The sequence below is a fragment of the Sus scrofa genome, chromosome 13, assembly GCF_054392235.1.
Source record: "Sus scrofa isolate SSC_HxYL_T2T_F1_AM1 chromosome 13, Sscrofa_HxYL_maternal_Yorkshire_Landrace_v2.0, whole genome shotgun sequence".
In the NCBI taxonomy this organism is placed as follows: Eukaryota; Metazoa; Chordata; class Mammalia; order Artiodactyla; family Suidae; genus Sus; species Sus scrofa.
The window spans coordinates 142,533,048-142,595,425 of NC_139395.1; the positions used below are offsets into that span (position 1 = coordinate 142,533,048).

Genomic DNA, 62,378 nt, shown 5'->3' on the forward strand with positions numbered 1-62,378 from the left:
CATATCCTGCTTCCTTTTGAGTAGAGAGATTAATTTTTCATTTTGAAAGAAAAGTTTTCTTTCCTCTTTGTTTTATGATAGGATGATACATTCTTTCCTTATAACTGCAAACATTTGTATTTGTCACAGGATATAAAAGTGCTTAGTGAAACTATAGCATGTGATGGAAAGCAAGATAATATGTGCCATTATAACTTCCATGAAACAATCTTTCTATCCTATGACCTTTTGGAAAATTGATGACCCCATAGACTTGAAATTATAGGCATAAATTATCTTCCCTCAAGAATTTACTCACACACCTGATGAAACTTATCTAATAATGAAACTTGGCCTGCAAACTAGACACTCAAAACTACTATTCCATATGAATTTTTCCAGTGGAGACATTTAATACATGCTAATCAAGGAGTATGTAATATATTAGTCTTCGAGGAGGATTAAGATGAAAAATTTCTCCAATGTGCAGTTAATTTTTGCCAAAGAGATGTCCATAGAATATAGGGCCTGTGGGATATTTTGTTTTAGAAGAGTTTTATTATCCAAAAAGAAACACATTAGTTTTGCCTTGTTGCTTGAACTCTTCTGGGCACAAAGCCCACTTTATTGCGGAACTCCTTATAATTCATTAGAATTAGTGTTCCATGAAAACACAGTGAGATTTAATTTATGTCAGTTTTCCACGTGGTATTAGGGAAGCTGATGCTGCTCCTGGCTGTAGAGTGGTGTAAGCAACTGTGGCAGCAAGCCTTCAAAAGAGACCCCAGTGGTCTCCCACTCCTGGTATTCACATCCTAATCCTTCGTATTCTACTCCCACATTTTACAGGTCTAGGTAACTGCTAAAATTTAGCAGAATTGATGGTCTTTTTGAGATTAAGTCATAAAAGGATTGCAATTTCCTTCTGGGGAGCCCACTCTCTTTTCCTTTTTCTGACCACTTGTTCCATGGAAGGCAGCTGTCACGACATGAGGACACTGGGCAGCCAACTGATAAACCCCTATCATAAAGATCTGAAGTGATCAACCCATAACCAGTGAGGAACTAGGACCTGCCAACAATAACGGGATGGAAGTACATCCCTGAACGTATTGTGATAATCATTTCGTGGTGTATGTAAATCAAACTGTTAAGCTGTATACCTGAAACTTACAGAGTGTTTTATGTCAATTATATCTCAATAATAACTGGAAGAAATAGATTTATATATTTACATATAAAATATATATTTACACATAAAATATATCTGATGGATATATTTTAGATTATTTTAAGTGAGGGAGTGTTTTACTTATTCAGATTTTCTGATTTTTCTACAATGAATATTTACTGAATAATAAAAATGATAGAGTAATCAAATTACAGCAAGTTTTCACTTCATGTTGCTTTTCAAGCATATATTTCTCAAGTTAAAGAGATCTTTTATGTATGCAATATGCAATAAACTATTATAAGTCAGACCTATAGACAATTTCATTTGGACCTCATAATAGCTTTGTGAGTGAGTCAGTTAAAACATAAGCTGGACCTGGAACCTTAGTGGGATCATCAGAGAGAAAAAAAAGGTATGGTCAGGTTGAATGGACATGTAAAGTAGATTGGACTTTAGGACTGGCCCCAGTTGCTACCTGGGGATGGTGTCTGAATTAGAGACCTGTGTATGGAAGTAAGATTTGCTACTCAGTAGACAGATTTTTTTTTTTTTTTTGGTCTTTTTGCCATTTCTTGGGCCACTCCCATGGCATATGGAGGTTCCCAGGCTAGGGGTCGAATCAGAGCTGTAGCCACCAGCCTACGCCAGAGCCACAGCAACACGGGATCCGAGCTGCATCTGCAACTTACACCACAGCTCACAGCAACGCCGGATCATTAACCCACTGAGCAAGGGCAGGGACCGAACCTGCAACCTCATGGTTCCTAGTGGATTCATTAACCACTGCACCACAACGGGAACTCCCCTCAGTAGACAATTTATATGGAGTGAACAATAATGTTATGTCAAAGAGAATTCATCCATCAAGAAGAAAGACCCAAACAATAGGATCCAGAGAAAAGGAAAGAAATGCTAATCAGATTGTCAAGTTCTATCACTAGGGTTTGAGATCTAAAGAATCAGGATGTTTTATAAAACTACATTTTATGCTCTAACAACACACTATCACCTAACATGCTAATTAAAGTTTAAAGACAAGGACTTTGTTTGTGTTTACACTGAGATATTTTTTGGTAGCAAGTTGACAGAAAACCCAAATCGAATTAGTTTAAACAATAAAAGGATTTTGTTGGCTTGCATAAATGATAGGATAAAAAAAAAAGGTGGAAACACAGGCATTTTTATTTTTATTTTTAATTTTTTGTTTTTTGTTTTTTGTCTTTTTGTCTTTTCTAGGGCTGCTCCCGCAGCACATGGAGGTTCCCAGGCTAGGGGTCCAATCGGAGCTGTAGCCATGGGCCTACACCACAGCCACAGCAACGTGGGATCCAAGCCGCGTCTGCAACCTACACCACAGCTCACGGCAATGCCAGATCCTTAAGCCACTGAGCAAGGGCAGGGATTGAACCCGCAACCTCATGGTTGCTAGTCAGATTTGTTAACCACTGCGCCACAATGGGAACTCCTATTTTTAATTTTTTAATTTTTTAATTTTTGTTTTACTGACATTTTTGTCTGATTTTTTAAAATTTATTTTTTATTGTTATTTCCCCAAACACACTTTTTCTTTTCCACAGTACAACATGGGGATCCAGTTACACATACATGTATACATAATTTTTTCTCCCATTGTCATGCTGTGTAGCACTGAGAACTATGTCTAAATACCTACAACGGAGCACGACAATGGGAGAACAAGTATTTTTAAAATCAATTTCTAGGGATAGCGCCACCATTCTTTATATTCTTTCCTCTTCATAACGAAAACTTTGCCCTTCCGGTAGCTTTCTTCATCCTGACAGAATGGCTTCAACATTTACATACACATATTTTACAACATAGGAGATAGGAGACTTTCCATGTACTAGAATCCCCACTCAGATTCTTGAATGTCACCCCAGATGCACAAATTTAGATTAAATGCCTGCTTCTATTTCTGTCACTGTGGCAAGAGGAATGAAATGCACTGATTGGATTAGTTTAAATTATTGTGTTAGGTATCTAATATTGTCTAACAAATTATTCCCACATATAGCAGCTTAAACAACAAACATTTGTTTCTGTGGGTCAGGAACACAGGGTCAGTTTAGTTAGGTAGTTCTGATTCTGGATTGGTCAGGGATGCAGTCCCATCTGGAGGCACAACTGTACAGATAGTTGTAGTTATTTTTTTAAAAAATCTTACCATTTGCATCAACATGGATGAACCTAGAGGGCATTATGCTAAAAGAGAACTCTTTCTTAAAAAATTTTATTGAAGTATAGTTGATTTACAATGCCGTGTTAATGTCTGCTGTACAACAGTCATTCAGCACACACTTATCCATTCGCGTATCGGTTATGACAGAATATTGAGTAGATTCCTTGGGCTATACAGTGGATCTCCATTGATCAGCCATTCCCTATACAATAGCCTGCATTTGCCAATCTCAAACACCTAATCCATTCTCCCCCTCCCACCCACTTTCCCCTTTGATAACCATAAGTTTGTTTTCAAAGTCTGTGAGCCTATTTCTGTCTTATAAGAAATTTCAGGTGTATCATTTTTAAAAATTCCACATATGAGTGATACCATATGATATTTTCCTTTCTCTGCCTGTCTTCACTTAGTTTGAAAATTGCTAGGACCATCTGTGTTCCTGCAAATGGCATTATTTCATTCTTTTTTTATGGCTGAATAATACTTCATTGTATATATGCACTGCATCTTCTTTTTGTATTCCTCTCTCAGTGGACATTCAGTTGCTTCCGAGTCTTGGCTATTGTAAATAATGCTGCAGTGAATATTGTGGTGCATGTATCTTTGTGAATTACATTTTCTCTAGATATATGCCCAGGAGTAGGATTGCTAGATGATATGGTAGTCCTGACTATTTAAATTTTTAAGTAAGTTATCCTAGCCTATTTTGAACAGAAACTATATATGGGAGTACTCACTGTGGTACAGTGGGTTAATAACCTGGTATTGCTGCAGCTGTGGCATAGGATACAGTGGTGGCTTGTATTTGATCCCTGGCCTGGGAACTTCCATATGCACATATGTGTGCACTTTACAAAAATGAGCCCTTTCTATGTATAAATTAGCTTTTTTTTTCTTCATCCTTTAAGGGCTGCACATGTGGCATGTGAAAGTTTCCAGGCTAGGGGTTGAATTGGAGCTGTAGCCTCTAGCTGATGTCACAGCCACAGCAACACAGGATCTGAGCCTCATCTGCAACCTACACCACAGCTCACTGTCACGCCAGATCCTTAATCCACTGAGTGATGCCGGGGATCAAACCTGTGTCCTCCTGGATGCTGGCCACATTTGTTACCTCTGAGCCAAAATGGGAACTCCCTTAATTAGCTTTTTATCATTTAAAAATGTATCTATCTCTCCTTGTTGACAAATGTAAATATGTTAATTTGTTTATTGAGTTATTTATCATAACAATCATTCTATTATTTACCTCTTCCTGTCTGTCTTTAGAAAAAACAATGACTCAAGCTCCTTATGATAAACAAAATCTCATGAAAGACTAGCTGGAAAATGACTAAACCAGCTTTGGCTTTGTTGAGACTTGTTTTGCTACCAGGAAGAACTAAATGCTATTTTCCCTTGCTCAAATAAAAGTAGATGTGGGTAGGTGAAACCTATGAAGCTTATGTGAACTGAGTCAGAATTAGCATAAAGTTTCAAGATAAATTTTACACCCTGAGAAAACCTGAAGCATAGAGAATATTCTTTTCAGCCTAAACAGGGTGACATTCTCATTATGAAGGGTATGATAGCCTGGTGGACAGAGGTGGACAGAGGTGGACAGAACACCAAACAGACCTTTAGGAATCTGGGTTCTGAATCTAGGACTGTCCTTGGCACTTGTATAACATTGGAAAGGTCTCTTTGTGTTTCCAATATCTCTGAAATGCATTCTAGCTTTGCTATTTTATGTCTTTAAAATTAGATTGAAAGATTCTTTTAAAAATGCCTGGAGAGGCAGATTTTGCTTCCTCAGTTATTTTTGTTTAATTTGAAAAATTCTTCCTTTTGCTTGCAAAAATACAGGAGAAATATGAACTTTCTTCAATTTAGGCTAACTTTACTTTTTATTTTTTTCTTTTTAATGGTCATTTATTATGAGATATTAAATATAGTTCCCTATTCTGTACAGTAGGACCTTGTTGTTTATTTATTTCCTACGTGGAATATAAAAAAATGATACAAATGGACTTATTTAGCCATCTACTTTTCAATACCCTAGTTAATTGAAATGAGCTGATTTGGCTTAGTAATTTGCAAACTAATTTTTTTTTTGGTCTTTTTTTTAGGGCTGCACCTGCAGCATATGGAGATTCCCAGGCTAGAGGTGGAATTGGGGCTGTCGCTTATGTCCTAAGACTACCCCTTGGACTTGAAGTCTGATTGGATTCTCTAGTTTCTACCTTTGGTGCAAACTATCTAGGGCACAGCTCGTGCTCATCCTCCTGGCCAATCTGAATGACTTCCATTGCATTTGGTCTGGGTACTCTACCTTGCATCTGTTAATTCGCAAAAGCTGCCTCCTTGTGCCACTGAAGGGAAGCAACTCCAAACCTTGATTGTTCCTTCAATTCCTTGGTAGGTGAAATGAATTCTACTAATGTAGAAACACGTCCATGAGTCTGCTGTTTAAAATCTTCCCAATTTTTCTACGCCTTATACACTCGACAGTATTTTCAGGTTCATCCTTCAGTTAGAAAAGAGGAGGAAGGGAGAAAAGAACAGAAATTCAAAGGTCTTGATTGTTGAGGGAAGAGGAGGTAAGTCAGGTCATTTTCCCATCCCTCTCCATATCCTGTGTGGTGATACATGTGGCTCCATCGTAGGTGATTCCTGACAGAACCACAAATACTCTGTCTTTTCCTGAATTATGTCTTTGTTCATGCTGCTTTATCATCAGGAATGGACCCCCCCACACACACACACTAAGATCCTAAATCCACTTATCCCAACCCTACATATCCTTCAGGATGTCTTTTTCATGAAGCCTCTTATTAATAATGCTGGATGCAATTTATCTTTCCAAATATTTTCTCTATGCAATTTGTGGTAGTTAACATTTCGTGTCAAATTCATTGGACCCAAATAGTATCCATGAGGATGCAGGTTTGATCCCTGGCCTTGCTCAGTGTGTTAAGGATCTGATGTTGCTGCAAACTGTGGCATAGGTTGCAGATGCAACTCAGATCTGGCATTGCTGTGGCTGTGGTATAGGCAGACAGCTATGGCTCTGTTTCAACCCTAGCCTGCAGACCTCCATGTGCCCCAGACGCAGCCCTAAAAAGAAAAAAAAATGATGATCCATTGATCGATCGATCTATCGATAGATAGGTAATAGGTAGATAATCCCAGGATCCTTAACCCTCTCAGCCAGGCCAGAGATCGAACCTGAGTCCTCATGGATACTAGTTGTGTTCCTTAACTGCTGAGCCACGACAGGAACACCCGTAAACTAATTTTGGTGAATGATTTTATGGTTATACATCTTGGTTTACACCACTACCAAATTAATATCAGTCATTACATCTCTTGGTAAAAGTGGACTCTTGGATATGGCCATTCTAGTTGTGCACTGCATATCTGCAGGGATGTAATTCACTTAGACTGTGATCTGAATGAAGGACCAGATTTGTGTCATATGCAACCAGCATAAATGTCTATTGTGGCCATGGGTGTGCTCATGATCATTATACTTCTAATATAGGCAAACACATGGACATGAATAAATCGTATACATGTGAGGTTTACTTTTATTCACGATAGTTTATTTTTTAAAAAATATATGCCCTGACACCAGCAGTGACTCTCCTGCTGTTCAGTCCCTCATACTTTACACTTTGAAGTTTCATGTCACTCTAGGCTTTGAGACCAACCAAGTATGTTCTTCTTAGGAAGAAACTTTCTAAGTCGGAATATTAGCTCAGGCAGAAAGAATTGAGTAGGGCTCTCTGACGTTCTCAAATTGCCCACTAGTATCTGCTCTTAAAATTACACCCTTGTCTTGTTCCTTGGTACCTGAATTGCCTACTGTTTTCTTTCTTCCAACAGAAAGTAGTTCTATGAAGACAGTCATTTTTGCCTGCTTTGTTCACTCATATTATCCCAGGCTAAAGCAAAGCTTTGAACTCAGCATGTGCAAAATAAATGATTAATTTGTTAATTAATGGATAGGATACTGGATTGTTCAGTCAAATTCAACTTGCAGCAGGGATTTTACCCACTCCTGAATCCTAGTGCTAGGTCAGTCTCCCAGACATCTGCCCTCACACCTTCTGCCATCCTTCTTGGTTCTCTATGTGGCCTGCATCCAGACTCTGACACCAGAGCCTACATGTCTGCTGCCTCAGGAGGGTGAACATCTGCATGGCTGGGCTGCTCCATGTCCATGGCTACCATAATCTTTGGTTTCTGTGTTCTACCTCCTGAGCTGTTTGACTTTATATCTCAGAGGGCTTAGTCTAGCTCTGAGCAGCTGCTGCAGCGTGAATTGTGTCTCATCTCTGGGTCCCAGTCCTTAAACCTCCCAGCCTTCCTCAATTCCTATATAGCTCACACCCTGGCAGGACTTACTGTTTTTGACATCTGATTAATGACAGATCTTTAATTTTGATAGCTTTTGAAGGATTTATTTTTCCAAGCCCGAGAACTGAAAAGCTTTTCACAAAGAAACATGGCTCACTGTCAGCAGAAAGGCTCATCAGCAGATCCTTTCAGAATGGACACTCAGCTCTTTTATGTCCCCTGGACCTTGGGCAAGTTAGTAGCATGCTCTGAACCCCAGTTTCCTCAAAAACAAGTGGACTTAAAGAGCTAGCATTGGTGGAAGTATATAATATGGTCCTTGCCACCTAACAATTACATGCAAATTAACTTTCCATCCCTTTTCTTTTCTTTTCTCTTTTTTTTTTTTTGTGTGTGTCTTTTTAGGGCCATGCCCATGGCATATGGAGGTTCCCAGGCTAGGGGTCTAATCAGAGCTACAGCTGCTGGGCTACACCACAGCCACAGCAACAGCAATGTGGGATCCAAGCTGTGTCTGTGACCTACCTCACAGGTGATGCAACGCTGGATCTGTAATCCACTGAGCGAGGTCAGGGATTGAACCTGCGTCCTCATGGATGCTAGTCAGATTCGTTTCCACTAAGCCACAATAGGAACTCCTCTCCATTCCTTATCTTTCTTTTTTTTTTCTTTTTGGCTTTTTGCCATTTCTTGGGTTGCTCCCACAGCATATGGAGGTTCCCAGGCTAAGGGCCAAATCAGAGCTGTAGCCGCTGGCCTATGCTAGAGCCACAGCAACACGGGATCTGAGCTGTGTCTGCGACCTACACCACAGCTCACAACAATGCCAGATCCTTAACCCACTGAGCAAGGCCAGGGATCAAACTGGCAACCTCATGATTCCTAGTAGGATTTGTTAACCACTGAGCCACTGCGGAACTCCTCTCCATTCTTTTTCTTAAGAGAAACACAAAGACATGGGGTTTGGCAAAGGCCTGCCTTAGGTATCAAGGTCTTCCTAATGCAAGTGGCTTGTTTCTGATCTGTGTAACTTATCTGCTCTCTTGGGCCTGCTTCCCAGGCTCCCAGTTCCTGACTACTGGCATTGGCCTTTGACTGCTCACCTCTGACATTTCTGCCTGCCTCTCATTCTTATTGTATATCCTGATATCTGTCCAGTTCTCAAAACACAGCCCTTTTGCTTGTTCTGTGTCCAATCCCTGACTCTGTCTCTGTTTCAACATATGTAGGATTTAACAGAAATCTAATTTAGAATCAAACTTTTAAGGAGCCGAGAAGGCCCTTCCCTCCCTTTCCCTGCTTTGAAAATGAGGCTGAAGGCAGTGAAATATATTTCCTAAAATAATGAATATATGTCTGAGCTGGGGCTGAAAATTGGGTCTTGCAGAGCCTTTGTGCATTGATTCCTTCACCTTTCTCCTTGTTGCACATCAATTGCCTCCGTCTGAAGGGTGTCACTGAGACTATCAGCCAGCAAATTCTTACTTCATACCTATGATGCTAGTAGCATTGTACTAATGATTCCATAAACCATACAGGCTAAGAACATGTTGTATTTTTAGGAGTGACTCAGTCATGCAAAAGAAATATGCTCCCTGATTTCTAGTCTGCTTGGCAAGCTTAAGTAGCAAAATTTTGACTTAATTCTGTTTTGTAGCAAAAGTTTTAAAAGACTCCTTTTTTGAAACTTCTTAAGTATGAGGTATGTATCTGCTTCAAATATAGCTCTAACACAGTATTTAACTAATTTACATCACCCCAAGTAATGCTGTGGAGCTCTAGGTAGATTATAAGCTCCCAGAAAACACTCACTTAGTCATCTTTGACCATCCAATATACAACACAGGGCTCAGGCACCATTTTTCCTTTATGAGTAACTTTCTTAGAACCAGTCAATGACGTAGGAAATCTATGACTGGTTCTTCAGAATCAACCAATGACACAGAAAATATAAGACAATTCAAAACGCACCCGTACTTTTAAAAATATAAGGCTATTTTGTTTTGCTAGTCTGGTTAGGAATCTGAGAGATCCTTATACATAGTTTTCCTGCCATAAAAAAACTCATCTTTTTTGTTAGGAAACTCCTGACTCTTTTCTTTCAATTTTGTAAGGAGAAACTTCCCATCTCGGATGCTTGTCTTCCTTTAGGAGTGGTGACAGAAACTAGGCAGCAGAATTTGAGCTTGCTAGTTTATATCTTACGCAATCAGGGAACTCAGACACAGAAAGCTTCTAGAGAGATCAATGCAGGTAAAATTCTTCAGAGACGGAGAATGTGTACCAAACGGTATGAGTGAGAGGTGGGACCATCAATCACTGAAGCAATAATAGGAGTTTATTTTCTCTCCAACACTAAAATTAGCTTTTTTTTTTTTTTTTTTTTTTTTTTTTTAGTGGTTATGGTGGTTTCACCTGAGGCAGAGTCAGAGGTATTTAATGTGCATGAGGTCAAACACGTAAGTTATCAATAAGTTCCATGCATTGCTTTAGACTTGAAAAAGTCCACAGCTTCTGGGAGTTCCCTTCCTGGCCCAGGGGTTAACAAACCTGACTAGGATCCGCGAGGATGTGGGTTCAACTCCCTGGCCTCCCCAGTGGGTTAAGGATCTGGCGTTGCCGTGAGCTGTGGTGTAGGTTGCAGATGCAGCTCAGATCCCAGGTTGCTTTGGCTATAGTGTAGGCCAGCAGCTGTAGTTTCAATTCGACCCCTAGCCTGGGAACTTGTATATGCCCTGGCTGCAACTGCGGCCACCCTAAAAAGCAAAAAAGTCTGCAACTTCTGAAGGATGCCTTTGAAGGGAGTGGCAAACTGTTTACTTCCCTTGCCTGCTGCCCTTTCTAAGACCCTGAAACACTCATTCCTTACCACTCTGCAGGACTGGACTCGCTGCTGGCCATCTATTTGGAAAATAACCTGCTTGTGGTTGAACCTAATACATGCAGCACATGGAATTCAGCCTGTAAGATTTGTGAGTTCTCTCCCACACCCAGACATCAACTTTCCTAGGTTAATCAAAGCACATCACTTGTTAGACTTAATTTTTCAATGGACGCTTATTTCAAAAAATGCAATAATACTGGTTAAACAGAAAACAACTTTTTGTTGTTGTTTTAAAAATAAGATTGAAGACTACAATGCTTAAAAGAAGATTTCCAAATTTTTATACATACTATATGCTGAGTCTTAATACTACATTTGCTGGGGTTCCCGTAGTGGCTCAGTGGTTAACGAATCCGACTAGGAACCATGAGATTGCGGGTTTGATCCCTGGCCTTGCTCAGTGGGTTAGGGATCCGGCGTTGCCGTGAGCTATGGTGTAGGTTGCAGACGCGGCTCGGATCTGGCATTGCTGTGGCTCTGGCGTAGGCCGGTGGCTACAGCTCCAATTGGACCCCTAGCCAGGGAACCTCCATATGCCACCAAGAGCAGCCCAAGAAAATGGCAAAAAGACAAAAAAAAAAAATACTACATTTGCTCCAATTTTAAGCATCATTAATAAGAATATAACTAAAGAGTAATTAGGTCTATCATTGTATGTGGCATCTTCAAATTAAAGGTAGCAGGATAGGGAAGAGTTAAATAAGTTTAAATGACATTAGATTTATAGGTCTTTGAATCTATACCTAAACCATGTTTCTTTATAAAAAGGGGTATATGTTTACAAAACTTTTGAATATGTTTTTGTGTGTGTTATTATGAAGAACTGTATTTCTGTTTCTCTTCTTCCTACACCTATCCCTGTTGTTTTTATATGTTCAGAAGAAATATTCAAACTCCAGCTAGTGAAATGCTCTTTGGGATAAATGGTAAGCAGTCGCACCTTTTCCTTTCCATAATTCCTGAAGATCAAATAGTGTTTGCTTAAAAACTTACTGACAGCATTTTTGCAAATGTTAACTGACCAAGGGGATTTAGGCTGTTTTATTTTGTTTTACAAACTTAGCATTTAATTTTGCTTCAACCCCTGGGCTCTTTGGAATGTCAGAATTGTAAGTATAGCCTCACTATAGATCTGAGTTGGGTTACACTGAAGAAAACCCTTGGCCATGCAGGACCTCTGCTGAAGGGAGACCCATATGATGGGAGTAAGCGAAAATGCTTCAGATGTGAATGTGGCTCATAAAGGAAGAAACCAGTTTGTTTTGTGTTGGAACCCAGTTACAGTTGAGAGATTTAGACATTTTTCCTTAAAGAAGATGGTGGAAGTTTTAAAGAGCAGGGTATAATGGTTCTACTTGAAATTATGGACATAACGTGAACCAGATATTCTTTCATGCATTTATTCATTCATCATTTATCTATTTACTCAGCATTTACAATTGATTTGCTTCAAGAGTCTTCCCTCTACCCAATAAGGTATTTGTGAGTTAATCCAAAATAAGTGTCGTACATGGAAAAAACCTAAATGTCCATCAACAGAGGAGTGGATAAAGAAGATGTGGTACATACACACAATGGAATATTACTCAGCCATTAAAAGGAAAGAAATAATGGCATTTTTAGCAACATGGATGGACCTAGAAATTATCATGCTAGATGTAGTCAGTCAGTCATTGAGACACCAACATCAAATGCTATCACTTACATGTGGAAACTGAAAAACGGACACAATGAACTTCTTTGCAGAATAGATACTGACTCACAGACTTTGAAAAATTATGGTTTCCAAAGGAGACAGTTTGGTGGGTGGGGAGATGAGCTGGGGGTTTGGAATGGAAATGCTATAAAATTGGGTTGTGATGATCATTGTACAACTATAAATGTAATAAATTCATTAAGTAATAAAAACAAACAAAAAATCTGAAAGAAGTGTCATATAGGTTTTCAGTTAGAAGATTTCGTTTCTCCAGCTCAAATTTTACCTTCCTCTGGTCACATTCCTTCTCTAAACTTTGTTTCATTTCCTCACTCTTACCTTACCTTAGTTCTTCTATTAAAAAAAAAAAATCCCCGATTAGTTACCTAGCTCCAAATATATAATGCTGTTGTCCCAGTGTCTACATTTCAAATTTGCACAGCTGCAACAGTAAGTCCAATAACCACCTCCTTCACTTTGCCAAACCTCACAACCATACTCACTTTATTGCTTTTACCGAGTCCTTCCTTGCATAGCTTGGAACTGAAGGAACATTAGGATTGAGTGGTTGAGGTGCAGTTTGCAAACTAATCCACATCACTGGCTTCAGAATAAATTTTGCTGAAACCGTCTATTAGAGATTTATTTATTATTAAAAATCTTGTCTCCTTGTACTGATGATGTCCTACTCCAAAGATGTGAAACCTCATCTCTCTTCCCTTAGAGATGTGTATATCTGTATCTGTCTACACCACATTTATATGAATTTGGTCCTAAATTTTTGCTTGAGAAGCAAAAGCTTTACATATATGATCAATTTAATATTACTGGGTGTATTTCTGAATGTTATACGATCATAAGGATTTCATTTATTCTGATAATATGAAAGATTAGAAAATTAAAGAAATACAAATTTTGGTTTAATTCAACAAGTATGGACCAGGTATGTTGACAACTGCTGAAAGAATCACAAAATTGAAAAAGATTAGTCTTTGACATTGGGAGCTCAGAACTCAGTGGAAGAGGTGCACAGATACTTAAATATGTCAGCCTATAAAGTGTTACAAGAGAAAAAGAAATAAGCCACAGAAATATACAGGAAGGAGATATTAACTTCAACTAAACGGGTCTGAAAAGATTATCAAAAAATACAGGCATAGATATGCTCATGTTGTAGGCGGAGGAAACAATTTGAGCAAAGAAGCTAATGACCTGCCAACTTCATTTATTCATTTATTCATCCAGCGTTTCTTACTGATGTAATGCTGGATGGAGTTAGAGAAATGGAAGGCATGTCTCTGCTGATAAGGAGCTCTCAACCTGGTAGGGAGGAAAGGCACAGACAATAACAGTCTGATGTAAAAGCGAAGGGTAGGCTCAGAGGAGTTGCCTATGGCAGTGATTACCCAGAATCTCTTGAGATATTTTAAGAAATTACGATGCCTGGAAATCATAATCTCTGTGGGCATCTGATTTTTGGTAACAACTCCCCAGATGATTTTGATGAGCAAACGTGTTTTAGAGTCAACCAAGCTATGAGGTAATGAAACCCGAGTCTAGAAGGAAGCAGAGGAGTTAGGGAAGTGGTTGAGGAGAAGCAAAGGGCAAAGGATCTTCCAGGCAGAGGCAAGAGCTTTTTCCAGATACTGGAGAGATAGCATGCATGTCAGAAGTCAAAACAGGGGAATCTAGAGAAGCAGAGAAGTGTCCGATTGAGAAAGATCTTGCATGTCATGCTATAAACACCTTTTTTTGTGGGAAGAGCGATGAGAATCTTTGAAAGGGTAGTGGAGAGAAATGTGGTAAAGGAGTCGCTAAGGGATTATTGCTAATTCATTTGATCCTCAAAGAAATTTTTTTTCTTTCATTAATGTTTGAATTCTGTGACTGGAACAGTTCACTAAAATGGAGAGGTCACACATTAGTCTTCGTCTATCATACGAGTTTTCCATTTTAGGCTCCATTTAGGGCTTATCACTTTTAGTTAGTTTCATCTCTGGAAATCAATTTAGCTTATCAGAATTTAGTTGGTTCCTGATTAAAAAAACCAAAACCAAAACCAATGTTTTGATCCTCTGTTTCAAGTCTCCTCAGATATGCAAGTAAATTATAGTTACTAGTTTGTATTCAGTGTGTTTTAATTAGAGATCTCTCTGATCACAACAATTCCCAATAAAATTGAATTCTTAAGCTCTTGTTATAAGCCAGATGTATGTGCAATGCTGTGGATGATAAGAGGATAAGCAGGTGCCCTTCATGCCCTTATGAATCTTATAGGCAGTGTGGAGTGAAGGAATTTTAGCTCATATCTGTCTCATCAGCAATGATTTTGCCTTGGGTAAGGCATTTTCCCATAGCCCCTGTTTCTTCATCTGTTACTCCAGGGTAGCCTTCCAGTTTTAACCACGGGTTTCCAGTGAAAAATGTATGGTGATAATGCAAGGAGAAAAGCTCTCCTAAACAGTGGTATCTGGACCACCTTCTCTGGAGTCAAGTCAGACCTGGGGGTGGATCCTGGCTCCATTATTTGCTGGTATACCTGAAGATATCACCCTCATCAATTTTTTTTTTTTTTTTTTTTTGTCTTTTGTTGTTGTTGCTATTTCTTGGGCCGCTCCCTCGGCATATGGAGGTTCCCAGGCTAGGGGTTGAATCGGAGCTGTAGCCACCGGCCTACAGCCAGAGCCACAGCAACGCGGGATCCGAGCCGCGTCTGCAACCTACACCACAGCTCACGGCAATGCCAGATCGTTAACCCACTGAGCAAGGGCAGGGACCGAACCCGAAACCTCATGGTTCCCAGTCGGATTCGTTAACCACTGCGCCACGACGGGAGCTCCAATTTTTTATTTTATTTTATTTTATTTTTTGTCTTTTTGCCATTTCTTGGGCTGCTCCCAGGGCATATGGAGGTTCCTAGGCTGGGGGTCAAATCAGAGCCATAGCCGCCGGCCTACGCCAGAGCCAGAGCAATGTGGGATACGAGCCACATCTGCAACCTACACCACAGCTCATGGCAACGCTGGATCCTTAACCCACTGAGCAAGGGCAGGGATCAAACCTGTGACCTCATGGTTCCTAGTCAGATTCGTTAACCACTGAGCCATGATGGGAACTCCTTTTTTTGTTTTGTTTTTTGTTTTTAGGGCCTCATGTATGGCATATGGAAGTTCCCAGACTAGGGGTCAAATTGGAGCTGCAGCTGCCGGCCTATGCCACAGCCACAGCAATGCAGGAACTGAGCCACATGTGTGACCTATACCACAGTTCACAGCAACGCCAGATACTTAGCCCACTGAGCGAGGCCGGGAATCAAATCCCATCCTCATGGATACTAGTTGGGTTCATTACTGCTGAGCCGCAACAGAAACTCCTGTAATCATCTATTTCTTCATCCATAAAATTTATGTTTGTAATAGAACTGCCTCTTATGATTGTTGGGAGAGTGCAAAAAGATAATACTCAAAAATCACCAAGCGTTAGTCCATAACATGCAATAAGCCTCCAATAAATATTGAGGCCTTAATTATCAATAATTATTATTAATCATTATTATTATAACAAGCAAGGAGTTAGTATTGATTCAAAGGAGAGATTATATACAAATGGGAGACTCACAATGCACCCCAAAGATGATAATATCTGAGAAGATGCTTTAAGATGGAAGAGAATCTCATCAGGGGTCTGGAGAGACAAGAGAGAGTAGAGGCAAGAGTAGTAGAAGGTTTTGTCTGAAGGAAGGTAGAATTGCACAGTGTTTCTACATGTGCATGAAACAGGATGTGAAGTATAACAGCGCCTTCCACATTTCATGAATGATGTCACATAAATTCACTGCCTCCCTGAGGACAGATTGGTTGAAACTATTTCTCAGAGAAGTTCAAGTGAGTAAAGAGACTTGCTTCATAGTTTCAGCAGAGACCTTTCCTTGAACCAGGATGAGAATCCAAATGAATGCCAGGTCTTGATTCCTTCCTATTCAGTGGTGGTTAGGATCAGTCTTACATCTGAATCCTGCTTGAGGATTAAGGAGTCTGGATGTTGGACAGGTAACAGGTGGAGTGGGACTGTCCCTGGACACTTGCCAGGTTTGAGTAGGCCTGCTCTCTTCTCCTCGGGAAGACTTCCATTGCCCTGACTCATCTTCATTGGCCTTTATAGTTTCCATCAGATGCTTGCCTGTGTTGCACTTTCATTGTCTTGGAGCCAAACCCTGATTCTGCCACTCATCTGAGATTGTCCTCATCTGTAAAATGGTTATGTGATGCCTCTTTATTTGTGTTTTTAATATAAAATCACATAATATAAAAGAAAATGTCTATCAACACCAATTAAATACAACTAACATTAGGCATGTTGGTAGAGTTTTATCATTAACTCTTTAAAAAAGATATATAGACCTTCTCTCGCATTTGAGGTATAGCTAAAGAAATATACCTGAGGAGTTCCTGTCGTGGCTCAGTGGTTAACGAATCCGACTAAGAACCATGAGGTTGCGGGTTTGATCCCTGGCCTTGTTCAGTGGGTTAAGGATCCAGCGTTGCCGTGAGCTGTGGTGTAGGTTGCAGACACGGCTGGGATCCCGCGTTGCTGTGGCTGTGGTGTAGGTGGGCAGCTACAGCTCCGATTTGACCCCTAGCCTGGGAACCTCCATATGCCATGGTAGCGGCCCAAAAAATGGCAAAAAGACAAAAAAAAAAAAAAAAGAAATATACTTGAATTTTCCATTTTAAGCCTCCATGATATAGATTGGCTATCTACAATGATCAAATTATAGGACCATTGTGAAAGGTCTTTTAGGACCATTGTGAAAGGTCTTTTATTACCATATAATACAAACTAAGAAAATCTAAAGTGTACCTTGGAATGAAACCAGGATATGGTATATGGAATCCAGGCCAATATTTTATATTAAAATACACTGCCTCTTGAATGTAAAATACATTTCAAATAAGATGTACAATAACTGGGCCACCTTTGAAAGAATTATTAAGAATTCTCATAGTAAATTTATATCTTTATCTCACAGAAAGACAGAAAATACCTATTAAGAGCTTAAATATTATTGAATATCCTTTCCAAACTAGAATGTTTTGTCTTTGATGAGTTTCTAGTGCCTAGCTTGATGCCTGGTACATGGAACTCATTCATTCATTTATTTATTCATTCAATGTGTATTTATTGAAACCCAGCATTCAATAAAGCTAGTTACATAGTTCCTATTTCCATGGGGCTACAATTCATAAACAAACAAACATCCCCAAAGTATGAGCTTCTACAGTGGGTCCATCACTGTTCTCGGTATTCTTAGAAATTAAAGCACAGACATAGAACTAAAAACCTCTGATTGCTTATTGGTGCTTGTCACAAACTCATTTCTCATGCACATTCACACTTCTTTCTCTTTGCTCAAGATGTTTCCCTTGTCTGTTCTCTTCTTTTTAAGTTTAGTGAATTATGATCATTTAAGAACCAAATGAGCCATCTCCTCTTCCATGAAGACTTTCATAATGATTGCCTGCAAATAACAATCATTATTGTATCACTTATGGTCCTAAAATATTTTTCAAAAACATAATTTCAATGCAAGATTGATATCTATCCACCTATCTATTATCTATCTATCTATCTATCTATCTATCTATCTATCTATCTATCATCTCTTCTCCTAATCAACTACAAACTTCTTGAATGGTATTTTATTAATATTTGGATATGAAATACCTAACACTGTAACTGATTCATGTATTTTCTACTTGGTGAAATTATTTGTTAAACATCATCTGGATACATCAACTAATTTATAGATAACTTGAAATGATGTATTGCTAACCTATGTGGTGATTGATTACATGTCAAACAGACTGAGAGCAGAATGAGCTAAAGATACCACATCAGGCTTTGTGAGGTTAACAATCATCTCTTGGTTGATGATTAGGATTATAATAAATTGTCAGAAAAATAAAAAGCATTCCATCCATAAAATAGCATAAACATATGCTCAGAAACCAGACATAATCAGAGAAGAAAAAAATTGAATAATGTTTAGAATAGAAACTCTTTTGAGAAGGACTCAGTGAGCAAAGAGGGACTACTTGTGAGAGGTATATTAGTTAGGGTTCTCCAGAGAAACAGAACTAATAGGATTTGGGATTATCTATCGATTGATCGATCGATCGATCGATCAATCGATCATCATTTTTTTCTTTTTAGGGCTGCGTCTGGGGCACATGGAGGTCTGCAGGCTAGGGTTGAAACAGAGCCATAGCTGTCTGCCTATACCACAGCCACAGCAATGCCAGATCTGAGTTGCATCTGCAACCTATGCCACAGTTTGCAGCAACATCAGATCCTTAACACACTGAGCAAGGCCAGGGATCAAACCTGCATCCTCATGGATACTATTTGGGTCCAATGAATTTGACACGAAATGTTAACTACCACAAATTGCATAGAGAAAATATTTGGAAAGATAAATTGCATCCAGCATTATTAATAAGAGGCTTCATGAAAAAGACATCCTGAAGGATATGTAGGGTTGGGATAAGTGGATTTAGGATCTTAGTGTGTGTGTGTGGGGGGGTCCATTCCTGATGATAAAGCAGCATGAACAAAGACATAATTCAGGAAAAGACAGAGTATTTGTGGTTCTGTCAGGAATCACCTACGATGGAGCCACATGTATCACCACACAGGATATGGAGAGGGATGGGAAAATGACCTGACTTACCTCCTCTTCCCTCAACAATCAAGACCTTTGAATTTCTGTTCTTTTCTCCCTTCCTCCTCTTTTCTAACTGAAGGATGAACCTGAAAATACTGTCGAGTGTATAAGGCGTAGAAAAATTGGGAAGATTTTAAACAGCAGACTCATGGATGTGTTTCTACATTAGTAGAATTCATTTCACCTACCAAGGAATTGAAGGAACAATCAAGGTTTGGAGTTGCTTCCCTTCAGTGGCACAAGGAGGCAGCTTTTGCGAATTAACAGATGCAAGGTAGAGTACCCAGACCAAATGCAATGGAAGTCATTCAGATTGGCCAGGAGGTTGAGCACGAGCTGTGCCCTAGATAGTTTGCACCAAAGGTAGAAACTAGAGAATCCAATCAGACTTCAAGTCCAAGGGGTAGTCTTAGGACATAAGTGACAGATGAACTCCAAAGGTTCTGAATCCAGGAAGACAAGGCGGTGTTCCAGGCTGATGGGGGACCAAGTATAAGGGACAGAGTGAGGAGGGAGGACCTAAAATAGTTTTCTAAGATATAATTAATTTACTGGAACTTGTTTTTATTAACATACCCATATCTGGTTGGTAGGTGATCACTCTGGTTTAAAGACTGGGTTTAGGGCAGATAGGAAGTAGCTTTATAGGTAGCAGTAACAAGTGATGCTACTTGACCTGTCTGCTACTTGATCACTCTTGCTCTCTTGTCTAAAACCTTCAGTGGCTCGAATCAAATAGCAGGTCAATCCATGCTCTTTAATCTAGGGTTGAGGCTCTTCTACGATGTGACCTGTAAGCATAACCTGCCACTCCAGCTTTATTTTCCTCTACTGTTTTAAACATATACTTAACTCTGGGTCAGAGCAGAGCCCTCACTGCATCTTCATCTTGTGCTTTGTCCTTCTGCCTCTAGGCTCTTGATAACATTATTTTTTATCACCGATGCCATTTAGCACCAGCGTATTGAATGAAACCCTCACTTAGTCATCTACTGTCTTAGATGGGGACTTTGTGCAATTTTCATTCCAAATGAGCTAAGAATACATCCATTAAGCCAGCTGGGTTGTAAAGGTGAGAACAAGGGCAATGACAAGGACGCTGCCTGACAGTTCAAAAGAGCATCTCCTACAATTTCCTGATGATTTCAGTATTTTCCAGCTCAACATGGAGTAAGTACACATTGAACATTCACCATTCATAGAGCCTTCACAATTAAAAAAAAAAAAAGAGCTGAAACTGATTCTGTAAGGGAATGCTTAGATATGTGAAGAGAAAACTAGAAGAAGACAATGCTAAATGGGGAGAAAAAAAACCATAATGGTCAAGTGAATATGCTTGAGTCATAGAAAAATGTTCAGCTTGTGAGATAAAGCCTGATTCTGATAGATTTATTTAAAAGCAATTTTATAAGGAATGTAAAGATGTATGTAGAAAGGCACAGGCTCGTCAAGGAAAAGCTTCATGTTAAGATGGCTTCACGAGCTGTTAAACTCAAAGGGAGAAACTTGCTGACCTTTGACACCGGGTTCATTATACTGTGGTTCACCCAAAGCACCCTTGATAGCTTAATCACACTGTACCACGGTGAAAATCCTGTTTTTCAAGGTGAAAGAAGTTACGGGATGAGTAATAATATATGCACTACTGATGAGTTTGAGGTGTGATTGCTCATGAGTGATTCACTTAGTCCTCTCTGAGGTTTAGCTTAAGAAAACTCAAATTCTGTGTAAAGTTAGCGATAAGAGCACAAATAATCCAAGATCCCATGTTCTTCAACCATTCTCCAAATCAGCGTTGTTATCCAGTCATGAACTGATTCATGAACCCTTTGCCAATAGTAAGAACCCCTCTTTCTCTGAACATCTCCAATGTCAAGAAACCCACCAGACCTTTTCCCTTTTAGTCAGTTCTGATGGTTGGAAATTCTTCCTGAATTGAGCATGATGCCACTTTTCTGTGCTGTTACAATATTTTCTAGTTATGCTCTCCGAAGCCTCCTAGAAAGATTATTTTTCCTTTTTCATTGGACTGCCTTTCTATTACTTAAAACCCAATGTCATGTTTACATCTCCTTTATTTAGATTTAAAATGCCCTCTTCTTCCCAGCTTCCCCCATATCATGAGATCATTGCCCATCCCCTCACTAATGTCACTAACTGGAACCTTCTCCTCTAGGTGGGCTCCCATTTATCTTAAATAATGGTACTCGGGAATCCAGGTGTTGTCTGGCCAGGATGGATAAACAATAGACTTTCAGTCTAGCTCTACATGAGTCTGTGTAATAAGTTTTTCAGTTGGAACCATTTTAGTCCCAGTTTCAACTGAGGTCATTAGACAGTAAATTACCACATTCCAAAATGAGACGCGGGACCCCAGGCAGGAGTTGCAAAAGAGGTGTTTTAGAACCAGTTTTGCAACTCTTAGTGAATCAGCTATCTCCACCCTACCTGCCCCTCCCCATCACCACCGTCAAAAATAGACGAGGCTATTTCCAAGAAAAAAGATGAATCTTAGGAGATTTTTAAAGAACTCTCAATATGGATTAAGTCCCAGTTCCCAAGAGGCAGGGGAATGATTGGCCCAAAATGAGTGGATTTGAAAGGGTCATAGGAGAAAAAAATGAAATCTATCACCCTGGAGGAACGTGAGAGTTTTTGTACCTTACTTTAAGCCTAGAGAAAGAAGTCTCAACTTGTCTGCTCTGAAAGCCTATTATTTGTTCCCTGGACCTGGACAGTCTTGATGGACTTCTGTCCATCTTAAGCCCAAAAATCTAAAGGACAGAGACTGTGGCAGGTGCGTTGCTATGAGGCCTGAGTGATGGAGGATTGGCCACAAAGTACTCAGCCTCTATGCAGGAGCACAGATGTTTACATAACCAGAATGAGACTGTGTCCATGTGCCTTGAAATGACCAGAATAATTTATATTACCGAAGAATGACGGAAATGCCACAGGACCTACCCTAGATTTCATCCAAGAGGGAGGGGAAGGATTGGCCCAAAATGAGCGGATTTGAAAGTGTCATATGAGAGAAAAATGAAATTGCTTCATGATTACACCTTTTATTCTCCCTGCGTTCAACCGACCAAGTTGTTTTGCCTGTGTACCTATGTATCTGTCACATCTATGTGTGTGTATATGTATATACACCCACATATGTATACACTCACGTGTGTGTGTGTGTATGGCGTGTCTGTAGAAGAGTAAAATTGTAACATAAAAATAATAATAGCTATGATTTGTTGATTGCTTACTATGTTCCAGGCACTGTATTAAAACCTTTACAAATGCTATTTTTCTTTCTTTCTTTTTTGGTCTTTTTGCCTTTTCTAGGGCCGCTTCTGTGGCATATGGAGATTCCCAGGCTAGGGGTCAAATTGGAGCTGTAGCTGCTGGCCTACACCGCAGCCACAGCAACGCGGGATCTGAGCTGTATCTTCGACTTACACCACAGCTCACGGCAATGCTGGATCCTTAACCCACTGAGTAAGGCCAGGGATCGAACCTGCAACCTCATGGTTCCTAGTCAGATTTGTTAACCACTGCGCCATGACGGGAACTCCACAGATGTTATTTTTCATAGCCATCTTAGAATTTGTCATTCTCATTTTATTGAGTCAGCTATTGATTAAGTAGCAAGTAGTGTGCCCAAGAGATGATGTACATTAAGTGGCTTAACCTGAACTTGGGTCTGCCTGACTCTGAGGTCCGAGCTTTGAAACAGTGGTTTATTTTGCCCTCAGTTATAGACAGTATGGCCTTTGACCACAGAAGCTGATTATTGTGTACATTTTTCCAATGAGCACTGGGCAATTAAAAAGGAGTGAGGAGATTATTCATTAGATGATAGAAATCAGCTTATTCCTTGTAATGATTCGTATTAAAACGAATGTAGAAGGAACAGTTAGTGATACTAACGGAAACAAAAGCACAAAAACAACTTGCTCTTTTGCTCAACTGAAAATGCAGAACTGCTTCCACCTGCAGGCCAAAGGGACAATTGCAGTATTTTCAGGTGCGCAGAGACTGACAGGGTGCTTAGGGGGAGGGCCCCCTCAACTCATCACCAGGTGGCTCTAAAGCTTCAACCAGGAATAATGCAAATATCAGGTGAGGGAGGCACCGTGCTTAAGGATCCACCGTAATGTCCCAGGGATCCTTAAGAATGAAATTCTCTGGAGTTGTGAAGATGATGGAGCCACTTCTGCCAGCCCAGCATTTCCCCCGGGGGGATGCTGGATGATTCAGAAAGAGCTAGTCCACCATTACTACCTCTTCTGTCACATGTGGGGACTATGAGGATGAAAGGAAATTCATCACCTATTTTCTGAGAGCCCCTTATAGGCAAGGCAGAATTTTAAGTACTCGGGCTGTTATGCATTGATGAACAAAACATACCTGTCTGTCTGCGTGGATCTTAGATGAGATAACGGATTTGAAAATATTTTGTAAACCCTACTGAGTCACAGGCATGGTGATGATTGTCCTTTGTGTTTGCACTCCATTGGGAAACCCTGCATGTTCCTAACCCATGTGCCTGTGGACTATTGTTGGAAGTGGTGCTGTTAACAGAAGATTGTACCTGAACGGAGCTCCTCATTTCCCCTCACACACCAGGCTCTGATCCACTCGCTGCAGTTTCTCAAGGACAGGGACCAGGCCTTACATAATCTTTGTCTCCAAGATTTAGCATAGTACTAGTCAGAATAGGCTATATGTGAAATATGTGCTGAATAGAATGGAACTAACCTAGGATTGAATTGATAAAGCTAAATATTGGAATCTAGAGCATGGCCAGAAAGAGAAAGTGATTTGGTTATATAGACGCTTGAATTTTTTGTTCTGTTTTGTTTTTATTGAAGGATAGTTGGTTTACAATGCTGTGTTAGTTTCACATGTACAGCAAAGTAATTCAGTTACACACACACACGTATATATTCATTTTCAAATTCTTTTCCATTATAGGTTATAACAAGATATTGAGTAAGGAGTTCCTTTTGTAGCTCAGTGGGTTAAGGACCTGACATTATCTCTGTGAGGATGTGGGTTCGATCCCTGGCCTCACTCAGTAGGTAAAGGATCTGGTGTTTCTGTGGCTGTGGTAAAGGCTGCAGGTGAAGCTCCTATTCCACTCATGGCCTGGGAACTTCCATATGGGCAGTCGTAAAAAGAAAAAAAATAAAAAATAAAATAAAATATGCTCAACTTTCACTTCTAAAAAAATAAAAATAAGAAATAAAAGATACTGATCAGAGTTCCCTGTGCTCTACGGTATCGCTTACCTATTTTATATATATTAGTGCATATATGTTAATTCTAAACTCTTACTTTATCTCTGCCCCTCCCCCATGATCCCCTTTGATAACCATGTTTGTTTTCTAGACTTACGAATGGTTTATTCTGCATCTGCACCTCTGTCCTCATAGCTCCCAGCGCATTTCTCTCTTCTTTGAGGTGCACTCATGCCCCACCCATGACCTCCTTCTTCCTCATCAGTTATTCTACATGGCTCTCCTTTCTTGGATCTCCTATCATATTATGGCCCCACCCACAGAAATGGACACTTAAGCACACTTGTCTTATGTTTTTCTCTAAAAGTAGTAAATTTTGATTCAGGAATAGTTCTAAGGTCACATTAATAGTCGCCCCATCCTTATCCACATGCAATGTTTAGTACAATTGGAGGAATGAAATAGATTAAGGTACAGACTGTTATCTTTCTTGTGGAAGAATATGTGATTTCCAGAGATCTATGTGTACATGTAGGTATTTGCATGCACAGTGCATGAATGTGCTCACAGTCCTCCCGCCCCCTTCCTTCATCTTCCCCATTAAGTTCTAATATTTGGATGTGGGACCTACTATGGTCCTTGTCAGGGAAGAGTTGGTACCAAAGATGTAATTCTGGTCCTCCCTTCCCACAGCTTTGTCTGTGACTTATAGAATATGACTCTGAAGAATAGCAAGCCAGCTTTAATGCTGATTTTTCTTCTCTTCTTCTTAGTCTCTCAAAGGTTGTTCATCTGGCCCAGAATCAGAATTTTATATAAGACATTTACAAACAGTGAACTCTTGGCTTCCATTCCCAATTTCCTGGATCCAGATCTCTGAGGGTAGAGCTCCCAGGTATGCTTTTATAGCAAGTGGCTTTGGAGATTCCAGTGTGCACTCAGGTTTAAGAACCATTGCCCTAGGGGTGCACTGTTAGCAGGAAAAGTACCTTGTGGAAGGTCCCTGGGTAGAAAGCTGGCAGCCATGTGCTCCTGGAATTGCTTTCCTCTCCCAGATCAACAGAGCTTGAGAATTTTTGATTTTAGAGCACAGGTACAGATTCACTTGTGACTCACCAAAACAGCATGTGTGCCTTGTAGCTGCCTTACACCATAGGTAATTCCATTCTTTGAATGAGCACTTTAAAAAATATCATTTTCCCCAACTGTTTAGTGAAATAAGCCAAAAAAATAAATAAAATTAAAAGCATTTGTAATGCGCCTCACACACGAATGGTAACTACTGTTAACAGATATACCCTTATTTATGACAATAATTAGACTTACTTTCCACATATGGTTCTACAAAAGCCTTCATAGTTAAATTTTCACTTTATACTTTTGAATATCAATCAATTTAAATTAGAAAACAACAAATTTTAGTCACTAAAGTTTATTGTCTTAATATATATTGGAAGGCTGTTTTACCAGTATTGATTTTAGATTTTTACCCTAAATACTATGATGAAATCATTATCAAGTGAAAAAAAGTAATTCTTTCCTGACTTGTCACTAAAATAACTTTCTTAGAAGCTGATTCTTCCCAGAGTAATGACCTATTTCTAATCCTTTTTTCTGTTCTTCTCTCGCTCTCTGTCTTCCTCAATCTCTTGAGGTTATCTGATGATAAGATGGGGTATGTAAGCTCTTTAAAGTATTTTTTAAATACTACTCCTAGTTCTGGAATATTTTTACTCAAATAAGGCTATCCACTCAGGTGTAGGTAAAATTCAAGTTGCCCTTTCTAGATCACACACTTTTTTTAAAAAATTATTTTATCCTGGTATAAACAGTTTTTTTTTTCAGACACATTTTCAAGCATTGATCCACAGAGGAAAAAGAATCATATAGGAAATTCTTTGTCATGTTAATATTTACCATTTAGGAGTTCCCATCATGGCGCAGTGGTTAACGAATCTGACTAGGAACCATGAGGTTGTGGGTTCGGTCCCTGCCCTTGCTCAGTGGGTTAAGGATCTGGCGTTGCCGTGAGCTGTGGTGTAGTTTGCAGACGCGGCTCAGATCCTGCGTTGCTGTGGCTCTGGTGTAGGCCAGGGGCTACAGCTCCAATTCGACCCCTAGCCTGGGAACCTCCATATGCCGCAGGAGCAGCCCAAAGAATAGCAAAAAGACAAAAAAAAAAAAAAAAAAAAAGACATATTAAAAAAATATATTTACCATTTAGCTATTTTATCAGATGCTCTTCTAAATGATTTACAGACACAATATCATTTACTTCTCATGAACATTTTATGATATTTGTTTGTATTAATAGTCTCATTTTTAATGGAGTCACAGAGAGAACAGACTTGTGGTTGTCAAAGGGGAGGGGGAGGGAATGGGATGGACTGGGAGTTTGGGTTTAGTAAATGCAAACTATTACATATAGAATGGATAAACAATAAGGTCCTACTATACAGCACAGGAAACTATATCCAGTTTCTTGGGATAGACCATGATGGAAGATAATATAAGAAAGAGGGAGGTCCCATCGCGGCTCAGTGGTTAACAAATCTGACTAGGAACCATGAGGTTGCATGTTCGATCCCTGGCCTTGCTCAGTGGGTTGAGGATCTGGCATTGCCGTGAGCTGTGGTGTAGGTTGCAGACGCGGCTCGGATCCCGCGTTGCTGTGGCTCTGGTGTAGGCCAGTGGCTACAGCTCCGATTGGACCCCTATCCTGGGAACCTCCATATGCCGCGAGTGCGGCCCTAGAAAAGGCAAAAAAAAAAAAAAAAAAGGAAAGAAAGGGAATGTATATATTTATGTATGACTGGGCCACTTTGCTGTACAGCAGAAATTGGCATAACACTGTAAATCAACTATACTTTAATGAAAATAAATGTTTTAAAAAATTAGCCTCCTTTTTACAGAAACTGCAGCCCAAGTGCCTTCAGCCTATAAGCTTCAGAGCAAGCATTTATACCCAGAGCCATCTGGATTAAAATGCACACTCTTTCCCACTCAGTGACGTCAAAAGGTTAGGAGCCATGACTCTACCTGAGGCCCAGGTGCTGGAAACCCTTTACGGGCTGTTCTGCCCAACACTTTGGAATGCAAACTCCCTTGAGCAAGCACTTGTTAGCATAGTTTCACCAGTGGCCTGTCTGTCTAAGGTAGTCAGCGAATATTAAAATAGTCCTAATAATAAAACAGCACCCAGTCAACCGTGTAGCCCCCTGACGGAGGGGGGAGGAGAATAGCTCACTTTCCCTGGAGGGCCCGAGAAAGATCAGTTTACAGGCGTCAGCATGGGGTGTGACCCTTCTTCCTTCTCTCCATCTTGGCACTGGCACGTGCCTCTGGTGACCATCATCTCACATTCGCCCACAGTCGGGGCAGAAAACATTACCAGGGCTCCTTTTCTCCCCCACCCAAAACACACTCAGTCCTTTCCCTGACCTGGCTTCTGATTGGAGGTTGGTCGCTTCAGATAATGACCTCCAGGACCCCTCTGTGGGTTCCAGCCTGTTTGTATTACTCTTGCTGCAACTTAAGACGCCTGCGGTGGAGAGTAAGGAAAAGGAAAAGATCGTTATTTTCAACAATCCCCAGGTACCAGAAGCACAGAAGACTGATAGCATTCCAGCTACCTACGTGAGCCCAGGGCTGGCAGCTTCCCATGTGTCCCTTGCAGACAAGGTGCTCACTAAGATGAGGGATCTTCTTCAGTATGTCGCCTGCTTCTTTGCGCTTTTCTCTACTGGCTTCTTGGTTGTGGCCACCTGGACAGACTGTTGGATGGTGAATGCAGATGATTCCCTGGAGGTAAGAAGTTGGCAGCTTCTTTTACTGACTCAAGCCCACTCAGCTTTTCTCTAAGCCTCACTGTCCCATGATGTTCACTAGGACGAAGAATAGTAATCGCCAACATGGGTAGTCTTGATCCTTCCTTATCGCTTACTGAGTCTTTATTAGTTTATATAATCCTCACAGCTAATCTGAGGTAGGTATTGTTGTGACCCCATTTTATAGATGAGATAACTGAATAACCCCTCTTTTTTCATAATGGTAAATTCACAGAAGCCAAATTACATAATCCCTTCCCCTGAGCCCTCCAGAAATTCACCTTTTCCACAGCTGCGTGTACCAAATTGAATAATATTCAATTCATCCTTTCTCACAAACAGAAGTTGTGCTAATCTTGAATATAACATTAAGAGGAGCATAATAGACTTTCTTAAGAAGTGATGATCTGAAAGTTGAGTGATCAAATTCAAGTCATACAGAACCTACCCGATTATTGTGCAATAGAAAAATGTCATTGTAAGGACTTCCTAAGTAGGAGAAAACATTCCATGGGGAACCAAGTCTTTCCAGTGTGTCGCAAGGTACAGAGGAAAGATATAGATTTAAGAAACCCTCTTTTAAAAATGAGTGCCTCTTGGGAACCTACTGTTCGTGCAAGAGAAGAAATAGAGGTTCACAATTGAAAATTGTATTTTTCCCTCTGGAGAAGTTCGGAAAGAAGTAATGTTGAAATTTAGGATCATTTTCTGTGGCTCTAGGAATCTGAGAGAGATGAAACTAAGTAAAAATCAAATCTTCAGAATCAGTAACTATTCATTAGTAAGGATTCAGAAAGTGTAGGCGAGAGAGAGATAAGCAATATATTATCATAACCTCAAATAAAAACTATATAGCAACTGACTATACTCTCTCATGTACATCCTGAAGGGGACAATTTAATCTAACAAATGCTATACCTTTGTGAAGTTTAAGAAAGATTGTAAACCAACAAACTATAATGGAAAAATAAAAATCATTTAAAAGCTTAAAAACAAAGAAAGATAGCCGAGGGCAAGTTTTTGTATTTTTTTCCTCCTAATTTTATTTATTAAACTCTCAAGTTGGAGTTAAAACTGGAAAGTAATAATCTTTCTATTTTTTCTGTGGGTTTTTTTTTTTTGTATCTTATTCTTTTCTTGCTTTTAATTTTCCTCTGATTCCTACGTGGCATTTCAAAACCACTAGAGTTTTAAGTACTTCTTTAGTGCTAGAAAATTATATTTCTGAACATTGTGATAGAATTGAAACACTATAAAGGATGTCTGCCATATGTGAGTCCCAGTGGTGTGTTATCTGGCCATGCATATAAGTAGTAAATGAAAAAGAAAAAAAAAATGTCCTTTGAACAATACTGAGCAAAGTGTAGCCAGTAACATTGGGCAGTTATTAGCTTGCTGGATTATGGTCTGCCAGTAATAACTGATGAATACAGAAATATGTTGGAGCTGAGCACACTTAAAATCATGTTTTCAAAAATATGCAAACTCTCCTCTAAAAGCATTCTTAAAATATTTTCCAAAACAATTTGAAAATCTTTCTCCTTAGGCTGATGGAACTGCTAACTTTACCTGAAAAGAAATGAAGGTTTAGAAAAGGTCAGACCTTGCTGAGAGAGATTGGGAGTCTGGGCATTTAAAGTGCCTTCTTGCTTTCATCTCAGTACATCCAACCAATTTGCCATCTATTCTGCACAAGAATACCGCTAGTTAAAATGAATGGAATGAGCATTCCAGGTTAGGCACCTCCAGTAAATCCTTGCTAACCTTGGACTGTAGTTAGCAGTTCCTAGCTTCTTTCATGTTTCCCATGCTTGAAATGTATTGCTATGAATCTTCCCTAAGAAGCCTCAGTGTTAAAGGAAGAACCCTTTAACAAAGGAGGCTCCCTTCTCTCCAACAATCTCTCCATTTGTCAGTATTTTTAAAGGGACAGGGATCTTTCATAAAAATTGCTCCTTCAATTGGTTGACATAAAAAGTTATAATATTATCCATAGATGTCAAGTTTCTGATACTCTCTGACTCAATTATATTGTCCTCTTTCCTTGCTTCCTCCCTCATGTATATATCATGCATATATCTTTGGGCCATATTAACAGTTCACTTTAAGCAACTATTGGGCAGGAGTTGCGACAATAAAAGTACTTTCAAAAAAGTGTACCCATGCAAAAATTACACAAAAGGGGGGGTATAATGAATTTTTTAGCTTTGTTAATCTTTTACGGTTAGGTAGGCATCAGAGTTGGAAAATGAATTCTGTAGTTCAGTTCAACATAACAAACATGAAATGTATGTCATAGAAAAGGGTCTGTGCTGATCCTACTAGGGGAGGCAAAGAGAAAGCCAGAATGGGTCCTGCCTTTCATGAGTATATATTTAGTGAGGAACAAAGATGCACATGAAGCTGTAATAAAGGGCACAGGCCAATTCGAATTTGAGAAAGAAATGAACAAAGTACCATTGGAGCAAAGAAGAGGGAAGGATTCTTTCCTGTCGGGGACATTGCAACAGGCCTCAGGGAGGAAAAGACATGCGAACAAAAACTCACAAAGATGCAGAGGATTTTAAAAGGTAGAAATGGCAGCAGGGGCCTTACAGGAGAGGACAAGTAGCAAAAATACAGAATAAAGGTGAGTAACAGGGAACACAAGGCAGAAAGAGCTCATATATCCTATTGCCTTACTGGAGAATACTCAAAAGCACTACAAAATATTAGTGTGCCTCATTTATACTCGCCCTAAACAGGAAAGTTCTTTGCGTTAAGCAGAAGCATTAGGAAAAGGAAATAGCACATGGAATTGCACTGTGCACAGCCCCAAGTCAGGAGCCCAGGGTCCTGAGCTACCATCCTGTTCCTGTCATTGTTGATCCACCTGTGTCTTGGGAAGACTGATGTGTGAGGAGAACATGGGTTTTGAGATGATTCCAGCCTGGGTTCAGATCTTAACTGTCTTCAACTGAGCATGTCGCAGCTCAAATTTTTGACTCAATTTCCTCAATTATAAAATGAAGTCAAACTCAGTTGAACTCTGAGGTCATTACCTTCTTTAACATCAGAACTGCCTGACTAGTCTATGTCTGTAATTCCAGAGAGGTGACTAGTCACCGAAGGATAGTGGCATCTAGAGTCTCCCCAGAAATTTCCACTAGGAAATGTGAATAATCATTCTTCTCTAATGTGCTTTTTCCTCCTTTCTCCCTCTCTCCTTCCTGTCTTACTTTTTTTCTCTCTCTCTTTCTTTTTTCTCCCTCTCTCCTTCCTCTTTCTTGTTATTCTTTACCTTCTGTTTCCCCCCTCTCCTTCCCCTCTTTAAAATGCCCTCTACGCTCTCTTTTCTTCTTCTTTTTCTCCTCTTGCATTCCCCTTTATCTCTTTAACCATCCCTTTTGTACTTCTTTTTTCCCCCCTTTTCATTCTATCATCTTTCATTCCAAAAACGGTCTTTGACACCTGCTGTTTACCTGGTTCTGTGGCAGATACAGGTTATGAAGGAGGATGAGATTTGGATCTTCCTTAGGTTGCTCCCAGTGCACTGGGGGAGAGAGACAGGTGAGCTGATAGATACAGTATGTTATGACCAGTGCTATGATTGCAAAGACTCCAAGCAGCCTACTCATCTAATCATGAATAATTGGTGAAGACTACCCAGAAGATGTATCTAAACTAGACTTGAAGAACAAATGAGGAGGGAGAAAAAATAGAGAGGATTACAAGCACAGGATATGATCTGGGAAGAAATCTGGGTATGAAAGTACTATCTGTTTATTGCTTATGACATATTTAAGCATGGAAAGCGTTTCCACTGTAGGGAGGGGAATATAGGAGCTGGATAATCAAAAGCTTTGTATTCATGTAAAATACAGATCTTATACCATCCACAAGGGTGCTTCACTGTAAGCAAACATATGTATGTGTTTCAGCAAGATCAATCATTTTGACTCCTCATGGAGAGTGACTCGAAAGGGTAAAGTGAATTATAGGGAGACTGATTAGGAAGCTTTTGCCATAAACAGGAGGAAAACACTGATGGTCAGAACTAACATGGCAGCAAGCATAAAAAGAGGTAAAGATTTGGGAAACTGAAGAACTCAAACTGATGGGATCGATAATTGATTGCAAGGGGGAAAGAAGGCTGATAGAGAAGGGGAAGTCAAATTTGAAATTCACTGTATTGTTTTTGGGTATTTGCTGGAAGCTGATTCACCCAGAACATAAATGGAGGAAAATGAGTCTCTATATAGAGAAGTCATTAAGCAGCAATGTCCCTGGACCATGCCACTATTTTTTTCTTATTTAGATTGTTACACAGCCCCTTCGCAGGTCCATTTATAGTGTGGATGTTTACAGGCTGGACTTGATATTAGAGGGAACTGAGATTATACCCTACCGTGCCAGGCAGTAATTGTGTGGATTTAGAGAGACTTTTAAGTTGCTATGAAAACTACATTTCCTCTTCTGTAAAGGGAGGATAACATTCAGCACAGTGTAAGCGTCACATGAGGGTTAAATGAGCTTGTGTATCTAATGTATTTACCACAGTACCAGGCTATTACAAATCAGTCAATAAATGTTAGATATATTATGATCTATTTGCAGTTTACGGTTTTGTTTTTGTTCTGGAGGAAGAGATGACATTTTGTATAATGTTCACTGAAGGGAGAAATATGATATTTAAATTCTATTTCTATTTTCTCTATTGATTCTCTTGGACAAATTCTGTTAAATTCTCTGAGCTGAGCTGTTGATTTTCCTATTTTTATACTTACTGATCGTTCCCTTTTTGTTTAACCAGGAGAATGTGGCATAGAATAGAGACAAAATAGTATAAGTTATCTATTAAATATATTAAAATAAGTTATGAATTAATAACCTTATTAATATTTTAACTATATTGTAAAAATTGCAATTCTTCATTATCCACACTGAAATGAAAAAAATTTTTTCACAAAGCTACCACTCTCTCTGTTATCAGAAGGAAAAAAAATGTTATCACAACTTTATTTCATTTTCAGTTCAAATTTTGTTAATTAACTACTGAGAATCTGCCATACACCAAGCACTTTAATGATTAAAATTTTATTACCTCAAACGAAAGCTTCCCACATTCGGATTTATTTTATCTTCATAACCAGGTTGTCCTTTGGGATATTTATTTGCATTAATGATGCTACAGTTCTTTCAGACATAAAGTAAATATTGCAGTTATTATAGCTAGCATGTACTCTGATTATTTACATAGTAGTGTTACTTCCCAGCCGATTGCAAACTCCTTCAGCAGACATTGGAGGCTACAAACATTCTTTTAATTTACCTCATGGTCTCCTATAGCTCCTGACACCCCTTCCATATAATGGGGACTCAGGATGCATTTGTTAATATGAACTGATGGGGTACTTATTATGATACTTGGCATTCTTGTTAAAAGAATGAATACATGAATGAAATACAATGTCAAGAGATATTTGGAGCCTACATGAGAAGTATCTCTGTAGAAAGATTGCAATTTTTTCTTAGGCAAGATCTGTCATCTCTCTGCAACTTAGATTTTTTTCAAGATACGGATTTCATTCTTCATTTTAATAAGATAAAATAAAGATCCAGTCCCCTCAGATGTATAACAAAGTTGGTGAAGAGATATTTCAAAGTTGATATTTCCCACCTAGAAAATATAGCTTTTCTGCCTGGTGCTTGGAAGAGGGAAAGGAATGAAGAAAAGAAAAGAGAGAAAAGGGTTTTTTTTTTTTTATTTTGGTCTTTTTGTCTTTTAGGGCCACACCCATGGCATATGGAGGCTCCCAGGCTAGGGGTCCATTTGGAGCTATAGCCGCTGGCTTATGCCACAGCCACAGCAATGCGGGATCCGAGCTGCAGCTGCAACCTACACCACAGCTCATGGCAACACCAGATCCTTAACCCACTGAGTGAGGCCAGGAATCTAACGTGCATCCTCATGGATGCTAGTCGGGTTTGTTAACAGCTGAGCCATGACAGGAACTCCAGGAAATTAATATTTTATAATAATTCACTTAAAATAAATTGTGATCCTTTTCACTGAACAGTGATCATTGCAAAGCTGTGAACCCATATGTGCATAAGGAAAGCATTCTAAAATGATTAAATGTATACTAATGTTAATAAATACTAACATTGAAATATGTAATTCATATATGTAAATTAGGTAATATTACCATGAAGCCCACAAACATATACCTGCTAAGTTTTCATTATCCCATTTTTGCAGTTTATATACCATTATCCAGAGCTCCACAACTAAGCACGCAGAGTTAAACCAAGTATATTTTTGCAAACAAACTCATGATACATAAGTGAAGTAGAAAGGAAAGGTGGCATATGTTATGTTTATTTTAACCTTGCCTTCTCACCATTATAAATGCCTGTCTTGAGCTCCTTTAGGCCCTGGGATAGTAAGAAAAAGAAAAGAAAATGTAAAAGTTAAAAGTTTAGAACTGTAGTATAAAAAACTCAAATGCCTTTTTTTTAAATATTTCAAGTTTTAGAAGTAAAACATAATTTACTATGGTATTATTAAAATGTTTGCATCCTATGGAGTTCCCGTTGTGGTGCAGGAGAAATGAATTCGACTAGTATCCATGAGGTTGTGGGTTCAATCCCTGGCCTTGCTCAGTGGGTTAAGGATCTGGTGTTGCTGTGGCTGTGGTGTAGGCCAGTAGCTGTAACTCTGATTCAATCTCGAGCCTGGGAACTTCCATATGCTTATGGGTGCAGTCCTAAAAAGCAAAAAAAGAAAAAAAATGAGGCACTTTTGCATCCTAATAAATACATTCAAATTAGTACTGAAAACAAAGCAAGCCACATCTTCAGTGTTAAAAATACATGAGCACAAGGATGTTACAGTGGTGTGAAAACTATAAATTTCTATATTATGCATATGCAAATTTTTTTAAATGTATTTATTTAGTTTCGGCCGCATCCACAGCATGGGTCAGTTTCTGGGTCAGGGATCGAACCCACACCACAGCAGTGACCTGAGCCACAACAGTGATAATGATGGTTCCTTAAACCTGCTAGGCCACCAGGAAACTCCTGTGAGGTGGTTTTTAAAAAAATACATATTTCTGTGAATTCCCACTGGCTCAGCAGGTCAGAACCCGACTAGTATCCATGAGGATGCAGGTTTGATCCCTGGCCACACTCAGAGGATTAAGGATCTGGCGTTGCTGCAAGCTGTGCATAGGTGGTGGATATGGCTTGGATCTAGTGTTGCTGTGGCTATGGCATAGGCCAGCAACTGAAGCTCTGATTCAACCTCAAGCCTGAGAACTTCCATATGCTGCAGGTGTGGCCCTAAAAAGAAACCAAATAACAAATTAAAAATATATCTTTATAACTTGTTCCATTTTTCTTTCAGCTAATGCATTATTCTTTTATATTATATTCATATATAAATACTCATGCATATGCATTTATAACATAATGCATAGTGACAAAGAAAAGTCCTGTTTGATAGTGGTCAACCAAGAAAAAATATTTACTAAACTTACTACATTTATATATATATTTACTAAACTTGCTACATTTAAATAAATAAATATATATATATATATTTCTCCTATGCAACTGGAAGAGACAAAATGCCAATTAATTGAAGTATTTTTAAGTTTCTCTGTTTCTCAAAAGATATATAAAATATATAGAGTCCAGACAGACACACTCACAACTGCTGTAAATAAGACAATGCTGGCAAACTTGTATGTGGTTGCTTGTAAATATTTTCAAAATGATAAGAAAAGGGAAATTGGTAAAGGTAGGATAGATAAGACTTCATGGGAAACTGCTAAAGAGTTCCAAATAAGAAATCCTAGGATTGGAGTTCCCGTTGTGGCACAGTGGTTAATGAATCTGACTAGGAACCATGAGGTTTCGGGTTCATTCCCTGGCCTTGCTCAGTGGGTTAAGGACCCCTAGCCTGGGAACCTCCATGTGCTGCCGGAGCAGCCCTAGAAAAGGCAAAAAAAAAAAAAAAAGACAAAAAAAAAAAAAAAAGAATTCCCAGGATTAAAGAATTAATTTATGCCTTTATATTTTTTGAAAAAAATTATTAGAGTATAGTTGATTTACAGTGTCGTGTCAATTTCTGCTATACAGCATAGTGACCCAGACATACATATATATGCATTCAAATTCACCTGGGTAGCTAGATCATCAGCCTGGTATCCTAAAGCTTTTTTTGTGACATATCATGCTGAGTACTGTGCTAAACACTTTCCAGAGCTAGTTGAGTAGATAGGGTACAGGCTGATGTCCAATCAGCATATTTTGACTCTGATCTCAATGATAGTTCTTTGACTCCTGGATTTAACTCTTCTATTCAGTAAAGTTTAAAGGACCTATTATGCACCAATTGTGCATACAGTATATTAGTAACCATTTTCTATGCCAAAGTTGAAATGAGAGTTAATGTGTATGATAAGAAAAATTGACAGATATTTTCCCTCAGTAAACATCCTTTGAGCATCTGTTGTATGCTGAGAAGAAGCATTTGTAAGCTCCTTAAAGCTAGATGCCATGCCTGAATTGGTTAGTGCTATATCCCCAGCACTTAGTTAACTAGTTGACTGACACATGACAGATATTTAATAAACATAGACAGACTTGGGAGACAGATGAACAGAAAAGGATAGTGCAGTATTGTAAATGCTCTAGAAATATGGGCAAATTACTGTGGGATCCAAGAAAAATTAATTCCAACTGGTTCCATGGGGGGACCTTCATGGAAGAAAGGATATCCATGTGGTGATATTTAAATGATAGATAGAAATTTGACAAATGAAAGCTAGGGGAGTTATTGTCATTATTATATACCAGGAGGGGAAAATGCAAATGCCTATAAGAACCAGGGTGCAGACATCCTTGAAGGAGCAAACTGGGGAGGAATGGTAAGGAACCTATGAGCATAAACCCCACCTAAATGGGAACAGCCACCCGGCTTTTGCTAATTGTTGCTACATGGGACCTGGGAGTCTAGGTGGCCAGACTGACCAGTTTTCCAAGGGAAGCTGGAAATCTGGACTCTTCCATAAAATCTCTATGCTTTACTGTTGGCAAGTATTTAATATTAAGAAATTTATACTAGGAGTTCCCATCATGGCTCAGCGGAAACAAATCTGACTAGGATCCATGATGACACAGGTTTGATCCCTGGCCTTGCTCAGTGGGTTAAGTATCCGGTATTGCCATGAGCTGTGGTGCAGGTTGCAGACGCGGCTCAGATCCCGTGTTGCTGTGGCGGCAGCAGCTACAGCTCCGATTGGGTCCCTAGCCTGGAAACATCCATATCTGCGGGTGCGACCCTAAAAAGACAAAAAAAAAAAAAAAAAAAAAAAAAAGAAAGAAATTTATACTGGCATCACACTTGTGGCTTGTGGCTCGTTTATTGCCACACCTTGGGTGAATGGAATTCCCCCAACCTAGGGGGTTAATTTCACTTCAGGGTCAACAGATATTCATTGAAATAATATGAAAATTCTTCCAGTATTATTTTAATATGTTATTTGTTAACATATGAATCACATGTGAAAAGGAGAAAGCTTAAATTTGGAATCGTCTCTTTTGGACAACCCTGGGAGAGACAATTACTACTTAGCATTGTGTATGTTTGCCCTTTAAGAAAAGTGAACCGTAATATTTTAAGCAATGGTCTGCTTTTTAAGAATCTTGCCTTAAAACTTTAAAGAAAGTAGAATTGCTTGCCTTTTAGAGAGTTCTTCATAAGCCGTACACAACAGGGGATAAGTAAAGACTCTAGATTACGGGTTAGGAGGGCTTTCCTAAATGTGATAAATAATGCAGTCTTTTAACCTTGTCTTTTGTGCACAAAGGCACCTTTAAGGGTGTCTCCAGTAAGTGCTATATTAACACCGAAGTTTGGTTAATTACAGACACTCTTCTCACGTACCTTAACTGAGTGTGAATACCAAGCAATCTCATATTATGCCCCTGAGCATTAATACCTAATGAAATTGGATTCCTTGTTTCCTCTAATGAGCTCATTGCCTTTCTAAATATGGTCATTGTGGGTAAATGATCAATAGCCTTGAAAATGACACCACTACTGGATGTTTGAGCAAGAAAAAAAATACTCTTTTTTAGCTTACAATAAGTATCCTTACATCTATATCTTAGTTCACTTTCTAAATCACTTCACTTACAAGAAGGAGGACTATAGTCGGTTTCATCAATTTGTTTTGGTGGCTGAGTTTGACAGCAAGGAATTGTGGAAGTCACTTTCTGGTTCGAGAGTAGTGACCCCAGATCCACAGAACCTAGCTCAAGTTGGAATGAACTGGATCCAGTGTGTCCCTGTTAATTAAGAGACTGAGGGTCACAGACTATGAGAAGGCTTGTTTCCTGTTGTGGTATAACTAGTTTAGTAGAAACATCTCTACTGTATTTATTTCAGAGGGCTGCCATAAGACATTGCCACAATTTGGTGGCTCAGCACAAGAGAAAGATATTCTTTTACAGTTCTGAAGGCCAGAAGCTTGAGATCAGTGTGTCAGCAGGGCTACACTGCTTCAGAAGCTCTAGAGGAGAATGTATTCCTTGCCTCTTCCAGCGTCTGGTGGCTGCAGGTATCCCTTGACTTGGGGCCACATAACTTCAGTGTCTGTCTCTGTGGTCATGTTACCTCCTTCTCTTCTCTTCTGTCTCTCCTCCATGTGTCTCTTCTATTAAGGACACTTGTCGTTAGACTTAGGGCCCACCCTGGTAACCCAAGATGACCTCCTTCTCTCAAGAGCATTAATTTACAAAGTCTCTTTCCAGAGTTCCCGTCATGGCTCAGTGGTTAATGAATCCAACTAGGAACCATGAGGGTGCGGGTTCGATCCCTGGCCTTACTCAGTGGGTTAAGGATCTGGCGTTGCCGTGAGCTGTGGTGTAGGTTGCAGACGCGGCTCAGATCCTGAGTTGCTGTGGCTCTGGTGTAGGCCGGCAGCTATAGCTCCAATTCATCCCCTGGCCTGCGAACCTCCATATGCTGCAAGAGCGGCCCAAGAAATGGCAAAAAAAAAAAAAAAAAGACAAAGTCTCTTTCCAAAGAAGGTCACTTTCACAGGTTCTAGGAATTAGAACATGGACACATCTTTTGGGGAGGCTACCATTCAACATTGGTCTTTCTCCACTTTCATTTTGGTTGGTTAGTTACACTGAACATAGTCACTGCTCAGGTTATTATCAGGTTTAAGTACTTTACTAATAGTATCACCTATTGAGAAGATCACCTATATTGTGTGTTTTGTAATTTTTAATTCTTATTGTCACCTTAGCATTTTCTCCTTTATAAAGATTAGGAGATGGAGACGTTCCCGTCTTGGCACAGTGGCTAACTAATCCGACTAGGAACCATGAGGTTGAGGGTTCGATCCCTGCCCTTGCTCAGTGGGTTACCGATCCGGCGTTGTGTGAGCTGTGGTGTAGGTCGCAGACGCGGCTCGGATCCCGCGTTGCTGTGGCTCTGGCGTAGGCCGGCAGCTATAGCTCCGATTAGACCCCTAGCCTGGGAACCTCCACATGCCGCGGGAGCGGCCCAAGAATTGGCAAAAAAGACCAAAAAAAAAAAAAAAAAAAAAGAATTATCGATTATTACCAATTAAAAACATTTCACAAGCAATGTGAAAATAGAAGTACAACATCCAAAATTGTAGCGTTGCCAGCAGTAGAGTTTTATTTGGTGCACAAAACAGCTTCAAAATAGAACACTGGGCAGAGAGTTTTGTTTTTTGTTTTGTTTTGTCTTTTCGCCTTTTCTAGGGCCACTCCCGTGGCACATGGAAGTTCCCAGGCTAGGGGTCTAATCAGAGCTGTAGCCGCCGATCTACGCCACAGCCACAGCAACACCAGATCCAAGTCTCATCTGTGACCTACACCACAGCTCATGGCAACGCCGGATCCTTAACCCACTGAGCAAGGTCAGGGATCGAACCCGCAACCTCGTGTTTCCTAGTCAGATTCGCTAACTGCTGAGCCATGACGGGAAGTCCTGGGCAGAGAGTTATATAGCACAAATATTCTCTTGATATGATTTTCTTTTGCAATTCAAAATGTACTGTATTCCTTCCTTTCCGCACCAGTTATAATCTCCTTGCCTTTGCATTTATCTTCCCACCTTGTTCTGTTATTTATTCTTTCTTTAAGGAAAACTTTGTTTTCATTTTCCAAGATAAATTTTGGTGAAATCTTACTATACTATTCGCAGCTTGCCAAGGTAATGTGAATCTGTAATCGAATCAGAATAAACAATCACATTCACTCTGTTCCATATGCATGAACTCTGTCAAGAATACTTGAAAGCATTTTCTGTTGGCACGTTTACAATTCCAGGAAATCTGTTTTGACTTACGGCTTATAGATAAAGTATGAGAAGGATCAGGACACTGGTACCTTTTAGCTCTAAGTGGATACTTAGAATCATCTGTACAGCATTTCTAAGTAAAAGTGGTTTGCAACTGTCAGGTTGTAGGAAATTAATGGTCAGTTTGTGTATGTCTATACCAAAACTTAAGCTTTTGTGGTCTGTTGGAGCAAGGGAGAAGTCACGTGGTCTTTATATTTCATTTATCGTTGTCTTTATATATACCTTTCTTTGAAAATTATTTTAAAATTTTGAACCTCATACATAGCAACATGTTTCTTCATGGAATTCATTGTTCTTGAGGAAGAAAAATTGATGCACATTCCTAATAGACTCAAGACGTCAACAGTTAGCGTCCAGTACTATATTGACTTTTTTTGATAAGTAAATGTCAGTATAGAGAAGGGAAATGAAATTGCTACCATATTAAACTTTCTTGATGATGGAACCAGCCATAGGTATTTACATATGCTTAATTCTGATTTTATCCATCTCAGGTGTGGGTTACGCCCCTTCCCCCAAATCAGGAAGTGATTTGACCTCCTGATGGGGAAAGCCTTTAACTATTAGCACTTAAGGGAAAACACTCTAAAAGGCGTTGTGTTTATCATAAATGAAATTCTGATTCCACTTGTAACCACTGCACTGTTATCCAACTCACAGCAGCCAAGTCCTCCCTTTGATCAAGAGGAATCAAAGTGTGTCTGCATGAATTGTTTCACATGGTGTCTTCTCCAACATCTAGGTGAGCACAAAATGCCGAGGCCTCTGGTGGGAGTGTGTCACAAATGCTTTTGATGGGATTCGCACCTGTGATGAGTACGATTCTATACTTGCCGAACACCCCTGTACGTATGTATGCTTTAGACAACCCCCCTTGTCAAGCAGGGAAGGCCAAAGGAACTTGAACTCAGGTTTCCATTATGTGTTTTTCTTTTCTACTATATTCTGCTAAGGTTCTATCCAGTTTTAAATGTTTCAATTAGAAATTTCATTTATTTCTGAAAAGTGAATTGAAATATTTTTAGCACATTTTATCTTTTCCCATGTATTTATATATTCCTTTAAGGTAAAAATATGTTCTTCAGCTCTGCTCTCCCATGGTGTCTGATATAGTACCTTACGCACAGCAGGCTTATAGTAGACACTTTTTAAACTGAAACAAAATTCTTCAGGGTGCTGTGATTTTATGATTAGAATTGACAGGTCAGATGAAAAGCATTTCAGCGATGTCTTTTAGCTAGGACTTAGGTCAGATAGAAAGTTTATAATATTTCAAAGGATGATGTTCTAAGAGAGAAGGCGATAGAAGGGCAGAGAGAGAGACAGACAGAAAAGTAGACAGGGAGACAGGCAAAGAGAGAGACACAGACCATGGGTTCAGAGTGTGAAAATTTTTAACATGTATAGCACATTGTCAGCAGAAATATAAAGCCAGCTCCTTCATCTTCCCTATGTTTAGCTTTAAATTATAATTAGGTGTTAGCAAGGCCCATGTTTCTACCAATAAAGAAATCTCATAGATTAAAAAACCTTATTACTGATATTCTCAATTCTTCTCTATACCATTTATTCATTTATTGACTTCTTTAAAACACTGAATTATGCCAAGAAATATTGGTGCTATTATTAAAGCAAATTGGTTTTAGTCTCTTTTAACTCAAATGATGGGTGCGGGTACAACATGGCAACTTCTTTTCTCAAGATAAATGAAAAGTAAACCTTTAGAATGTGACTTTTCCCCTGGACAGTTATTTCAGTCCAAGGAAAAGCACTTAAAAGGATCCATGCTCTAAAATAGCTTTCTTTGTTATTTAGGATTTGAACACCTGGAACATTTTTTTAAACATAATTCATAAAGCTTTTATTTCATTTTTTTAGGGAAAAAAGCCTCCTTTTTTTCCTCTTTTTCCATTCTTGCACTAACCCAGTTCTACATGCAAAGAAACACAATTTGGTCAATAGGAATGGATGTTCATGTTCATGTGGACTCTAGGCGATTCCAGAAATGCAATGGAGTGGTTAGGGAAGAAAAAAAAATCAAGTGTTTTAGAATTTTAAGTTCTTGTTATGTACGTTTAAGCAAGAGAAAATAAAATGACTTATAAGCCTACTACACAGAGAAAACCACAGTTTATATTTAAAATGGTCCTTTATCTTTTGCCTATACAATATTACATTTTTCTTTTCTTTTTTTTTTAAAGCCTCACCCAAGACATATGGAAGTTCCCAGGCTAGGAGTCAAACCAGAGCTGTAGCTGCTGGCCTACATTACAGCCATAGGAACGTGGGATCCGAGCTGTGTCTGTGACCCACACCACAGCTCACAGCAGCACTGGATCCTTAACCCACTGAGCGAGGCCAGGGATTGAACCCACATCCTAATGGCTACTAGGGGATTCATTACAACTGAGCTACAGTGGGAACTCCCATTTTTCTTTTGACATATTTTTACCTATTACTTTCAAATAATATCCTAAAGCTTCATTATTTTTCTTTATAAAGTTCTATCATATACTTAAAGACAAGAAAGATGAAAATTTATTTATTTATTTATTTATTTTTGTCTTTTTGCCATTTCTTGGGCAAATGGAGGTTCCCAGGCTAGGGGTCAAATCAGAGCTACAGCCGCCGGCCTATGCCAGAGCTTCAGCAACACGGAATCTGAGCTGCGTCTGCAACCTACACCACAGCTCACGGCAACACCGGATCGGTAACCCACTGAGCAAGACCAGGGACCAAACCCGTGACCTCATGTTTCCTAGTTAGATTCGTTAACCACTGAGCCACGATGGGAACTCCAATAATTTATTCTAAGAAAATAATATAACTAGATGTTATCTTTAAGAGAGAAGGAGTTTGGGAGTTCCCTGGTGGCTCAGTGAGTTAAGGATTCAGCGTTGTCACTGCTGTGGCACATATTCTGTCTCTGGCCCCTAAACTTCTGCACGCTGTGGGTGCAGGCAAAAAAGAGAGAGAAAGAGAGAGAGTAGATTTTAGTTTTAGTCTTTTACTTAATCACAATTAGATAACCTTTCTAAATACCTTGTATAACTAGGATATATAAACTCAGATATATATTTTTCTGGGTCCTTTTGACACATTTAATTTGAGTCTCCCTAATCCCCCAAATCAAAGTATTTAACATTATTCTGGCAGCCAAATCTTAGACAGTCTCTGGAAAGAAATTCCCAACTGGCCAGCATTAGGGACCTTCTTGCAGAGCTGCCTTTTTGGAACTGGACTAGCCATGGGGCCTCTGGAAGACACCATGGGCATGAGTCCTGGAGTTCCACAGAGCATCTGAATCACACCTTATGTGGGAATAAGGGTCAGAGGAGGGAAGACCACGACCCACAATGATTTCAGGGGACCCCATCCAGATGGCAGACCTGGTCCTGTTGGTTCCCAGTCCCAGAAGGGGACTTAGAAAATTTCAGGGGAGGTTCTCTAAAGTATGGGACCACTTCGCTTGGAGTACTGAGTAGGAGGCCTACTTGTATACACTATTTGTGGATCAAGGAGATATGTTGAAATATAAAAACTGATTTCACCTAATGAGTTATATATTTTTCTCTTTCCTCAATTGTGAAAAAAAAAAAAAAATGATCCTTAGGGTTGGCCTAAATTTGAAATCTGAGCCTAAAGTTTTAAAAATAATGCCACATTTTGAGAACTTAAATATTTACCTATTAAAAAGGTAGAAACTGATTTTATGCACTGGTCTCTTTTCCTAGATGGATTATAAAAATATTTTGTATTTGAAATGAGGAAAATTGGCCACATTTTAATAAGCAATCTATAGCTCGTTTACAGCCATACCACCCTGAATGCACCCTATCTCGTTTGATCTCTGAAGCTAAGCAGGGTTGGACCTGGTTAGTACTTGGATGGGAGCAATCTATAACTAAATAGGCCCTAAAGTTATATCACCATTGGAAAAAAATTATTTAAATGTAAGGAAACTTCAAATGACTATGAAAATAAAGCATAATGACTCTACCATCAAAGAAATAAATTGTATTACTCTTCTTCAGTAACCAGCTAAAATTCTGACTTCAAGTAATTAACCCTCCACTTGTGACAGAATTTTCCTATTTTTAATTTAGTGTAACTGAGACCACAGTTCAGGAAGCTTGCAGAGTCGGTGATGTACCCACTGCAGACAATAACTGTTACTCTTCCACTTCTATTGACGTGATCTTCTCCCTGGACTTTACTGTATATTCTCATTGGCTATCGCTTTAAAGTATGCTCCACTGATCGTGCATGGTTGAAGGGTTAATGCAGAGTGTTGGCCAAAAAAGGTCACAACCTACAGGTATGAAAGAGAATATGATCTGACTTCCACTTAATAACAGAAGCTCCTTCTACTTCTAAGGATCTGCTAATGGCTCCCACCTGAACTGGCATGGGATATCTTGAAGTATTTTATTTTGCTCCTGTATACCAAATTTTAACCAAGTAATTACATTTTTTTCAATAAAACTTCAAACAAATGAAGTGATTATTTATTTATTGAATATTAATTGGGTATCTTCTGAAGAAGAGATATTCTCTTTCAGTTCAGCAGTTAGCTACAATATTTGCAAATGAGGCTTATTCCAAAATAGGAGGCAAGAAGGGAAATAGTTATTGAGCCCCCACCATATGCCAGACATCTTTCTAGGAGGCCAACAAGATTGTAATAAGAACTTAAATAAAAATGTTGATAGTCCCAATATTTTCTGCATCTTATGAAAAAATTATGGGTATTTATTTTCAAGTTCATGCACATTTAAAGTCTGATTTTATTCAGTGTGCATGTGTTAATGTATGCAGGAGTCTGTTTTTTGGTTACCTCTATGTATTAACATGTTTCCTTCCACTGTGCTGAACCCACATGCTCTGATCTTCTAGTGAAGCTGGTAGTAACGCGGGCACTGATGATTACTGCAGATGTTCTAGCTGGATTTGGATTTATTACCCTGCTCCTTGGTCTTGACTGTGTGAAATTCCTCCCTGATGAGCCATACATCAAAGTCCGCATCTGCTTTGTTGCTGGAACCACATTACTAATAGCAGGTAATAGCTTGGTCTGGGGATAAAGATAATCATGTAAGGTCTTCAAATAAAGAGGGTGCTGTTCTGAAGTAGTTCATTTTAGGATCACATGTGACCTGCTTTTCTGGAGTGAATCAATAACCAGCACATCCACCCACCCTGCTTTCCATAGTTTTGAAATAGATGATTAATCTTTTGTGAATATCTGTGACTAAGGTTTATTGAAGTCCTCAAACTATTTTTAGCACATAAAAAGTTACATAATGCTTTAATTTTTAAAAAAGATTGATTATTCCAAAAGACCTAAAATATGCCCTAAGATACCACCTCCTTTCCTGTACACACCCCCACCAACTCCTTTGGGCAATGAACTAAATTGTACCAAATCCTATATTAGACTTTCCTCATGCGCCAAACCATATGATCATAAGTATACCAATAAACAGATTATGCTACTTTCTCTATTCAAGAAACACGTGAGTAAATGGAGTTCTGAAGACTAATAAATCAAGCATGACTACTAAAAAATAAATCAAGATGCGCTTTATATGCTGCTTATTGGTGGAACAGCAAAATTGATATTTTACTGAGGTCTGTCATCAAATTCAATTTAATCTTCCCTTATCACAACACGATGTAATGCAAGTTAGGAGGAAAAGAACACTATGGAAGAAATCAAGGTGCAGGAAGGTTGAAAAACAATGAGCCCACCCTCTAGAGAGAAAATCAAAAAGTTACCAAATCAAATATAAGTAGGAATCTGACCAGGAAGTATAGGATGAGTGGATAGGAATTTTGAAACTAAGAATCCTTGGAAATGTATATGAGTGATATATAGATCTTAGGCCAGTCTCTTAATCTGTCTCCTTTTCTTGATCTGCAGTTTAGGTTGAAGCGCTGGTAATAATATCTATTCTTAATTGTTGTTGTAAAAATCAGATGTGGGCAGAGTAAACCCATAGCAGAGAAACTCACCCATCACATAGTCAAAAATGGGGCCTCTCTGATATTTTCTCACACAAACATTGCGTCAATACCCTAATGATCCTTAGATTATATTAAAAAGTCACTAGAATTCAGTAATTTGTCCTCTATAAGATACTCATCCTTATGAACAGCCCAATAATAACATACAGTTTTTGTATGTAATGATGTGTTTTACATAACAAATGTAAGTATCATTTAATGCTATGCAGTTTTGTTCTAGAATGCTTTTTGATACACCACCAGATACTCCATTTTTTAAAAATTTTTTTATATAATGATTTTTGTTTCCATTATAGCTGGTTTACAGTGTTCTGTCAATTTTATGCTGTACAGCATGGTGACCCAGTTACACAACCATTTTTTATAAAATAACAAAACAAGCTAAATTTAAAGAAAAACAAGTCAGTGAAGAAAATCCCTGTGGGAATGGCCAGAGATGACTAAATTATCCAAGATGGTCAAAGCCTTGAAATTATTTGAAATTACTATAATTATATATATTATATACACACACTCATATATATGGAATATATATATATTGAATTATATGTATATGTACATACACACAGAAATTTTTTTTTTGTCTTTTGTCTTTTTAGGGCCACACCCATAGCATATGGAGATTCCCAGGCTAGGGGTCTAACCGGAGCTATAACTTCTAGCTTATGTCTCAGCCACGCCAGATCTGAGCCATGTGTGTGACCTACACCACAGCTCACAGCAACGCCAGATCCTTAACCCACTGAGCAAGGCCAGGGATGGAAACCACAACTTCATGGTTCCTAGTCAGATTCGTTTCCACTGAGCCATGACTGGAACTCCAGAAATCTGTTTCTACGTGTCAAAAAAATGAATTTTAACCCTCAACCTATAGGTTATAGTATTATAGAAAAAGTGTGATAGGTAATTTATACCCTATATTCTAAAGGTTAGTGTATGGTCACGATCTGGTCCTTGTTAAACTTCTTGCATTAAATAATTGGGGAAAGAATTCAGTGAAATTTTGTCTTAAATAGATGTCACAGGCTCAGTAGGAAAAAAATGTGAAAGTTTCTTGGGGTCACCAATCTCAGAAACACCGTTTTCTCAGAGCCTTTTCCCACACAACTCTCCACCCATTTTTCTTATGTCTAAACCCTGACATGCCATTTATACCTTTAAAGAGAGAGTGCTCTTGGGGCATCATTTCAAGCCAATCAATTTTCCTAAAGACTAATAGGTAAGGATTACACTTTATTTAAAATGGGAAAAATTTCTTAGTCTATTCGTATATGGTATGGGAGTGGTAGATAAAGGTATATTTTAACATAAAGATAATTTTTACTCCAGTTATTTGTTTCTAACCCCAACACACTAAAATGAATGACTTTAAAAACATAGGTTGCATGTGGGAGCGGATTACATAGCTGACCTAACTTCATCCGTGGGTCTGGGTGGTGGGTCAGGGGAATGATGGAGTATTTTTAAATATGATACAACAGAATACTCCATTTCCTTGGATTTAAATTCGGAAAGGGCCTGCATTATTTATGGCAATTTTCATTTCTTGCAGGTGCCCCAGGAATCATTGGCTCTGTGTGGTATGCTGTTGATGTTTATGTGGAGCGTACTTCTCTGATTTTGCACAATATATTTCTTGGCATCCAATACAAATTTGGTTGGTCCTGTTGGCTTGGAATGGCTGGGTCTCTGGGTTGCTTTTTGGCTGGTGCTGTCCTCACATGCTGCTTATACCTCTTTAAAGGTAAGAACAAAATAAAAGAACACACTTCCTTGCCTCTAATATCATTCCTCCCAGACCAGTTAAACATATCTCATCAGCCCAAAGTAATGTTGCTGACCTGATCCCTACGTAGTACCATTAAAATTTTGTCTGTTCAAGGGCAATGCATTTGCAGTACTAGAAACTTACTATCCAGTTGGTGGTATGTTTGCTGAAAAGAAAAAAAAAAAAAAACCCACAGCTACAACTGTGTCCAGTATCCATATACATAATGATTATTTTGATGTCATAATCTTATATATTTCACTTCACCGGGTCTATTAAATGTATACATGTTTAAAACAGAGAAGTAAACTGAGCGCCAAGGCAAGTATGAATTTGTTGTTGGAGAATGTAACGCATTACTATTAGGTTTCTAAAAAAGTCACTGAAAGAAACTAAGGAAATCCCTCTCTCAAAAGGAAAAAAAAAAGCATATTATTTGGCTTAATTTTAAATCTAAAAATAACTTCCAGGCTGAGGATCTTAGAGTCTTTTCTAGGGTTCTTAGATGATTCCTTTTTAGAATATTAATAATCTTGCCTCTTTGGGGGAGGAATATGTAAAATGACATTTTTCCCAAAGTTTATTGAGCCATAATTATTTTTATATCACCACATTTATCTCTTTCAAACAGATGTTGGACTTGAGAGGAACTATCCTTACTCCATGAGGAAGGCCTATTCAACTACAGCTGTTTCGATGGCCAAGTCGTATGTGGCCCCTCGGACACAGACTGCCAAAATGTATGCTGTAGACACTAGGGTGTAAAGTGACACATGCTGGTCTGTGTGTATTTGTTTCTTAACGAATAACTCAATATGTTCAAGTTCAATAAGAGCGGACAAATTCGGGAACACTTCTTTAGACTCCACGTTGAGCTAAATTCATTGCTTAGCTTAATCAAAAAGTTTGATTCTCCTATCACTTCTTCTCAACTATTCTTAAATTCTTCCAGTCTTTCACCCTCCCTCTCTCACACAAACATACACACGTTTTCCCTGCATCTTAAGAGAAGGTTGCAGGAATATAAAAGTGTTTGTTGTGATTTCTATTTTGCTATTAGAGATAGTGACATGGAGATATTAAAATAAAGTGGCACTTGAAGAATAGAAAGCGACTTTCAAAAGAGGCCAGAGATTCTAATCTATGAAGGGATTGACAAGGTCTTAGCTCTTTCCCTGGCTTTCAGCTCACTTTTTGTATTCTTAACTGAGTGAGTTCTGTGAAAACTTTTAAGATGTCTTGCAGTTTCAAGTCAGTATATCAAAGCGTACCATTGCTCTGATTCTGTTAAAATAGAAAAAGAAAATAGCTTCATGGACCAGCCACTGGTGGGGGTTGAAAATAAAAAGGTCCCTCTCCATGCTCTAAAGGTCAAAAGCAAATGCTAAATTAATCCCGGAGTCAGTGCTAACTTTCTTTTTCATTAACAACAGAGGTCTGTGTGTTATTTTATCACTACTCTAAATTTGCCTGTATATTGTCGAATATTAACATATGGCAGTTGTAGCTAAACCAGGGAGTTCACTTAGTGTTGACTGACTACTGAGCATCCCCATTTCAAGAATGTACCATATTAGAATTCACCAGTTCAGGTGCTCTCTCGCCACTGGATCCTCTGCACCCAGCCAAGGGGCTGTCAGAGGATAAAATGTTACAAATATTTGTTACCTGAAAGAAATAATGCTCATAGCTCTCTACTAATAAAATCAATTTTCCTCACAAAGTATGTGCTTGTTGAAAAACAATAGACTTATATACATGCTTAAAGAAATCAGTGAATGATTGCTAATGGGATTTTATTCATATTCATACTATAACCCTTCAATGTTTTATTATTATTTTTTATTTTTATTTTTTTATTTGAGGAGTGTGCACATATTCCATAATTATTGTTAATTACAACAATAATAAAAACTCCATTAATGAAGCAAATCTTGTTAGAAACTATTTAAGAAAACTTGGTAGAATTCAAATTGGAAACAGTTTGAATTGACAATTCTGAGTGCATAGTGGTAAGAAACTATCATACAGTAATTAAAGAACATTTTAAATCTTCAGCTGTATCTTCATAGATCTTTTATAATTGTAGGTAACTAGCTAGTTAACTAATTCCAAAGCAAATATATTCATCACTGTATACAATTTTCTTTTCATGTTCAATAATATCTAGTGATTGGTTTGCATGGTTTAAGAAGAATGCCTGTTCTTTAATTTTTTTTTTTTTACAAAATAAAATACATATATTTAAACACAATTACATTCACACACATTATTATATCATGGATCTTAAGAAACATATTAAGCGACTCCCTTTGGAGAAGTGGAATGGAAAATATGCTGAGACAAATAGGAAATGGCTTTGTATGGCTTTCATCTTTACTATTTAGTATTATCTATTACATTTCAATTTTTCTTTAAAAATTAGCATTATATTAAAATTGTGTGTATTATGCAACTAAAATTTATAAAGAAGAAAGCCTTATATACCATTAAATATTTTATATAGCATAATAAAAAGAATATCTTAACTGGTAAGAATAACAAAGATAATACACCCTCTGAAAATAAGGAAAATATAAAATGCATAAATTGGTTAAAAAACAGTGTAACTATATAAATATGTCCTCACAATTTGTTACATCTCATTGATTCTTCAATAAAGGCATTACACCATTCTAGGTAATGTGATAAACAAGACATTATAGACTTTACATTGTACCATGGAGAGAAATGGTTATTAATAATACAATTATAGAACTGTATTATTTAATTGTACAGTTGTATTACTTAATTATAATGGTCATAAATTCTTTGATGGAGAGGAAATCAGAATCAGATGTAAGAAGACTTCAGCATTCCAAGAATGATGTCAAATGACCCCCTTCATGGTGGGTTATGCACTTATTTACTATGAGATATATTTCTTCTTCAGAGATTCCTTGTTTCTGCATCAATTGTAGATTTTTGGTTTGCAGATATTCTGAAGTTTTGATATAAGAGTCTATATGTATACGAGATTGTTTTAAGTTGTTGTTCTCTTAATTGCAAGTTCATCTCCAGTGTCCTGCATTTGTACCCACCTCTTCTCATGATTTCTGATTTTGGTGGTATAATTGTGCATGGATGATTTCATGTCTTTACTGTATATATATTTGTGGAATTTTTGTTTCCTGTTGCTGTCTTTTCTTTTCTGCCTGGAGAAGTTCCTTTAGTATTTGTTGTAAGGCTGGTTTAGTGTTGCTGAATTCTCTCAACTTTTGCTTATTGGTGAAGGTTTTGATTTCTCCTTCAAATCTGAGGGAGAGTCTTGCTGGGTAGAGTAATCTTGGTTGGAGGTTTTTTCCTTTTATCACATCAAGTGTGTCATGCCACTCCCTTCTGGCCTGCAGAGTTTCTGCTGAAAAAATCTGCCGATAACCTTATTGGGGTTCCCTTGTATGTTACTTGTTTCTTTTCCCTAGCTGCTTTCAAGATTTCCTCTTTGTCTTTAATTTTGGTCAGTTTGATTAATATGTGTCTTGGGGTGGTTCCTCCTTGGGTTTATTTTCTATGGTACTCATTGTGCTTCCTGGATTTGAGTGAGTGGTTCCTTTCCCATGTGAGGGAAGTTTTCGGCTATTATCTCTTGGAACATTTTTTCTGTCCCCTTCTCTCTCTCTTCTCCTTCTGGCACCCCTATAATACGGATGTTGGTGCATTTAACATTGTCCCAGAGATCTCTGAGACTCTCTCCATTCATTTTCAATCTTTTTTCTCTTTTCTGTTCCACATCCGTAATTTCCACTAATCTGTCCTCCACCTCGCTTATTTGTTCTTCTGCCTCCTGTATTCTGCTGTTGGTTGCTTCTAGTGAATTTTTTATTTCAGTTATCGTATTTTGCATCTCTTCTTATTTAAGTTTTATATCTTGTATCTCTTTGGTCAGTGTTTCCTGTAAGTTATCCATCTTTGCCGCCAGTTTATTTCCAATGTCTTGCATCATCTTCAGCATCAACAATCTAAAGTCTTTTTCCTGGAGGCTAAGAATCTCCTCATCGCTTAGCTGATTTTCTGGGGTTTTTCCTTTCTCCCTCATCTGAGTTATAGTTCTCTGTCTTTTCATTTTTATAGGTTTTTGGTGTGGTGACCTTTTTACTGATAATAGAGTTGTAGCCTCTCTTACTTCTGGTGTCTGCCCCCTCGTGGCTGAATTCAGTATGGGGGCTTGCTGTAGGCTTCCTGATGGAACAGGCTGATTCCTGCCCCCTGGTAGGTGGAGCTGATTCTAATCCCTCTGGTGGGTGGGGCTTAGTCTCTGGATGAGATTAGAGGTGGCTGTGTGCCTGAGGGGTCTTTAGGTAGCCTGTTTACTGAGGGGTGGGGCTGTGATCCCACCTGGATTGTTGTTTGCCCTGGGGCTTCTCAGCACTGACTGACAGGTGGGGCCAGATTTTCTCAAAATGGCCACCTCCAGAGAAAGGCAGCTGCTGAATATTCCCAAGAGTTTTGCCTTCAATGTCCCTCCCTCACAAGAAGCCATATTCACCCCTGTTTTCCCAGGATGTCCTCCAAGAGCTGCAGTCAGGTTTGACCCAGTTTCCCATGGAGACTTTGCTCTGCCCTGGGATCCAGTGCACATGAAAGTCCATGTGTGCCTTTTAAGAATGGGGTCTCCATTTCCCCCAGTCCTGTGGAGCTCCTGCACACAAGCCCCACTGACCTTCAAGACCAGATGCTCCAGGGGCTCTTTCTCCCAGTGCCGGATCCCCACACGTGAGGGTTTGATGTGGGGCTCAGAACTCTCACTCCTATAGGTGAGTCTCTCTCTGTGAACCAGTTAGTTTTCAGTCTGTGGAGCTTCCCACCTGGGAGGTATGGGGTTGTTTATATCACGAAATTGCCCCTCCTACCTCTTGATGTGGCCTCCTCTTATTCTTCTGGAGTAGGGTATCTTTTTTAAGGTTTCCAGTCCATTTGGGTGGGGATTGCTCAGCTTTTAGTTGTGAATTTTGTTGCTTTTAGGAGAGAAGTTGAGCTCCAGTCCTTCTATTCCGCCATCTTTATCCTCTCCAACCCTTCAATGTTTTAAATTGTAGAGTTTTCTCAAAATTATAAAATTTAACCTAAGGTTTTCTGATTCCCTGTAATTCACATGAATAGCATGAATGTCCATGCAGTACCTTAACAGATTGTCAACTGAACTAAAAGTCCATTCTTTGGAAAATGGAAATTTAGTTACAAATTTCTTAAGCTCCTAAAAGAAGTGTTTCCAATTTAAAAAGCTAAAAATAATGTGAAAATGAGATAATGGAATCCGACAGACAGACACATTGTCGAGGATGATGTGAATGATTTCACATGGTATCTCTTTACCAGTATCTCAGGAGAATTTCTTTTTCTTTTCCTTTTTTTTTTTTTTTGTCTTTTTGTCTTTTTTTAGGGCCACACCTGTGGCATATGGAGGTTCTCAGGCTAGGGGTCCAATGAGAGCCAATGTGCTGGCCTACATCACAGCCATAGCAATGCCAAATCCAAGCCGTGTCTGCAACTCATACCACAGCACATGGCAACACTGATCCTTAACCCATTGAGCGAGGCCAGGGATCAAACCCACAACCTCATGGTTTACTAGTCTGGTTTGTTAACCACTGAGCCAGGACGGGAACTCCTCAGGAGAATTTCTAATCTAATCTTAGAATTAAGAACAATTGATTCACGTTTACTTCATGAATATTATCAACTTTGTAACTGACATTTAACAAAGTTATTTGTAGATTACTTTTATTAGTTATATGGGTTTTAGTTTATCCATTTTAAAACATTTTGTATTGTTCTTTTTTTCTCAAACTTGACTTTGAAAATTTTTATTCCCACAATTGTTTTATGATATACTGTCTGTCATGTTTTATATATTCTAAGTCTCTTGAAATACTTCTGGGGAAAGTCAGAATAAAATTAATTAAATAATCAATTAGATTTTAGAGGTAAAATTTTTCCCATTTTAGAAATGAAAATTTTCCTTCATTTGTATGAGGAAATATTTCAGAGGATTCTGGAGAAATCTATTGAAATCTATGAATGTTTTGAATTTTTTCTCAATAAAAATGTTTTGTAGATCCTGGGAGGAATATTAGCACTTTTTTTTAAAGTTTCCTTGGGAACGTTTTTCCTAGCCCACCATAATAATGAAGAATCCCCCAAAAGGCATAACAAAGAATGTATTTTGTGTTGCTACTAGAGAGCAGCAAAAAAATATCAAGTGGTGAAAAAGCAATAATTGACATAGTGGTAGCTCAACATGCCAGAAAGAAAAAAATAATATAACCCCAAAGTATACACACATACAGTTATTAGGGTGAAACATTAAAATAGCCCACTAAATTCTGAGTACTATAATTTAGTCATGTCCTATTAACTGCAATAAGAAAAAAGACAAATTTATAAAATGGAACAATCTTACTTACCTAGTCCTTTTCAACCATCACTTTCTAATATCATATGTTCAATAGAAATTAGCCTTTGTAACTATAAAAGTTATATATGTGCATTGCAGAAAGTTGGAAAACACAACCAACCAAAAATAATTGTTAGAATTTGTATAATTTCCCATATTTTACAGTAAATCCTTATGCTTAAACCTTCCTGCACATAGTTTGGAGAGATATATATGCATTCCCTTTTCTGATACCTAGGAGTGGAATTGCTCTCTCACAGGTGTGCAAATGTTCAGATGTAGTGGATATTGCCAAACAGTTTTCCAAAGTGCTTATACCAGTTTACACACTCACAGCAGAACATGATATTCCACATCCTTGTCAACACATAATATTACCTTTTTTTTTTTTTCATTTTAACCATTCTGTTAAGTATGTAGTGGTATCAAAAAATTAAAATTCGTAATTTTTTAACTTTCCTCTTCTTAATGACTAATAAAGTGATGTGCATTTGAATATATTTAATATTCTATTTAGTGATCTTTATATACAAGTTCTTTCCCAATCTTTCTATTTCATTTTTTCTTTGAGGCATTCTTTAAATAATATTTGTATGATTCCTTTATTGTATATATGTGTTACAAATGTCTTTTCTTTGCTTGTGGGCTGCATTTCCATTCTATTGAAATTTTCTGATCATAAGAAGTAATTTTTTTTACCACATCCACAGCATGCAGAAGTTCCTGGGCCAGGGATCAAACCTGCTCCATCCCAAGAACCAGAGCCACAACAGTGACAATGCCAGATCCTTAACCCACTGAACTACAAGGGAATTCCAAGAAGTCATTTTTAACATAGTCCAGTTCATCACTTTTTTCCTTTATGATAATAATTTTTTGTGTGTGTCCTGGCTAAAAAATTTTTGCCTGCCCAAAATCATGATATTTACTTCTAAACTAGTTTAGTGATCCTTTGCACTTTCTTTTATATTTTTTTCTTTCTTGTATTTAAGTATAACATTACACACAGAAAATTGCACAACCCTAAGTGTATAACTCGATAAATTTTTACAAACTGAATATACTGCATAATCAGCATCCCGAGCAAAAACAATACTATCCCAGAACTTCAGAGTTATTTTTAACAAACTTCCTAGATGATTCCTCTGAGCTTGCATAGTCCCAGTCAGTTGTCTAAGTGTAAAAATTACTTTCAAAAAAATATCTGGGTAGAGGTGATTCCTATACAAGGGGATGGGATAAAATACAACAGTTAGATTTCCAATTATGTCCTTAACTACATAATTTCCTTGTTCATAGTACTATAAACTTTAAAATTTTCAGATATATTAATATTATAATGATCAATATATAGTTCACACACACACGTACATAAATGATACTTATTGGGATTAAAATCAAGAAGGGAAATTGCAGTAAAATGTTGAAAGTTTTTCTTTGATCTCCAGAGTTCAGTTCTTCTAAATGCAGGTAGTGTCTCATGGGCACTTGGAATTCATAAAGCTTCAATCTTTCACTTCATTTGAAAGCATGAACAATCATTTCTTTGTAATTACAATAGGAATCTCTATCACTTATTCAGGTTGGGAATCAAGTTTGCAATTCAATTTAAATATGAATTCAAGTGTTTCTGAATAAATTTAAAGAAACAAAATAAATACTATCCATAGCCTTCATTTTATTGGAAGATTAAAGAGAATGGAGAAACATACAGATCTATTGGCTTTAACAAATTTCCTATAAAAATGTTAATGCTTTAGTTAGAATTTGTTCCCAGACCACTGAACAGATGTCTTTAAAATATAGTTCTAATATTTAACTTTAACTTGACAGTTATTCAAACCAATAATTTAAAAATAACTGATTATTTTTAGTTTTTCTTCATAAATTTATAAGTATAAATATAAAATACAAAAATAGTAAGAAGAGGGTAAATGTATTCCATAAAACTGTCTAATAATGCAAAATATGTAAAAAAAAAATAATGGGATGTTATCCAGGTTATTTTTCTATTTGAAAACTAGCCTTCTGTAGTGGTATGTATTAGTTTAATTATTCATACACTAATGTAACCCTCACATAAGAGAGAAGTAATCACAGAAATGGAAATCTAAGTATCACAGAGTATCTTAGCTAATTCTCTCTATAGCACTAGAAATTCACACAAACACAGAGAGATAATTAGGAATGTAGCTGCTATCCTCCAAATGTTTTTAAAACATAAAAGAAAAGTTTTAATGTTAGAAAAGAATCACTACTATGATGATTTAGAAGTAGAGATGTAGTCTTTGAATGAATTTTTGAGATGGTCTAGTTTAACTCCCTCATTTTACAAATATGCTTACTGTTTCAATTACTTTTGATAATAACATAATAGAAATAAAATAGAGGATTTTAAAAAGTAAGTGGTATCATACACCAGTAGGCTTAGTAGTAATCATTACACATATTATTATTATATACCATATAATATGGCTCAGTGGTTAACAAACCTGACTAGTATCCACAAGAACGCAGGTTCGATCCCTGGCCTCACTCAGGGGTTAAGGATCCGGTGTTGCCGTGAGCTGTGGTGTAGGTCGCAGACATGGCTTGGATCCAGGGTTGCTGTGGCTGTGGCATAGACTGGCAGCTGCAGATCTGATTTGACCCCTAGCCTGGGACTCTCCATATACCGTGGGTGCGGCTGGTCCTAAAAAGACAAAAAAGGAAAAAGAAAAACGAGAATGTTGTCTTTTCTTTAAGGCACAACAGTTTCCTTTTTTCCTTTCTCCAATAGATGTTTTACACTGAAGCCGAATGGAACTTCTAAAAATACATTTCCTATCACACTACCCCTTTGCTTAAATGTCTTGCTATTGTTTCTAGGATAAAGTAACAAAATTTTTAACATGAGTTTTTCCCCCCATACCCATGGCATGTGTAAATTCCCAGGCCAAGGATCTAGCCCATGCCACTGTGGTAATCAGAGCCTCTGCAGTGACAATGCTGGATCCTTAACCCACTGAGCCACAAGGGAACTCCTAACATGATTGTTAAAGGTCAGCCATGCCTTGGTCCTTGGGTACCTCTTCTATTTCTTTTAGCACTCTCTCTTGCTTACCACCCTCCAACCAGACTGCATGTCTCTCTGCCTCAAAAGACCCATACTTCTCTTGCCTCTGGCTCTGAAACAAATTCTTTCTTTTCCAGTTCTTATTTCTATCATCCTTCTCATCTCCAGTAACACATCACTTCTCCAGGGAGGCCTCCTTGACTTCCGCTAGACTAGGTTAGATATTGGCATGTCCTGAACACTCTAGGGCTCTGTTTTCATTTCCCCCATTGTACTTGAATTGTGAGTGGTTTCCTCTTCCTATCTCAATCTTCCTCAAGTTTGCAAGCTCTTTAAAGAGGGCAAAATACATTCTACTTTGTGTACTGCTCTATTCCCAGCACTTGGTACAGTGCCTTATACACAGAAGACCCTCAATATGTAGTTTTGAATAAATGAGTGAATGAGTGATAATACCCTAGCCCAGAAAAGCTAAGCACTTTATTTGTACCCATTGCATGCAATTATTTGTTCATTGGATTATTTCTTCCATTTTCATGCATGTATTTGTGCAGTTTTATTGAAAGGTCATCACTGTTTTCAAGAAACCTAAGGTGTAGAGGTACAGAGAATAAAAAATGAAACTGAATGCAATTAAATAATTGCTGTCATGTGGGTATGTATGAAATATTATGGGAAAAGCAATCTCTGCATCTGCCTATGCATTCAGGGATGGCTTCATAAAGAAGGGACTATTTCCATTGTGTAAAGAAAAATGATAGGCACCTTCAAAGAAAACAAATTAATGGAAAGAATTCTATGCAAAAAGAAAAACATGTACAAAGAAATAGAATCAAGACAGGGAAAACTAATGTGCTAAAAATTACAAGCAGTGCCATGTCCTCAGAATATAACTGTGATAAGGAAGTTTCGATATTCACACATTACTTTAAAATGAAAACCCTAGAAAGATAGCAGTTTTCTTCTTTCCAAAATGGGAAAATTGAGATGAAGTTTGCTAAAAGACCCTCAATGCCACTTTTAGAAATATAATCTAAGGTCATAAGGTGCTAGTTATTCTGTGGGGTAACTATCCTGGTTTCCCACCTACAGTCAGCCTCTCTGAGGCATCATCTGTGTAGCAAACACTTATTAAGACAGCCTTCACCTTTACAGAGATAGATTTGACTCCCAAATTAATCTACCTACTATATCTTCTCCTTTACAATTTAATCTGTTTCAAATCAATTCTTTTACCTTTGTGCTTTTGTTTCTTTATCTCAACATCCTCATGCTGGAGAGAATAGTTCCGATCTCATTTTTGGGTGATCAACTGGGAATTATGTGGAAAAAGCTTTTGAGCTAGGAAATAATTGTTCTTAACTGAGTAATGTCAGCCCCTGATATACAGTAATTAACTGGAAAACAATGTAATAAACAATCCCATACTGGTTACCCAATGTTTCCATTCAAAAAGTTGGTGATTTGTTTTTTAAATTTGTATTGAAGTAATCTTTATTTGTTCAAAACAAAAGGAATAAAACAATAAGGAATAAAACAAACAAAAGCACCAATTATCCCAGCACCCAGAGAGTCTCTGTTAACATAGAGGAAAGTTATACATGGGTAAGATTTTTCAAAAATTAACAGTATGGAAATGAAAATGTTAAACAATGCCTCTCTTACCCACCTCCATGGTTTCCCCTCACCATCTCTCTCCCATAAGATGTATCTATCACATGTTTCTTCTGTCCTTACAAAGAAAAAACATTGAAATTTATGGCATATGTATATCCTTTGAAAATGTATAACCATACCATTGTTCATTTTCTCTTTAAATATAAAATTGAGTTCCTGATGTAGCACAGCAGGTTAAGGATCCAGCATTGTTTCTGCAGCAGCTTGGGTTTCTGCTGAGGAGCAGGTTTGATCCCCAGACTGGGAACTTCCGTATGCCACAGGTGCAGCCAAAAAATAACTTTTACATAAAAATTAAATTAATAATTAACCGTATTTATTGGAAATTTCCATATCACCTCATTCTTTTTAATTGGCTGTGTAGTTCTTTGTTCCTATGTACCATTACTTATCTAATATGTCACCTTAAACACCTCCATTGTTGCCATTTTTGCTATTATAAGCAATGTGGCAATGAATATTCTTTTAAAAACATTATTGGAGTTCCCATCTTGGCCATGGTGTAGGCTAGCGGTTACAGCTCTGATTTGACCCCTAGCCTGGGAGCCTCCATATGCCTTGGGTGCAGCCTTGAAAAAAAAAAAAGACACCTCCCCCCCACAATATTGCCTTCTTCTGTGATTGTAACTATACTTTCTATTGTGTGTAAAAGTAGAAATGCTGAATCCATGTGAATATATATTAACATTTTTGATATACATAGCCAAATTGGCTTTCAAAAAAGTTATGTTAATTCACACTTCCCCAGTGGTGTATATAATGTTTGTTTACCCACACCCTTGCCCCAACATTAACAATGTTTAATATTGTTACCACGTTTATGAGTTAAAGATGATATTATGTAATTGTTTTGATTTACATGTATTTGACTAAATTGAGTACCATTTACAAACTTTTTTTTTTTTTTTTGGTCTTTTTAGGACTGCACCCATGGCATACGGAGGTTTCCAGTCTAGGAGTCAAATTAGAGCTATAGCTGCCGGCCTATGCCACAGCCACAGCAACACAGGATCTGAGCCACATCTGCAAACTACATCACAGCTCACTGCAGCACTGGAGCCTTAACCCACTGAGCAAGGCCAGGGATGGAACCTGCATCCTCATGGATACTAGTCAGATTCATTTCTATTGAGCCATGATGGGAACTCCTACAAACTTTTTAAAATAATCACTAATTATTTGAATATTTATTTCTGCAGATCGAAATTATGTTTTTGTTTTGTTTTTAGTCCTATGCTATGGTCTATCTCCAATTTCAAAACATATATTTATTTTCTCAATGTGTGTTACACTTACTACGAATGGTATATGGACAATTTTAGGAGGTACATTGAATATTTTTTTATTTTACAGCCATCTATTTATTTTTATGTGGACTTTAAAAAGCATATTTTGCCACATGACACAATTTAAAATTTTCATTTAAATACATTTTAAGTTTGAAACAACTGATTAAAAAATACATTAAATAAAAATAAAAGTGCTTTGATGGTATATAAAAAGTGGGTAAATTCATATTTGAATGACTGAATTTTAGTATACAATGTGTTAATCAAGGTAATATTATTAAAATAGAATATATTCTAAGCGAAAGGTTCAGTGTTTATTAAATTTCATTTTTCAGGCAAAGTAGAGCCATAAGATAGAATTAGTATTAGCAATAATAGAAGAATATATGCTCAAATTCAACCAATAGGCTTTCTCCAGAGCCAAAAAAATAAGAAAATAAGAAAATTCATTTATTTGCTCATTTAAAATATCTCAAAAATAATCTCATAAAGACTTTTTAACAATATAACCACAATATCATATCACAGTCAATAGCAGTAACAATTAACAACTCCTTAATATCGATTTTCCCAATTTGGATTTTGTTCTAAATGTCTGAAAAATGTCTTTCTTAACCAGCTCTGAAATGCAAAGATCAAAACTCTTCACTCTTAGCATTTTATATGACTCAAATAAAATACCATAATTTTAATTTCTATAATTTGTATTTGAAAAAGGCTTTGGGAGAATTTTGAAAAATGCAAAATACTATAAGGTTTCCTTTGCAATAACTTGACTGCTTCCATAAAATTAATGGGTTAAATGTTTTTTTGATAATACTTGAGGGGGGTTGAGGGGAAGGGAAATGTAGTTGAAAATGAAAATTTGAAAGAAGTTAGGGGGATGCTTTTGTGATACAGCCCTTGCATAGATAAAGAGAATTGAAACCAAATAGACCTGACCCTTTAAGGTCTTCCTGAGTTTGTGGGAGGAGGTGCTGCATATAGGTAGAAAATTGAGGAGAGTTGTAGAAATAATCATACCTTTCTGCTATTTTCTAAATTAAGTTTTTGAATGCAAATCTAAGTTTATGTAGCCCAGAGAATTAGGAGAAAGGACTGAGAGATCCTATGGTTGCAAATCATACTTTTCCTTTTACTAAATATAAGCAAAGATTACACAGTGCCTTTGTTTTCTAAAGCTGTTGAGCAAGAAATATTGATTAGAAGAGGAAATCAGATGGGGCCTCTAGTTTATTGATGGAAAAATCTTCAAGTTTAGTAAATAGAAACAAAATAAGGTAATTTGTTTAATACAGCAGAAACTGAAGCCTTCAGCAAACTTTATCAAAAATAGACAAAATAAAGATAAGAGAAACTAAGAAAAAAATGCATAATTGGAGAATAAAAATGGGACACAGTGGGGGCTTAATCATATGAAACTAATGTTCTAGTATTGGCTATTCTAACCATACATCAAGTTTTGTTGCCGTCTCAATGGAATTCTTTTCTTATGCTAATAAAAATATAGTAAAAAATGAATTTATAAAGTAGACAAACTCTCCTCTAAGCCTTGTAAGTTTTGGTCCCTAACACTTAAACTTCCAACAGGAAAATAGAAGCCCTACAGTTACATAAACATGTACCCTTTTTCATGACCTCTGTTGTTACTTGAGTGTCCCTCGACTGACTGC

At 38.1% G+C, this 62,378-nt stretch overlaps 1 protein-coding gene across 2 annotated transcripts; it reads left to right on the forward strand.

The window, feature by feature from the left end:
• The first annotated feature begins 27,684 nt into the window (after window positions 1-27,684).
• Window positions 27,685-54,354, forward strand: CLDN16 (claudin 16). Of its 2 annotated transcripts, none has more exons than NM_001161644.3 (5): window positions 27,685-28,039; window positions 41,199-41,301; window positions 45,353-45,517; window positions 48,036-48,227; window positions 48,883-50,178. In NM_001161644.3, exons 1-5 carry the CDS (start codon window positions 27,926-27,928, stop codon window positions 49,014-49,016), a joined length of 708 nt encoding a protein of 235 aa, NP_001155116.3. In that variant the 5' UTR covers window positions 27,685-27,925; the 3' UTR covers window positions 49,017-50,178. The 2 variants fall into 2 exon arrangements, with proteins under 2 accessions (NP_001155116.3, XP_020924001.1); XM_021068342.2 differs by lacking the exon at window positions 41,199-41,301 and adding an exon at window positions 41,117-41,198 and having other exon boundaries at window positions 27,737-28,039; window positions 48,883-54,354.
• The last annotated feature ends 8,024 nt before the right edge of the window (window positions 54,355-62,378 follow it).

Excerpts from the sequence above, each read along its gene's own strand:
- CLDN16 (NM_001161644.3), top strand. The coding sequence starts at position 27,926 with ATGAGGGATCTTCTTCAGTATGTCGCCTGCTTCTTTGCGCTTTTCTCT. Across the intron at positions 28,040-41,198 it reads ATGCAGATGATTCCCTGGAG|GTGAGCACAAAATGCCGAGG; the intron begins GTAAGAAGTTGG and ends TCCAACATCTAG. Across the intron at positions 45,518-48,035 it reads AACCACATTACTAATAGCAG|GTGCCCCAGGAATCATTGGC; the intron begins GTAATAGCTTGG and ends CATTTCTTGCAG.